Genomic DNA, 60,948 nt, shown 5'->3' on the forward strand with positions numbered 1-60,948 from the left:
AAATATAAATGGTCTACCCTAGTGGACACATGATATTATAGTCACTCCTATAAATATTTCTACTACTTCTATTAATTCAACATTTTTTATTTCGTGCGTGCATACAAATGCAGATAAGCACCCTGCACACGGTTTGCAAGTCCGACAAGAATCACCAAGATTGCTGAGCGAGATATTATAAATTAGTAACCAATCAGACTGGTGATAATAATCAATTCAACCATAATCTATCTGCTTAATTCATTGAATATTATCCACTTCCCGATGTAACACAAATTCAAGTCAACTTCATTCTTAAAATATGTAAGAATAAAACATAACATAGTTAAGACTTATAGTACTAGTAGTAATTCGTCAAAACTGATAAACACTAAAAATATACTACTAGTATTTTTTGTCAAATAACATGGACTAGAAATTTAAATAAAAATTAAACATAAACTAACTATAAAAACATTATATTTACGAGGACAAAAACTGAAAGGGCATTTGTTTTGGTGCACCTCAATTGATTTTCATACCATCCCTTTTTATCGCATTTTACTAAAATACTTTTAAAAACAATTTTCATCTCTTATCTATCCTCTTCCTGTCTTTCACCAAAAATCACCATTGAAACACACAAAAATGCATTGCTATCTACTACATTAGACAGACCAATAATATTGAAGTGAAAATGATAGACGGACACCCTTAAGGCGCACATCCAGCGACATCTGCAATTGCTGGGTGTCCGCCAAAAGCGGTGTCGACCGATCAAAGCAACCTGCCTCTTCATAATACAAAAGGCTGATCATGACACCAACTGTGTGTTATCCAGTGAAGTTTCAGAACTCAACAACCTCATTCGTAAATCACGGGGATCAAAGATAAATTAAGGTAATTGTACTAAGTAATTTTTGTAACAATGACAGAGTAAATCACGCCAGGATCAATTATAAGAACACTTCCCTACTCCAAGACAACACATTATTTTAGCAGTATATAAAGATAAAGGCAATATAAATTAATACATAGATGAAGCTCTATGCAACATGTCAACCACCTGCAGAAATAATTGCATATGCATAAAGCAGAGTACTGATCACATGATGCAGGGTCCTGTACCCAATTTGTCCAACATATCCGGTGAAGAATAAAGAAAATGTAGAAAAATGCTTCAGATTAAAACATCCGTCCCCTCTCATTTCAAGGGGCTAACCCATATTGAAAGTAAACAATCAATCTGTTCCTTAAAAGTTACAGTCCAAACAGTAACACAATAGCCAAATATTCATTCAGAAAGGGAGCGAACAATTTCTGAAGTTATTCATTCACACCTCTATTTTCTCTTCCATTCACTTTCTCTTCTCATATTCTTCTTTTCCTATCAGATCAAACATCATATCTCTCACTTTCAATATAAGCAACCATCTAAAAAGAAACACTAGTTTGAAGTACATCTAGAACAAGTGCAAGCGTACAACCCTTCATGCCCAGATCCAAGGAACGATGCAAGTTATTCGACCAATATACCCGTATAATGCTGGCATTCTCAATATCTACTCGTTTGGATGCAAACCAAAGAGCACTTATTCGAACTTATTTAGTGCATTTTCTAGTAGATAAGCTTTAATAAACCCGTGTCCAAGCAAGTTGTCACTTACAGATTTCTTTGGTCAAAATCAAAACTTCCACTGCAGCATTGACATTTACAGACATCATGACATATTAAAACATATTTTCCCACATTGGTAGGCCAACATTGTCATTTGTTCTTGAACATGCAAACATTAATCATTTGGCATCTTAAAATCGTTAAGAATAAAGCATTAACTGTACGGTATGGATTTGTGACGTTTCATTCACCCATGTTTATATGCCAGAACAATTCGAAGTCTATGTAGAAATATGTCACACAGTAACAGTGGATATAAAACTATATGCTTGAACTGTACATATGTGTAACAACTCAAGATAACAAGAGGTTTTACTTGCACGAATAGTGCCTTATTGCTACATAGATTAGAACAGTCAAAAGTGAACAGAAGACTTACTTACAAGTCCATATCATCCAGGATTCCAGGTAAAGCCTACTTCACAAGCAAAAGAAAATTTTGATGTAAGTTTTAGGCCCTTCTGGTCAAATTTGACTGCACTTTCATGTAAGTTTTTATTTTTATTCTTAAATGTCTTCAAATGCTCACTTGTTTGGGTTAAGACAGAACATAAGGAGGAAGGAAAACCTTCCTAGTTTGAAATGTTCTTTTGTTTAGTTGAAGAGAAAAGTAGGGAATAAATAGAAACCTAGAAACAAAAAATTCAGCACCAACTCTACGAAATTTATCTTCATTTCAAATTTAAAAAGTTCATCTTTAAATTTCTTTTCTTTCATCCAAAGGGTTATGAATGAAACTGATTCAAACCTGAGCCATCTATACATTGAAACTAAAATTTCATCAGAGCTTTTCTAATTGTGTTACTACATCAATATATAAGGGAAAGACATTTCTGGAAAACAACTTTTAAAACCAAAAATCAGGATGTAATGTGTTAACCCAGAGAGCTAACAACAGAGAGCTAGCTAGCAGCCCATCATCATTATGAAGCAATACAATTCAAAGGACCAACTTTTTCCATTATAACAACTAAGCTAACAACAGAGAGCTAGCTAGCAGCCCATCATCATTATTCAATATACAACAACATACAAAAGAACCCTATCACATTCACAACAAAAATTTCATCTTCTTTTCATTTTATACAAAGGACCTACCCAACAAGGCAGAATCAATCAAACCCAAAAAGCAAGACCAACTCACCTCCACAGAGGAGAGAAAAAACACATCTTCTGACTCTTTCCAATTCCCATCATGAACTCCCCCGAAGCTGGTTGCCGCCACCGCGCAGAACCCGAACCAAATTGGAGGCATTCCTCCTCACCTTCTCATTATCATCGTCCACCAACCCAACAGAAAGTTCCAAAGCCTCTAGTTCCAGTGCCATCAGAAGCATTTGCTGGCTGTTAAAGCAAAGCGAAGCGAGTGCTAACAACGCATACTGAATCCCTCTCGAGCTTCCATTCCTCACCACACTAACCAGAATCTGCACACACCTCCGATAACTTTCCATTTGCTCCCTCCCTTCTTTACACTTCGCCAAAACACCAATAACCTCCACACCCCTTTCAAGCCCAGAATCCACACTCAACAGCAGAACCGGCACCGCGCCACAATCCACCGCCCTCCTCCGGTTACCCGGAAAAGAACACAGCGCAAACAGCGCCGTAGCAGCCTCCTTCCTCTCCCTCCCCTTCCCATCACGGAGAATCGCCACTAAACCTCCAATTGCCCCGGGAAACGCCCCGATCGTCGCCTTATTCACCTCCACAACCGCAAGGCTCGTCACCACCGTAGCCGCCACCGCGCGACAATCAGACGAATCACCTCGGAGCAGAACGTCAACAACACGCGCCACGGCACCCTCCGCAACAAGCCCAACCTTACTGTCGTCGTCAAGGCTGATGCTGAGAAGCAGCGAGAGCGCCTTCTCCTGCACGGCAGCGCTGCCAGTACCTGACGCACAGTCATCGAGAACGGAGAGAACTGCGGACACCGCGCCGGAGTCGGCAAGCCGGCGGCGGAGAGCGGCGTCGCGTTTAGAAAACCTAGCGAGTTGGCGGAGCGAGTCGAGTTTGGAATCGGCGGGGGAAGAGGGAGAAGAGAGAGTGGAAATTAGGGTTTCGGGGTGTGAAATTTGGGGGTGAAGAGGAGAGAGGAGAGTGTAGTTAGATATCAAGCTTCGTAAAGCGTGGTTAGGGATGAGTAAAGGGGTTTCCGGTAAGGGTAGTTTGGTAATTGGACATGTACGGTGGCCGGCGTCTAACCACCGTTTGATGGAGGCGCGGTCGAACGTGTGACCGGAACAGAGGATCACAGGGTCCGACATTATTTCAAGAGAAATTGGACATTTGAAGTAATCAGGAAGATGAGAAGCCATTACCAAACCCTAGAACAAAACGAAGAAGCTTCGATTTTGGTTAAGGTGAGTGTTAGGGTTTACGAGGTTTTTGGGTTTTCTGAGAAGCTAAAATGGAGGCTGTGGTTTGTTTTGTTCCGCCATTGATTGTTTTTAGCTTCATCAGGGGGTTGGAGTTTTGTGATCATAGTGCCCTCGGTTGAATGATGTAATTTCCACCAAGTGACATAATTTAGCCAATAATTTATTTAAATATGTGATCCATAAGTCCACAAAATCTTTGCCTTTTAGATTTCATTGAAAGATGTGATATGGTGATTCCTAATTTGCGATCTATGTTCACAAGTGAGGGTTAAAAATGTTGAGTTAGATTTTGGAAGGCAGGTGGTTAAGTGTGGAAGAAATATTGTGATGTCAAGTAAAATTTGTTGGTGATACTTGATAACTAACTTTCATTATTTATTAATCGTTGATTTATATGGTACACATTAGTTGAATATATATATGCTCATGTTTATCGTTTTTTTTACTGCATGATTTATTTTCACTCACATCTAAAGTGAGAAAAAGAAAAAAAGAGATATATAATATGTAATGTGGTAAGAAATAAAAGAAATAAAAAAAATGAGGCAAAATTAAAAAAGTTGCACATTCATTAATTTCATTTCGTGCAATATTTTGGACCAATAATAGAAATTTTATGGATGTAACACAGTAAACTTGCAACAGTTGGTTCTTCTTGTTTTAAGTGAAACTTGAGCTGCTTCATGTTTTAAATGAAATTGAAATGTATTTAAGCATAATCAATAAAAAATAGGTTGGGTATAAAAAAACTGAATAATAGTCTTTGTTCATTACAACCTAAGCTAAAATAAATATATGATTATGTTAATTCTTAATTGATTGTTTATTCTTTCATATGTGTGACATTTGTAATAGAGACATATTTGCAAATTAATAAACTTAGGAACTGCTTAGACATTAAAGTTATGATCCCATCAAAGCTAATGATTAAAGAAGGAGGAGGAGGAGGAATGTAGGATTGGATTGTGTCATGACATTCAATCCATACACATTATTCTTAATTGTTCCCATGATTTGACTTTAGCTTCAAATTTTATAAAGTGAAACAAACTCTATAGTTGTTAAGCCAATTACTAATATTTGTCTTTCTTGTTTAAAAACCTTTGGTTCCAGGTCAACAACTAATACTCAAGATGTTTTTTGAAATGTTCAACTGCACTTGCTTACATGGCATAAGTGAATTTCCATGTAGCATTACCACCTAACCATGGTTCAAACAATATAGCTAACTCAATTTGACGGGAATACTAGTCTAGTTCGCGATTTCTTAATATCCAATTAGGGCTCAACTTACTTACAACTAGTTATTTCTTACCTTGTACTTTAGGGTAGTAACTCTTTCTACTCAGGTGTTGCAGGTTCTTCATCAATAGGTCATAAAAAAGACGCACTACTCAACATCTCGACTTTTATGATTCATTATCAGTGCATTGGTAATTAAATATTAGGTTTAGGTTCAAGATTTTAGGTGGGATCGTAAAAAGAGTTCGAAAAATGGGATGAAGTGACCCCCTAGTGGGGTTCTATTGCTCATATATTCCTTAGTTATCATGGAAAAAAGATGCTCAGACTTGCATTGAGCATCATAGAGGTTTTTATGTTTATGTCTTCCCTTTCACTTCTCTTAGACTTAGATGCTTCTCCTTCCCAACTCCATCTCAATGCTTAGGGGTTCATTAGGACTTCTAAGTTCTTCATTTTTTTTAATAGGCAAATGTTAGTTGTTAGAAATGTAAGTAAATTAATCTCTCATCCGGATTCGAACCCGGGACCCTTCACCCCAACCAACTCTTATGTCTCTAGCTATTCTTCAGCTTCCAAGTTCTTCTTGAATATCTAAATATTGTCTCATTTGTTATTATACTTTTATCATAATTTCCATGTCATCTAAATATGTAGAAATGAAGGATTTTTTTTTTATTTCACTTCAAGGTTTCCCGGACAAAAAACATATTGAACCATTAGCTGATCTTCATTTCCCATTACTATGAAACTATGATGATACAGCAAGGAGATTGGTCACTGCTATTGGTAGTGAGTAGTTTGGTACAGATAAAATTTAGGGATGATGAAGGGTAATTGGGACTTTTGCTGGATCATATGGAAATTGGAGTATCATGTTCTCATTTTCAACGTTCTGTCGGTTACTTTGGCCGAAACGAGGGGGAAAGAGCATGACCATGGTCACTTCCATTAAATTTTTCATTGTTGACAAGAAAGGCAGAACTCAGCTAAAATGACACGCAATGATTTTTATTTCATGGAATTTTTTGCACACTTACAAACAAAACAGTGGTACTAGATTGGGCTCACAGTTTTGGACTTTTTTTTGACTTATTATACTATTACAGTTACCCGTCAGTTCACCACTCAATCATTGGTAGGTGGTAGCAGCCCATACTACAACGTTGAAATGACACTTAAATAAAGAAAATTATTTTTTGAACAAAAAAAATAAAAAATAAAGAAAATTAATTCTATCAAGATTCCAATTGAAAAATGTTTTCTCATGAATTCAAGGAAAAATTTAGGAACAGAGAAAAATTTTAGAACACGTAGGAGTACATTTTCAGATATAATAAAACTCAAACATGAGAAGTTATATCATTCCATGTTTGTTCATGCAACGGAGCTGTGATCTAACATTTTCTCGTGAATCCAGAGAAGGGTTTAGGGTTAAATTGAGAGTGGAATCAGGAGAGTGAAATCGAGATTCGAATCAGAAGAAATCGTGACTGGAAACAGGTTGAAATCGTGATTGGAATTAGGTTGAAATCGTGCCTAGAAACATGTTGAAATCGAGAGTTCAAATCAGGTTCAAATCGTGATTGTGAAAAGGAATCAGGAGAGTTGAATCGAGAGTCGAGAGTGTGGGAAATGAGTTAATTAACGTAATATGTGGGTTATTAAAACCTCCCTAACTAATAGAAATAAATAAAAAAACCGCTAAAAAACCCCACCAAATAACATTGGGTAAATAGCCAAGTTCGTCCCTGAAAGTGTCCACCGCCTTCAACTTCGTCCCTAAACTTCAAAAATGACGCCCGTAGTCCCTGAAAGTGGCAAATCTCCCTCATCGGAGGTCCTTGGTTAAAAAAAAGTCACGTCCGTTAACGGACGTTAACGGAACTGTGACATGGTTTTTTTTTTTTTTATAAATCCATAGCTGATGTGGAAATAAAAAAGTTTCCCCCCAAAACTTAAAAACCTAGGGTACGTGTCAGAACAGGATAGGCAGATATTATGGTCAAATTGGTCCCTGCCACCTTCCTCCTCATATTAGCAACCTCTCCACTTCTTCCATTTCCAGTTGCACTCACAGAGAGAAAGATTGAGGGAGAGCGCGAGGTACGACGGTGAGCGTGAGGATAACGGTGGTTGTTCGTCAGAGGCGTACGAGCACGCAACTTTGGCGAAGAAGAACGATCGTCTACGGTGGTCATCACGAGAGGTGCGACGGTGCTCTTCATCAACATACAAAGGTAACATTTTTTTGTTTTAATCTTGTAATATGCAGTTGAAATCGGTATAATATGCTTATGTAAACCCTAAATTTCAAATCCCTAAACTTAGTTTTCAACTCTAACCGTAAATTGTACTTGAACTTGTTATCTGAAATGGGTTTTGTGTTTGTGTTAAAGTTTCAATTTTTATGGGATTTTCTTAAGGGTAGGATTTCTGATGCATGATTATATGCATGTAGGGATTTTACTCTGTTCTATTTGTTTGTTTCTTTGTGAGTAACCTACCATGAGTCTGAAACCCTATTTTGTGTTGCAGTTCTTGACTGTTGGATATCTTGTTTTTTTTACAGATGGATGATAACAATGTCACTCTGATATTGTATCATGGAGGATTGCTAGAGTTTAGTGGTGAGAATGGCAGTGCATCCTATGAAGGGGGTCAAATGTGTGTTTGGGAGGATTTGGATTTTGACAGAATAAACGTCTTTGATGTGACGTTAATGGGCAAAGAACATGGTTATGCCGTGTTTCATACCATATGGTGGCGTGACCCAACAGTTTCAGAGGAGATTAAGTTGAATGAACTTTGCACTGATCGTGATATCATGGATATTTGTAAAGCAGCCAAGTTGAACAATGGGGAGATTGAGATCTATTTTGAGCACCCTCACCTTAAGCCATTTGCTATGATTCCTCCACCCCCACCCCCACCCCCACCTGCTGATGAAGAAGGTGCAGTTGTGGTGGTTCAGTCTACTGTTGCTGATGATGGCCATGAAAGGATGTCTGAGGAGGGAAATGGGATGGGTTGTGGTGTGGGAAATGTGTCTGAAGAGGGAAGTGGGATTGGTGCTGATAATGTGAATGAGAGGGTGACTGAAGAGGGAAGTGGGATTGGTGCTGATAATGTGAATGAGAGGGTGACTGAAGAGGGAAATGGGATTGGTGCTGATAATGTGAATGAGAGGGTGACTGGTGAGGGAAGTGAGATTGGTGTTGTTCATGTGAATGAGAGGGTGACTGGTGAGGGAAGTGGCATTGGTGGTGTTCATGGGAATGAGAGGGTGACTGTTGAGGATGTGAATGAGATAGTTTTTGAAGAGGGGAATGGAAGAAGAAATGACAAGGGGAAACAAAAGGCTTCTGAACAGTATGACTACAATGGCATGGGGAGGAGAATCAATGATCCTATCTCAGATGACAATAGTGAGACTGAGTCAGATGATGATGCATTTAACATGGCTCATGCAAAGGGAAAGGCTGCAGTAACTGGTAGTGAGTCAGATAATGACAGTGACTACATACCAGATGAAATTGAAGAGGAAAATTGGTCTTTGGATGATGACAACAACTCTTATTGTAGTGAGGACCTCCATAGTCCTGTGAGTACAGATGATGAGGGAAATTCTAGGGTTAAGCAAACTTTCCCACAATTTGATGAAACTGCAGGGTATGGAAATATCCATCTAGAACTTGGCATGGAGTTTGCAGATTTGCAATCATTCAAGGAAGCTGTTATAGATTACACTGTTGAGGTGGGGGAGACAAATCAGGTGGTTGAAGAATGATAAGGACAGGTGTAGGGCCGAGTGCATGGGAGAGACCTGTAAGTGGAAGATCTACTGCAGGTCTTTCAGAAATAAGCAAGCATCAACTAGATGGGTTGCAAAGAAACTTGAGAAGAAACTCAGGGCACAACCAAACATGACTCATGCTGAGGCTTTTGATTACATGAAGACTGAGTATGGAGTGCACTTGAATTAGACTAAGATTTGGAGGTCAATGAAGAAAGCAAGGAAGATGGTGGAAGGCAGTGAAGCAGAGCAATATGCCAAACTTTGGGATTATGCCCATGAGCTTCTTTTAAGCAACCCTGGATCTACTGTGAAGATGGATACCATTGCCATTAGTGAAACAGAAAGACAATTTTAGAGGATTTACATATGTCTGGATGGATGTAAGAGGGGATTCAAAGCTGGATGTAGACCCCTCATTGGCCTTGATGGATGTTTCCTCAAAGGTTACTATGGAGGGCAGCTTCTTTCTGCAGTTGGCCAGGATGCAAACAATCACCTCTATGTGATTGCATATGTTGTAGTTAATGTGGAGAATAAGGACAATTGGAAGTGGTATCTGGAACTACTTCATGCTGATTTGGGTGACTACCAGCCGTATGGATGGTGCTTTATTTCAGACATGCAGAAGGTAACTTTTTCTGTTAATCCCAATTATGTGTTTTGTTTTTTGAGGACTTGTTTGAAATATTGTGTATACATGTGAGGACTGATTGGAATGAACATGAAATTTGTTAGGACTAATGTGAAATGTTTTAAGTTTTCGATCAGGGTCTTATCCCTGCAATGCAGGAAGTTATGCCAGGTGTGCACCATAGGTTCTGTGCAATGCACCTTTGGAGGAACTTCACAAAGAAATGGAAAGACAAAGAGATGAAGAATGTGGTGTGGAAGTGTGCTAGAGCAAGAACAATCCCTGAGTTCAATGCTAAGATGGACAAGTTGAAAGCTAAAAATGTTCAAGCTTGAAACTATCTGAACAAGTGGCCTAAAGAAGCATGGACTAAGGCTTACTTCAGAGACCATCCCAACGTTGACAACATTTGCAACAATGCATGTGAGGCCTTTAATGCAAAAATCCTCAAGTATAGGGGGAAGCCAATTCTGACTCTGCTGGAAGAAGTTAGGTGTTACATTATGAGGACAGTGACAAATAACAAGATGAAGCTGAGGGGGCACCAAGGCATGCTTCCACCACTGCAGCAGAGTAGACTTGAGCACCAGAAAAAAAAGAGTAATGGATGGACACCAGTATGGTGTGGAGATGGTGATGATTATGAGTATCAACTGCAGAGCTGGGAAGGAACAGTTGGTGTGCATCTCTCAAATGGGACCTGCCACTGTAGGTTTTGGCAATTAACTGAGATGCCATGTAAGCATGTGGTTGCTGCATGTGCACACAAGAATGAGCCTCCAGAAAATTATTGCCATGCTTGGCTGACTATGGGGGCATACAGAAGCACTTATGAGTTCTATGTGCACCCCACTAGAAGCCAGCAATACTGGGAGCCCACTGATTATGTTAAGCCACTTCCACCCAAAGTGCCAAAGAGGAAAGCTGGAAGACCAAAGAGGAAGAGGAGAAGAGATGCAACTGAGCAGCAAGTGGCTGGAGGATCAAGGACAAGGCTGAGAAGAACTTATCCATACATTACATGCACAAGGTGTGGTTTGACAAAGCACAACTCAAGGAGCTGCAACAGGCAAGGTGTGTCACGTATGCCCAGGAATTGGGTTCCACCACCACCTGAGGAGACAGAGAATGGTGAACAAACTGAGAATGGTGGGCAAACTGAGAATGGTGGGCAAACTGAAAATGTTGATGCACAAGAAATTGATCTGTCTCAAAGTGTACCTAATGACATTGATCTCTCCCAGCCAAGACAGCCAACACCTAAGGTAAATTATTCTCACAATTTTACTTCTTCCTTGTACTATAATGAAATGTTAAATTCTATTTAATTTCTTGTTGTAGGGAACTTCAAATGCTCCAGTTGATCCAATGCCCACTCCAGTAGCTAGAGGTGGCAGAGCAAGAAGTAGGGGCACAAGAGGGGGTACAGGAACAAGAGGGGGTACAGGAAGAAGAGGTGGAAGAGGTGGGAGAGGGGCTTTTACTGCAAATCCTGAAGTCATAAGCCAGCCAACTCCTGAAGCTCCTCCTCTACAAAGCCAGCCCACTCCAATTCCCCATAGGCCTGCAACAACTCATGCCCCAGCCCTTAGACCTGCCCCTATTGGATATGTTATCTGGCCCAATGCTCCCACTGGAATTGTGCATAGGCCTACAACAACTACCATAAGAGCTCCCACAGGAGGGTATAGGCCACCCCCTATTAGAGCTCCAATGTTTAGGCCTCCACGCCAATCAAACCCAACTCCTCCCCAAGTCCAGCCAAATTTCCAAGGTAGGAGGAGTTCACCTCCACCAGGTCCAGGTCCAGTTAATCATCAGCTCCATGAAGGCCCTATGACATTCATACCAACTCATTCAATACCATGGAGGCCCTAATGTTTCATTAAGATCTTACTTTTTAATATCCCCATGCTTAGTATGGTGGTGGAAAGTTGTACTTTTTTTAATCATGTCTCAAACTTGTGGTTTGACTTTGATAATGCTCTCTGGTATCCCCATCCTTAGTATGATGGTGGAAAGTTGTTATTTTTTGGTATCCTGTCTGAAACTTGTTAGTTACTTATTATGGTTATGTGGCCAGTTAAGTTATCTTGCATGAAAGGCCTAGTAGCCCTTTTGTTTATGTTATAAACAAGTTTTCTTAAACAAGTTGCCTTGTTATGTTATAAACAGGTTGTCTTATTATGTTACTTCACATTTTGTCTTATAATGTTATATTTACTTATTTGCAAAATTTATTTTATAAGCAGGTTGTTTCAAACAACCTGTTTATTTTTTTAAGAAAGGAATATAGGGAGCGGAAAGGAAAAATACATATATAGATATATAATTAAAAAAAAAAACTTTAATAATAACAGTGGTTAAAAAAAAACTAAGGTAACCAAACATAAAAGAAAACCCTCGCAGCCCCCAACACCCACTATCAATATTGTGTCCCTCATCCTCTCTCTCAAAATCTCTTTTCCTTGCCTCTGCATAAAAACCAGCGGCACACTCTTCTTCCCTTCTACATGTTCTTTTTGTTCTTCACTAGAAACAACCCCAATTGTCACCATGAAAAAGACACGCTCATGAGGAGAAGTTTGGGTATCCATGTGAAAAGGTTTCTAACAAGAAATTGGGAGATAGGGTTTGTGCTAAGGAATGAGAAGAGTACCCACCCCTTCACGATTATGTTATTGAGGTATACCTATCACTTATAGATTTAAAGAATGCTATTATAATATATGTTGGATTTGAGTAGGATTATTTTAGGGCTTTGGGTATATAATGGGGGATTTTGTATGTGCTCACGGGTAGTATGACATAAGGTAATTAAGGCTGAAGATTTTAAGTTAAATTTTGGTGTTTAGATTTATCGGCTAGTGGTTCGTTCCGTTCGCGTGGAGTTGTTGAGAGCGGTTCAGTTGATTCGCCTTAGCGGTGAGTGGTTCTCATCTACTATGACATATTTTTTTAATGATCCTATAACTGATTTAACTATTTTATCGTATTGCTTATTCATCTAAGTTGGGGAAACATACTTTTATATGTTTGATTATCATTCTGGGACGTCTTTGAAGCTGTGGTTTTTATTTAATTGATTTTGAGCATGTTTGATAACTTGATATGAGCAAAGCAAGAGATTTACATTGGTTTAAAGTTGAAATTTTTGTGAAATTGAGATTGTGAATTGAAAACCTTTGATGAGCATTGAAAAGTTGATGTTGAGAATGTTATTTTGAAAAGCTTTGATGAGCATTGGAAAACTAATTTTGTAACTGTGATGAGACTTGATACGATTTGAGAAAACGGTTTTGGGGATCCTTGATAGAACCCCGTAGCCGTTAGCGGAGGTAACGGCCTAGGTGCACCTAGCTAGTTTGATTCCGGGAGGAGAGGGCTATCCGTTAGATGGAGCCGCCAGTGCACGGAAAGGGCTATCAACGAGATGTAGCTTCCCCCGATGAGATTGATGAGATATGACATGATTCCGGGTGGAGAGGGCTATCCGTTAGATGAAGCCGCCTCTTGGGTAAGATAATCCTTAAGAGGAAAGGGCTATCAACGAGATGTAGCTTCCCCCGATGGCACGATGTGACTTGGGAAAGGAAAGGGCTATCCGCTAGATGGAGCCGCCCCTATCGGATAGGCCATCCCTTAGGAGGAGAGGGCTATCAGCGAGATGGAGCCGCCTCATGGTTCTACATGTGTGACCCTATTAATTATATTTCTGATTTTGAAATGCTTTCATATGATTGGCATGATTTTTATTCAGTTTCATTGAAATGATTATTTATAAACTTGGCAGTTGATGCTCTCTTATTTGAAATGACTCGTCAATTTTATTAATATTGCATATTATTTACACTGAACTGGAAGTGAAAAACTCGTGCCTCTAATGTTTCCCCTCCCTGTTCATGGTGGATGTTGACTGCTCACTAAGTCTTTGTGACTTACCCCATTCATTATTTTTCCACACAGATTCTCAGGCAACTAAGTAGCTGGCTCGTGTCAGATTCAAATCAATCGATTATCTTATTGGTAGGCCTCCTTTGGTTGGTGGCTCGATTGGTGTCTTCTATTTGATTCTAGTTATCTGCAGCTATAGGGAGTCTTAGGTGGATTGATTCTGAATTGTTATTTATTATTTCATTTAAGAAATTGTACTTTAGTGATGAAATTGGAATTTGGGTTTTCATGGAGTTTTGGTTATGATGAAAACCATTTGACAAGTTTATTGTTTTGGAAATGTTGATATTATAAAAGAGGTTTTGTTGAATTATTTTAAAATATAAAGCAACATGTATAATTTTGGAAAATAGTTTGGAAAATGATTTTGTGAGAAACAGGCTTGCCAGACTAGGGTGTTAGTGTGTGCGCCGGTCACGGCTTACGATTTTGGGTCGTGACAAAGTTGGTATCAGAGCCTGGTTGTAGGTCCTAATAGCTGCAGACATGAGGTAGAGATAGAATCTTTTTAGTAAATTGTGAACCGCGGCACAACTTACTTTAAAGATGCTATTAACGCCTCATGAGTGTTCTAAAGTTATTTCTATAGTGTGATTTGAGTTCGTTCCTCATTCACTGAATTCTGAGTCATGTCTTATGTTCAATGAATATTCTTCATTAAGTGAGGATGCCACCTAGATTAGGATTTTCGTCATAAGATGAGTTAACTTATTAGTATCCTCTTTAAGGAGGTCGCCGACGGCGTGTGGTTCAGGCCAAGGACCATTGCCGGTAGGTGCTGGTTGTTCGCTATTATAACCAATACTAACGTACTTATAGAGGCAACGAAATTCAGAGATATCAGAGCTTACAGTCGGTATGAAGGAATTATAACATGATTTGAAATAACATGTTGGATTGGTTGTTGGGCAGCAACAAGGGAACCCACATAAGACAATTTATGAGTGTCAGTTAGAGGTTAGACAGAGGAAAGTAACAACAGGTAGGTGCCACTAGACAGAGTGAGGTCATGTTAACTGATCACATAAAGCTTAATTGTCCTACTTTTATGGTACTAGTGCAAGTGAGGATCTACATAAGCTTATTTATGCTTTAGAAATGCTACGGAAAACATTTGGATGCGCACATGTCAGGCGATAGAGTTAATATAATTATATCTTATGTTTTTGGTATATGATTAAATTGATGACTTTATGCGCATGAGAGCAGTGAGATCACCATTGGTAGCATAGGATGAATTTTCCTAGAAATTCATGAATCATTTTGTAACAGAGAGAGCTAGAGAGTTTGGAAAATGACTTGAGCTGCTAGAGCAGATAGAGGACAATGACTCTAGAGAGTGTTTCTAGTGCATACTTATCACGATTGGTACAAAATTGTAGAGTAGATTTTAGGGGTCTTTACAATCCATTTTTATTCTTAGAGCATTTTGCGCAAGATCTACACCTTGTCCAACTTGTGTGAAGTTTTATCCCGTAGCTTGCTTTGGATACGATTAGGTGTGTTGTTAGTGCAATTGGACATTTCATATTATGAGGAATTGCCTTGTGGTTGTGGTGCAACCTTCCTCTAGTAATGAATAAGGGTTATTACTGTAAGATCAAGTTTTGATCTAGTAGTACAACTCTATGTTTTGATGATTACAAGTTAACCTTTTGATATGAACAATTGTGGTACTCTAACGTGTTTTTCTGAGTGTGCTATTTACAGGCTCTGACCTCAACTCAATCTCACACAAATCAGAAGCACTGTGTATAAAGAGTGACCCAAGCAACGCTTTCGCATTCACCATGTTCAGTATGAACAGTGGAAAAGCTTCAGAAGTTCTGAAGTTATACAAACTCTGATGAGGACTCAGTCACTAGAAGCTCTGAAGATCCAGAAGTTCTGATAACCAAGAAACACTGAAGGTTCAGATGTTCTGATGGTGTAGAAGACTCTGAAGATCCAGAAGCTGAATAGTGGAAACTCTGAAGTCCAGAAGCAAGAAACTCTGAAGGCCATGTTCTTCCCTCTGAGTTCAGAATCAGAAGAAACAATGGTCAGAGGATCTGTGCTTTCCCTCTGACTCTGATCAACCGGCTTCACAAGTTCCAATACGAAGCATTCCTCTGATCAGAAGTCTCCTAGGTTAAAAGGTCAAGTCGCTATCCAAGTACAAAAGCAAGTGTACCTTCCTGACGACCTACCTAACGTTCTCAGGGATTTTCCAGAACTGCCCTCCAACGGTAGCATTTCCCATGCATTGCTCAACCCTAATCCTTGGAGTATATATAAAGGCTGAAGATTGAAAGAAGCAGCAAGAAGTAATACATACGCGCAAGACATATTCAAATTATTCTAAGCTTTCTTTCATCTGAAATTCATTGAGTTTACTATTAGCTTTTTAGAAGCAAATCTCTTGTAAACAATTCTTTGATAAACAGTTTGTTTAGTTCCTTTAGGAGATCAAGGTTGATCGGATCCTAGAGAAGACTAAGAGAGTGAATCTTAGTGTGAGCTAAGTCAGTGTAATTGTTAGTCACTTGTAGGTTTCAAGTGCAGTTGTAACTCTTACCTGATTAGTGGATTGCCTTCATTCTAAGAAGGAAGAAATCACCTTAACGGGTGGACTGGAGTAGCTTGAGTGATTTATCAAGTGAACCAGGATAAAATCCTTGTGTGCATTTCTATCTCTTATCTTTTGCACTTAAGTTCTCGAAAGATTCGTCAAAATCTTTAAGGTGAAAGTTTTGTACTGAAAACGTTATTCAAACCCCCCCCTTTCTACCGTTTTTCATACCTTCAATTGGTATCAGAGCGCAAGTTCTGATTACCACACCTAACAGTGTTCAGTGATCCGGGCCGGTGTGAAAAACAATGGCTGCCACCACCAGTGAAACTCAAAGAGATGGTTACAATGCAAAGCCTCCTATGTTCGACGGTCAAAGGTTCGAATATTGGAAAGATAGACTGGAAAGTTTCTTTCTGGGTTTCGATGCAGATCTCTGGGATATTATTGTGGATGGCTACGAGCGTCCAGTTGATGCAGATGGCAAGAAGATCCCAAGGTCAGAGATGACTGCAGATCAAAAGAAGCTGTACTCACAACATCACAAAGCAAGAGCAATTCTTCTAAGTGCTATTTCCTATGAAGAGTACCAGAAGATTACAGATCGTGAGTTTGCTAAAGGCATTTTTGAATCTCTGAAGATGTCTCATGAAGGAAACAAGAAAGTCAAAGAATCAAAGGCATTGTCTTTGATCCAAAAGTATGAATCCTTCATCATGGAGCCAAATGAGTCCATTGAAGAAATGTTCTCCAGATTTCAATTGCTTGTAGCTGGCATACGACCTCTCAACAAGAGCTACACAACAAAAGATCATGTCATAAGGGTCATCAGGTGTCTACCTGAAAGTTGGATGCCCTTGGTGACTTCAATAGAGCTCACGAGAGACGTTGAGAATATGAGTTTAGAAGAACTCATCAGCATTTTGAAATGCCAAGAGCTGAAGCGCACAGAGATGCAAGATCTGAGGAAAAAGTCCATAGCCTTGAAATCCAAATCTGAAAAGGCTAAGGTTGAGAAGTCAAAGGCTCTTCAAGCTGAAGAAGAAGAATCTGAAGAAGCATCAGAAGATTCTGATGAAGATGAGCTGACTCTGATCTCCAAGAGACTCAACCGCATCTGGAAGCACAGGCAGAGCAAGTTCAAAGGCTCTGGAAAGGCAAAAGGAAAGTATGAGTCCTCAGGCCAGAAGAAGTCTTCAATCAAGGAAGTCACATGTTTTGAGTGCAAAGAATCTGGGCACTACAAAAGTGATTGTCCAAAGTTGAAGAAAGACAAGAAGCCAAAGAAGCACTTCAAGACCAAGAAGAGTCTGATGGTGACATTTGATGAATCAGAGTCAGAGGATGTTGACTCTGATGATGAAGTCCAAGGACTCATGGCAATTGTCAAAGACAAGGAAGCAGAGTCAAAGGAAGCTGTTGACTCTGACTCAGAATCAGAAGGAGATCCTAACTCAGACGATGAAAACGAGGTATTCGCTTCCTTCTCTACCTCTGAACTGAAACATGCTTTGTCTGATATTATGGATAAGTATAACTCCTTATTGTCTAAGCATAAAAAGTTGAAAAAGAACTTATCTGCTGTTTCCAAGACTCCTTCTGAACATGAGAAAATTATTTCTGATCTGAAAAATGATAATCATGCTTTGATCAATTCTAACTCTGTGCTTAAGAACCAGATTGCTAAGTTAGAAGAAATTGTTGCTTGTGATGCCTCTGATTGTAGAAATGAATCTAAGTATGAAAAGTCTTTTCAAAGATTCCTAGCTAAAAGCGTGGATAGAAGCTTAATGGCTTCAATGATCTATGGCGTAAGCAGAAATGGAATGCATGGCATTGGCTATTCTAAACCAATTAGAAATGAGCCTTCTGTGTCTAAAGCTAAATCCTTGTATGAATGCTTTGTTCCCTCTGGTACCATATTGCCTGATCCTGTACCTGCTAAAGTTGCTAAACATCCTCTTAAAAAGGGATCTTTCTCTATGACTAAATATCATGTAAATATTCCTTTAAAATATTATGTTGAGACACCCAAGGTGATCAGAACCTCTGGGGTAACTAACAAAAGAGGACCCAGAAAGTGGGTACCTAAGGACAAGATTATCTATGTTGCAGATATCCTTGATAGCTCCACTGAAACACCAATCATGGTATCTGGACAGTGGATGCTCGCGTCACATGACGGGAGAAAAGCGTATGTTCCGAGAGCTGAAACTTAAGCCTGGAGGCGAAGTTGGCTTCGGAGGAAATGAAAAGGGTAAAATTGTTGGTACTGGTACTATTTGTGTAGATAGTAGCCCATGCATTGATAATGTTTTATTGGTAGACGGCTTAACACATAACTTATTGTCTATAAGTCAATTAGCTGACAAGGGTTATGATGTTATATTCAATCAAAAGTCCTGCCGGGCTGTAAGTCAGATCGATGGCTCTGTTCTATTTAACAGCAAGAGGAAGAACAACATCTATAAGATCAGATTATCTGAGTTGGAGGCTCAGAATGTGAAGTGCCTTCTGTCTGTTAATGAAGAGCAGTGGGTATGGCATAGACGGTTAGGGCATGCCAGTATGAGAAAGATTTCTCAGCTGAGCAAGCTAAACCTTGTCAGGGGCTTACCCAATCTGAAGTTCGCTTCAGACGCTCTTTGTGAAGCATGTCAGAAAGGCAAATTCACAAAAGTCCCTTTCAAGGCAAAGAATGTTGTCTCAACCTCAAGGCCGTTGGAACTTCTGCATATCGACCTTTTTGGACCAGTGAAAACTGAGTCTATAGGTGGCAAGAGATATGGGATGGTTATCGTTGATGACTATAGCCGCTGGACATGGGTAAAGTTTCTAACCCGCAAGGATGAGTCTCATGCTGTGTTCTCTACCTTCATTGCTCAAGTGCAAAACGAGAAGGCTTGTAGGATTGTGCGTGTCAGAAGTGACCATGGTGGAGAGTTTGAGAATGACAAGTTTGAGAGTCTGTTTGATTCCTATGGAATTGCACATGATTTCTCTTGTCCCAGAACTCCTCAACAAAATGGTGTTGTTGAGAGGAAGAACAGAACTCTTCAGGAGATGGCTAGAACCATGCTCCAAGAAACTGGCATGGCTAAGCATTTTTGGGCAGAGGCAGTAAATACAGCATGTTACATTCAGAACAGAATCTCTGTGAGACCAATTCTGAATAAGACTCCTTATGAATTGTGGAAGAACATAAAACCCAACATTTCTTATTTTCATCCTTTTGGCTGTGTTTGTTATGTTCTCAATACTAAGGATAGATTGCATAAATTTGATGCTAAGTCTTCTAAGTGTCTATTACTTGGTTATTCTGATAGATCTAAAGGTTTTAGATTTTATAATACTGATGCTAAGACTATTGAAGAATCTATTCATGTTAGATTTGATGATAAGCTTGACTCTGACCAGTCAAAGCTAGTTGAAAAGTTTGCAGATTTAAGCATTAATGTTTCTGACAAAGGCAAAGCTCCAGAGGAAGTTGAGCCAGAGGAAGATGAACCAGAGGAAGAAGCTGGTCCCTCTAACTCACAAACTCTGAAGAAGAGCAGAATCACTGCAGCTCACCCTAAGGAATTGATTCTAGGCAACAAAGACGAACCAGTCAGAACCAGATCTGCCTTCAGACCCTCTGAAGAGACCTTGCTGAGTCTGAAAGGATTGGTGTCCTTAATTGAACCCAAGTCCATAGATGAAGCTCTTCAGGACAAGGATTGGATTCTGGCCATGGAAGAAGAATTGAATCAATTTTCCAAGAACGATGTTTGGAGCTTAGTGAAGAAGCCTGAGAGTGTCCATGTTATTGGAACGAAATGGGTATTCAGAAACAAGCTGAATGAGAAAGGAGATGTAGTCAGAAATAAGGCAAGGCTAGTTGCTCAAGGCTACAGCCAGCAGGAAGGAATATACTACACTGAAACATTTGCTCCAGTAGCAAGACTGGAAGCAATCAGACTGTTGATCTCTTTCTCAGTAAATCACAACATTGTTCTACATCAGATGGACGTAAAGAGTGCCTTCCTAAATGGTTATATCTCAGAGGAAGTCTATGTTCATCAACCCCCAGGTTTTGAAGATGAAAAGAAACCAGACCATGTGTTCAAATTGAAGAAATCACTCTACGGTCTGAAGCAAGCTCCCAGAGCATGGTATGAGAGACTCAGCTCATTCCTTCTGGAGAATGAGTTTGTAAGGGGTAAAGTAGATACAACTCTTTTTTGCAAGACTTATAAAGATGATATCTTAATTGTGCAAATTTATGTTGATGATATTATATTTGGTTCTGCTAATCAATCTCTATGCAAAGAATTTTCTGAGATGATGCAGGCTGAATTTGAGATGAGTATAATGGGAGAATTAAAGTACTTTCTGGGATTACAAGTTGATCAAACACCAGAAGGAACATATATCCATCAGAGCAAGTACACTAAAGAACTTCTGAAGAAGTTCAATATGCTGGAATCTACAGTGGCCAAGACTCCAATGCATCCAACATGCATTCTGGAGAAAGAAGATAAAAGTGGTAAAGTATGTCAGAAGCTCTATCGTGGCATGATAGGTTCACTTCTATACTTAACTGCATCTAGGCCAGACATATTATTTAGTGTTCACTTATGTGCTCGTTTCCAATCAGATCCAAGGGAAACCCACTTAACTGCTGTTAAGAGGATCCTAAGGTATCTGAAAGGCACCACTAACCTTGGCTTGATGTATAAGAAAACATCAGAGTATAAGCTTTCAGGTTATTGTGATGCTGATTATGCTGGAGATAGAACAGAGAGAAAAAGTACTTCAGGAAATTGTCAATTTATGGGAAGCAATCTAGTCTCATGGGCAAGCAAGAGGCAATCAACCATTGCACTATCAACTGCAGAGGCAGAATATATCTCAGCAGCAATATGCAGCACTCAGATGCTCTGGATGAAACATCAGCTGGAGGATTATCAGATCCTTGAGAGCAATATCCCAATCTATTGTGATAACACTGCTGCAATCTCATTGAGTAAGAATCCTATCTTGCATTCAAGGGCAAAGCACATTGAGGTAAAGTATCACTTTATTAGAGATTATGTACAGAAGGGCGTACTTCTTCTGAAGTTTGTTGATACTGACCATCAATGGGCAGATATCTTTACAAAGCCCTTAGCTGAAGATAGATTTAATTTTATTCTGAAAAATCTAAACATGGACTTTTGTCCAGAGTGAAGATGGATCAGAACCTCTGACTATGATACTTCTTGATCAGAAGATGTCTAGTCCAGAAGGTAACTCAATCAGAGTGTGTGTACCCACTGGTACTGACTCTGAAGCTGAGACAACAACACGTGTGTCAGAATTTCTGATGCATAGTTCCTTGTGCCCGTGTGACAGTCTGTTATGATTGCGTGTAGATGTGCTTCTCTCCTGTGTGTGATTGTGTATTTTACTGTTACTATCTATCTTTAATTTTCAACCGTTGATCTTAAAAGTGCTTTTTGAATCAACAACGGTTATTTGATAAAACCCACTATACACACACGTTCTCTTTCACTTCCGGTTTTTACTCTCGATCTCTCTGTTTTTCAAAACCGCTCTTCTCGATTTCTCTCTCGATCTTTCTTCATCTTCCAACCTTCATCTTCTACCTCAAACCTTCAACCACTTCAAAATGGTGAGACAAACCAGAAGATCTACTGCAGATGCACCTCAGTTCCCTCACATGGTAGTTGGTCTAGCAACGGGTCAAAGGGGCTCTGAGAACCCGGCACAAGAACAAGTTCAAGCTCAAGAGCAGATTGTTCCAATTGCAAAACGGGGCTGTGCCGTTCACTGCGTATTTGCTCCTGAGGAACTTCAAGTCCTGGCAGAATGGAGATTCGACCTCGACAACCTGGCTACAAATGGGTTTGATCTTCGTCCTGAAGTCCAAGCTCAAGGTTGGGGAAATTACTTCAACCGACTTCGAGGACCGGTGTATGAGAAACTGGTAAAGGAATTCTGGAAGCACGCCGACTGCGATGATACTCAGGTGGTCTCTCACATTCTTGGAAGAAAGATCATCATCACTGAGAAGTCATTCGTGAATCTGCTAGGTGCAGACACTGCTTATGGGTTTCGTTTCCAACTCACGGAATCGAAGCTGAAACCCAGCACCAAGGACACAATCAACCAGGCCCTGTACACCACTTTCAAACCGGGCAAGACGAGTTACAAGGTGATGGATCTTCACCCCAAACTCAGGATCTGGCACAAGATCCTGCTTCACTGCATAAACCAGAGACCGAAGGGCAGTTCTCCAGACTACATCAACTTCAACCAGAAGGTGATGTTGTTCTTCATCCAAGATCAGAAGAAGATCTGCCTTCCCTACTTCCTGTTCTCCTACTTGAAGGAATGCATCCGGAAGTCTCGCACCACCGCCTCCATCAAGTCTGCAATCAAATATATCCCTTTTGGGAGGCTGCTCTCAGACTTTCTCATTGAAAGCAACCTGGTGCAAGATCTGGTTAATGCTGGATGTGTAGAGGATCTGAGCACAATTGTCAGTGATGTCTTCACTGCAAACTCTCTGAAGAAGATGGGTTTGGTCCAGAAGAAGATTGCTCCTGCTCATGAAGACACATCTTCTGAGATCAGAGGAAGAAGGATGCCTCTGAATGACTACCCTCTGTGGACTCAGGCAGACAATCCTGACGCCATCAGATGCTATGTTGAAGACCTCAGGGCTCAAGGATTCGAAATTGACCTTGATGATTTCGTCAGCAGACTGCCGCCAGCTCCAGAGTTTCCTTCTCCTCCCAAGAAGAAAGCTCAGAGGAAGATGGTTCTGGAAGAATCCTCTGAGGAATCTGATGTCCCTCTGGTCAAGAAGACGAAGAGAAAGCCTGATGATGGTGATAATAGTGATAGTGAGGATGGTCCTCCTAAGAAGAAGCAGAAGAAGGTCAGAATCGTGGTGAAGCCTACTCGGGTGGAACCAGCTGCTGAAGTGGTCAGAAGGACTGAACCTCCTGCCAGAGTGACTAGATCATCAGCACATTCAAGTAAGCCTGCACTTGCTTCTGATGATGATTTGAATTTATTTGATGCACTCCCTATTTCTGCTATGCTCAAACACTCCTCAAATCCCCTCACTCCTATTCCTGAATCCCAGCCAGCCGAACAAACCACCACTCCACCACATTCCCCAAGATCTTCCTTCTTTCAACCTTCCCCTACTGAAGCACCTCTCTGGAATTTGCTTCAGAATCAACCCTCTAGGTCAGAAGAACCAACCTCTCTCCTCACCATTCCGTATGACCCATTACTTTCTGAACCAATCATCCATGAACAACCAGAGCCAAACCAAACAGAACCACAACCCAGAACGTCTGATCACTCTGTTCCCAGAGCATCAGAACGTCCTGCTGCCAGAACCACGGATACAGACTCTTCAACAGCCTTTACACCTGTATCCTTCCCAACCAATGTTGCTGATTCTTCTCCCTCCAATAACTCTGAATCCATTAGAAAATTCATGGAGGTTAGAAAAGAAAAGGTGTCTACCTTAGAGGAATATTACCTTACCTGTCCAAGCCCTAGGAGATATCCTGGCCCTAGACCTGAACGTCTAGTAGACCCAGATGAACCTATCTTGGCTAATCCTTTACAAGAGGCAGACCCTTTGGCTCAACCAGCTCACCCTGTCCCTGACCAACAAGAGCCTATTCAACCAGAACCTGAAAGCGAACATTCAGTGTCTAACCAATCCTCAGTTAGATCACATCATCCTCTGGTTGAAATTTCAGACCCTCACCTTGGAACCTCTGACCCCAATGATCAAATGATTAACATTGGTTCTCCACAAGGTGCCTCTGAAGCTCATAGCAGCAATCACCCAGCCTCTCCTGAAACCACCCTCTCCATAATTCCCTATACTCATCTCCAACCCACATCTCTCTCTGAGTGCATCAATATTTTCTATCATGAAGCCTCTTTGAGGCTCCGCAATGTGCACGGTCAGACTGACCTCAGTGAGAATGCTGAAAGTGTGGCTGATGAGTGGAACAATCTTAGCACTTGGCTAGTGGCTCAAGTTCCAATTATGATGCAGCTCCTGCATGCAGAGGGAAGTCAGAGCATTGGGGCTGCAAAGCAAAGGTTTGCTCGAAGGGTGGCTCTTCATGAACTAAAACAGAGAAATAAGCTTCTTGAAGCCATTGAAGAAGCCAAGAGAAAGAAGGCTCAAGCAGAAGAAGCTGCACGTCTAGCAGCAGCTCAAGCTGAACAAGCCAGACTTGAGGCAGAGCGACTTGAAGCTGAGGCTGAAGCTCTTAGATGTCAAGCACTTGCACCAGTTGTGTTTACTCCTGCTGCTTCTGCTTCCATTCCAGATCCTCAAGCTGCTCAGAATGTTCCTTCCAACTCTACTCAGACAAGCTCATCCAGACTCGACATCATGGAACAGCGTCTTGACATTCATGAATCCATGCTGATTGAGATGAAGCAAATGATGATGGAACTTCTGCGACGATCTGACAAACCTTAGTTTTAGGATCTTTTCTTTTTCTTTCTTTTTATTTAACGTTGTTTTATTTAAACTCTGTTTCTTTTTATTTACTTATTCTATTTTTTTCGTTTGTGATTCTATATGCATATCTATATATATATTTGTATCACATATGTTTGCAAAAATCTTTTTTATTCATCATATTTCTATGTTTACATCATATTTCTTTACATCATAATATCTAGAATGGAGGATCCCTCCTCATTCTTCTGCACTCCTGGCGCTGCTCTGACCTATCTTTCTCCAGACGCTCCAGTCCATGCTGGATGTTGTTAAGGCTGACCTTTAGCTCATCCCTCTCCAGACTCTCTTCTGAAGTCTTGAGCTTCTCTTCCAAGATCTCTTTTTCTTCCAGCAGCTTGAGTTCAAGCCGGCTGAGTTCTTGCACCTCCTCCACGAAGGCAAGAAATTCCTTCAGGTCTCTCTCCAACTCTGGACGCAGGTCCTCTTCCAGCAGTGTTCGTGTTAGCTCCGAGATGGTCGCTGTACCCTCTGGATGCCTGATGTTCAGGAACAAGTCCTCTTCAAAGGCCTTCTTCCTCAGCTCTTCTAGTGCTACGTTGTATGATGCCATTTGTTTTAACTGAAAATTGTTCGAGGTGTGAAGCTTACCTTTCTCTCCAACGCTTTATATAGGCTTCACTTTCTCTCTGAAAGTTAATGCTTCTACGGTTTCTCGAGGTTAAGTTCTTGGTAACTGACCCTTCTCTTTACTCACTTGACCGGTGGTAAACGTTCTTCTCTTGCATTAACTCTTCTATTTATTTCGCCTAACTCTGATTCTTGCATCGTTTTCATTTTCTTTAAACTTAGACCTTCTCTAAGGGGGAGTACCTTGTACTTCAAGCTAAGTTTTTCACACCCCAAGCTTTTTGCTTATGACAAAAGGGGGAGTAAACCCAGTTTTTGATGTGTAAGATGTGTTAGTGTGATTTATTTTTCTTTTGGAGAATTTAAGAGTTCCACCTTCATGACCATAGATATGTCACTGGGCAAATACAAGGAATACATTTCACTTCTTCTGAAGTGATTATAAGTTGACTCTGATACCCAAGACTCTGATACCTTGTCCATGACTCTGATTACTTATGCGCTCTGTTTACTCGATTTTCATCTATGTCATAAGTTTTTCACTCTGAACTCTTATATTATTTAGCTCAGAATCTAGACTTTACTAACGTTTTCATCAAGTATTAGATTCAGGGGGAGCTAAGCTCAGAATCAAGCAGTGACTTGAATGCAGAATGAGCAAGATAAACTATTCACATCAGGATAAGTATTATTCTATATCTCTAAACTCTGAGTGAATTCAGTTTAATGTTTAAGAATTGTTCATCAAAAATCTTAGTTTTGTCATCATCAAAAAGGGGGAGATTGTAAGATCAAGTTTTGATCTAGTAGTACAACTCTATGTTTTGATGATTACAAGTTAACCTTTTGATATGAACAATTGTGGTACTCTAACGTGTTTTTCTGAGTGTGCTATTTACAGGCTCTGACCTCAACTCAATCTCACACAAATCAGAAGCACTGTGTATAAAGAGTGACCCAAGCAACGCTTTCGCATTCACCATGTTCAGTATGAACAGTGGAAAAGCTTCAGAAGTTCTGAAGTTATACAAACTCTGATGAGGACTCAGTCACTAGAAGCTCTGAAGATCCAGAAGTTCTGATAACCAAGAAACACTGAAGGTTCAGATGTTCTGATGGTGTAGAAGACTCTGAAGATCCAGAAGCTGAATAGTGGAAACTCTGAAGTCCAGAAGCAAGAAACTCTGAAGGCCATGTTCTTCCCTCTGAGTTCAGAATCAGAAGAAACAATGGTCAGAGGATCTGTGCTTTCCCTCTGACTCTGATCAACCGGCTTCACAAGTTCCAATACGAAGCATTCCTCTGATCAGAAGTCTCCTAGGTTAAAAGGTCAAGTCGCTATCCAAGTACAAAAGCAAGTGTACCTTCCTGACGACCTACCTAACGTTCTCAGCCACAGCAGAAGCTGGATTTTCCAGAACTGCCCTCCAACGGTAGCATTTCCCATGCATTGCTCAACCCTAATCCTTGGAGTATATATAAAGGCTGAAGATTGAAAGAAGCAGCAAGAAGTAATACATACGCGCAAGACATATTCAAATTATTCTAAGCTTTCTTTCATCTGAAATTCATTGAGTTTATTATTAGCTTTTTAGAAGCAAATCTCTTGTAAACAATTCTTTGATAAACAGTTTGTTTAGTTCCTTTAGGAGATCAAGGTTGATCGGATCCTAGAGAAGACTAAGAGAGTGAATCTTAGTGTGAGCTAAGTCAGTGTAATTGTTAGTCACTTGTAGGTTTCAAGTGCAGTTGTAACTCTTACCTGATTAGTGGATTGCCTTCATTCTAAGAAGGAAGAAATCACCTTAACGGGTGGACTGGAGTAGCTTGAATGATTTATCAAGTGAACCAGGATAAAATCCTTGTGTGCTTTTCTATCTCTTATCTTTTGCACTTAAGTTCTCGAAAGATTCGTCAAAATCTTTAAGGTGAAAGTTTTGTACTGAAAACGTTATTCAAACCCCCCCTTTCTACCGTTTTTCATACCTTCAATTACGAGTAGCTTTAACATCTTATCTGCCCCTACAACACTTGTTAGACAAGCTATTAGTTCTTTTGGCAAAGATCGTGGAGTACCTAAAATTATGGTAAATGAAATGGTAGTTGAGGTCAATGATATGTTAGGAGCGTCGACCTCGAGTCTTTGCTTTGACTCATCAAGATGCTTAGGCAACCAATACAATGGTAGTAACTATACTTTTTATATGATATTGAGATGATTATGTTTTGGCTTAGTGCTAAAAGTATATATACTCTTTATCATTGTGGTCAACTTAGCGGGTTATCTTCCTTCTTGAATAAGACACTTGTCTTTGCTGCATCTCTTGGGGAGAATTTGATAGTTGAGTTTGTGCACTATTCTTTTTAAGGTATTGGAGATTGAGAGTTGTTGATAGCCATTATAGCTTAGAACATGATTGATTTTAATGTGATCTTTGGACATAGATTGGTTAATCTTTTGTCAACGATACTTTGGATTCTCGTAATAAAGTAGTGAAGTTTAAATTACCTGGAGAGTCATCCTTCTCATTTTCGGGAGATCAAAGTTGGACATCATATAATCTAATTTTAGCTTTGAGAACTAGCAAGTTACTAAGGAAAGGATTGTCATGGATACTTGACTTTGGGTAAGAGGATACTCAAGCAGTTGAAAAAAAAAATAGAAGATATTTTAATAGTGTGTGAATTTTTGAATGTAATTCTTGGTATACCACCCAACATGGAGTTAAAGTTTCTCACAAACTTGGTTCCTAACACTAGTTTAATTTGTGAAGAATAAAGACTGAAGTATACTATTATGCGTTGACTATAGGTGGTCGGATAATATGACAAGGAAAAAAAAAATAGCAGATACCTTGCATGGATGAGTTGTTGATTGGTAGTATGTGCTCAATTGTTTAAAAAAAGAATAGGACTTGTGATCTAGGACCATCAAAGGAATATTAAGGGTAGAATTTTTAGACAACTTTCAGAACATGTTGTGAGCATAATGAGTTATTAGTCACGCTTTTGGACTTAGGGATGCCACTACTATTTTTTTTTATGAATTTAATGGACTGCATCTTTAATCATTCAGGGATCATTTTGTGGTTGTTCTTGTTGATTTGGTATACTACTAAGACAAAGAAGAGCACTATAAGCTTGTTGATTGTAGAGTTATGTATATGCTGCCCATTCCAGCTCACTGTTGAATTTTTGCAATTCGTTCTATAGTGGACAATGTGGTTGATGAGATTAAACATGATCAAGGTCAAGATATATATGTGGTGAGGATGGTAGAGGATTTTTAAAGTGAAAGGTTCCACATTTTTCAATAGACTCTGATGATATTTTATGACTTGAATGATAGGGTGTGTGCCCAATGTAGATAGTTTGAGGGGAAAATATTAGAGGATGCTCATAATTTTTCTTACATGATTCACCTAGGTTACTTGAGAAAATTATATTGGTGGGAAGAGATGAAGAAAAATGTTGTAGAATTTGTTCCAAAATGTTTAGTATGTTAGAGATGAAATATAAGCACTAAAAGTCAGTAGAGTTACATCAATATATTGAGATACAAATGACAGTTGAAAGATATTATTACGAACTTTTTGACAAGGCTACCGTGAACCTCCAAGGAGTATGATTCAATAGAAGTTATTATATACAGATTGACTAAGCCTGCACACTTGTTACCTATGAAGACTTATATTACAGTAGAGTATGCTAAGCCTTACTTTGAGAAGATTATCTCTCTGCATAGTGTACCTGTCCCTATTATTTTATAGTGAGGGGCTCATTTTACTGTACAGTTTTGGAAGTCTTTCCAGGTTGTTTTAGAGACTCATTTGAATCTTAGTACAACTTTCTATCCTAAACTGATGGCTGATTTGTGAGGGCTATTAAGATCTTGGAGGATATACTTTGAGTTTGTGTTGTAGAACATGGAGGGAGTTCAGATCAGAGTTATTTTTTTTATAATTTTCCTATAATAACTATTATCAATCTAGTATTCAGATGACACCATTTAAGGCCTTGTATGGTAGGCGATCACTAATAGGTTGGTTTGAAGATGAGGAAGCTAAACTTGTGGGTCCAAAACTTGTCAAATATGTAGCAGAGAAAGTTGAAAGTTAAGCTGGTTCACAATTGTTTGGTTGGAGTAGAAGTATGAAAAAGTTCTATGTTGGTAGGAGGCGGCAACCTAAAGGTTGTAGCTAGAGATCATGTGTTTTTACGCATTTCTCCAATGAAATTAGTGATACTATTAGTTAAGAAAGGAAAGTTAAGTTCAAGATTCATTGCATCGGTTGAGATATTTGAGAGGGTGGTTTTGTAGATTATCAATTGATGTTTTCTCAGATCATTTTTGAGTTCACCCAATTTCATGTTTCTATGCTTAACAAATACCTATATGTTCCTTCTCATGTTAGCTGTCATGAGGGCACAACTAGATGAGCGTTTATATGGAGCATCAAGTAGCAATAACTGGTACAGGAGTAAAAAGTCTATGTTCTAACAATATTTGGTGAGTGAACGTATTTTAGAAAGGATTATATGATAAAGAGATGACTTGGAAACCCGATGCAGTCATGCACGAGAAGTATTCTCTTATTAGAAACATCACGTTAGTTCAAATTTCAAAATTCGAGGACGAATTTTTTTTAAGGGGGGAAGATTGAAACAACCCGTTTATTTTTTTAAGAAAGGAATATAGGGAGCGGAAAGGAAAAATACATATATAGATATATAATTTAAAAAAAAAACTTTAATAATAACAGTGGTTAAAAAAAAACTAAGGTAACCAAACATAAAAGAAAACCCTCGCAGCCCCCAACACCCACTATCAATATTGTGTCCCTCATCCTCTCTCTCGAAATCTCTTTTCCTTGCCTCTGCATAAAAACCAGCGGCACACTCTTCTTCCCTTCTACATGTTCTTTTTGTTCTTCACTAGAAACAACCCCAATTGTCACCATGAAAAAGACACGCTCATGAGGAGAAGTTTGGGTATCCATGTGAAAAGGTTTCTAACAAGAAATTGGGAGATAGGGTTTGTGCTAAGGAATGAGAAGAGTACCCACCCCTTCACGATTATGTTATTGAGGTATACCTATCACTTATAGATTTAAAGAATGCTATTATAATATATGTTGGATTTGAGTAGGATTATTTTAGGGTTTTGGGTATATAATGGGGGATTTTGTATGTGCTCACGGGTAGTATGACATAAGGTAATTAATGCTGAAGATTTTAAGTTAAATTTTGGTGTTTAGATTTATCGGCTAGTGGTTCGTTCCGTTCGCGTGGAGTTGTTGAGAGCGGTTCAGTTGATTCGCCTTAGCGGTGAGTGGTTCTCATCTACTATGACATATTTTTTTAATGATCCTATAACTGATTTAACTATTTTATCGTATTGCTTATTCATCTAAATTGGGGAAACATACTTTTATATGTTTGATTATCATTCTGGGACGTCTTTGAAGCTGTGGTTTTTATTTAATTGATTTTGAGCATGTTTGATAACTTGATATGAGCAAAGCAAGAGATTTACATTGGTTTAAAGTTGAAATTTTTGTGAAATTGAGATTGTGAATTGAAAACCTTTGATGAGCATTGAAAAGTTGATGTTGAGAATGTTATTTTGAAAAGCTTTGATGAGCATTGGAAAACTAATTTTGTAACTGTGATGAGACTTGATACGATTTGAGAAAACGGTTTTGGGGATCCTTGATAGAACCCCGTAGCCGTTAGCGGAGGTAACGGCCTAGGTGCACCTAGCTAGTTTGATTCCGGGAGGAGAGGGCTATCCGTTAGATGGAGCCGCCAGTGCACGGAAAGGGCTATCAACGAGATGTAACTTCCCCCGATGAGATTGATGAGATATGACATGATTCCGGGTGGAGAGGGCTATCCGTTAGATGAAGCCGCCTCTTGGGTAAGATAATCCTTAAGAGGAAAGGGCTATCAACGAGATGTAGCTTCCCCCGATGGCACGATGTGACTTGGGAAAGGAAAGGGCTATCCGCTAGATGGAGCCGCCCCTATCGGATAGGCCATCCCTTAGGAGGAGAGGGCTATCAGCGAGATGGAACCGCCTCATGGTTCTACATGTGTGACCCTATTAATTATATTTCTGATTTTGAAATGCTTTCATATGATTGGCATGATTTTTATTCAGTTTCATTGAAATGATTATTTATAAACTTGGCAGTTGATGCTCTCTTATTTGAAATGACTCGTCAATTTTATTAATATTGCATATTATTTACACTGAACTGGAAGTGAAAAACTCGTGCCTCTAATGTTTCCCCTCCCTGTTCATGGTGGATGTTGACTGCTCACTAAGTCTTTGTGACTTACCCCATTCATTATTTTTCCACACAGATTCTCAGGCAACTAAGTAGCTGGCTCGTGTCAGATTCAAATCAATCGATTATCTTATTGGTAGGCCTCCTTTGGTTGGTGGCTCGATTGGTGTCTTCTATTTGATTCTAGTTATCTGCAGCTATAGGGAGTCTTAGGTGGATTGATTCTGAATTGTTATTTATTATTTCATTTAAGAAATTGTACTTTAGTGATGAAATTGGAATTTTGGTTTTCATGGAGTTTTGGTTATGATGAAAACCATTTGACAGGTTTATTGTTTTGGAAATGTTGATATTATAAAGGAGGTTTTGTTGAATTATTTTAAAATATAAAGCAACGTGTATAATTTTGGAAAATAGTTTGGAAAATGATTTTGTGAGAAACAGGCTTGCCAGACTAGGGTGTTAGTCTGTGCGCCGGTCACGGCTTACGATTTTGGGTCGTGACATTGTTTATGTATGTTGAGAAATTAAAATTCATTGGTAGAGATACTGTGATAGAAATTTAAATTCATTGATAGAGATACTGTGATAGAAATTTAAATTCATTGATAGGGTTCAATAGACTAATACAGATAAACCATACATGATTACAAACTGCTTCCCTCCCCCCTCTCCCCTAGGGTCACTCATTCTACACAAACAGTTTCAAAAACACCATAAACAACACAGCAAATCCCATGAATATGACACATGATTTCATGAAGTGAATTTGTTGCATATGAGTGTCATTGTTTTTCAGCATAATTCCCTGCGTGATCCTAATCTCTTCAACCAAAAACTCATTCTTCTTCTGCATAATCTCCTTCATCACCACTTCCTCCTGCAACAAGGTCTGATTCTGCAACAAAATTTCCTTCAACAGACTCACTTCTTCATCATTGTTGTTAGGGTTCTGTCCATTTGAAACCACTTCACCTTCTTCTTCAACCCAACAACATTCACACGAGAGCTTGAAGAACCACTGTAATTCCTGCAATTGTTCGGTTGAATTCGCGACTTGGAGCTCCCACTCATTGTGTGTTCAATTGCGACAGAGAGGGAAGGAGAATTCAGAGGAAATGACGAAGAAAGCTTGGAAGGTTAGGGTTATGAGAATTAGGGAAATTTGGGATTTTAGGGTTCATCATCATATAAAGGGCTGAAAGGACTAAATTGAACCCTTCCCAAACATCCACAACGTTTTTTATTTCCACATGAGCTATGGATTTATTTTAAAAAAAAAGCCATGTCACGGTTCCGTTAACGGACGTGACTTTTTTTTAACCAAGGACCTCTGATGAGGGAGATTTGCCATTTTCAGGGACTACGGGCGTCATTTTTTAAGTTTAGGGACGAAATTGAAGGCGGTGGACACTTGGACGAACTTGGCTATTTACCCAAATAACATTTTTTTAGTGAACCCGTATCTATAAGACTATAAGTGAGGTTACATCTTCTAAGGAGTAAATTCATCCTTACTTCCTTAGTCCCCAGCTATATTGTTACTACATATTCTAGATCTTACTTTGTCATGACATGCTATGCTGTGATCACCATTATCTACATGATACTAGTCTAGTCTCGCATTGACAAAGTAATCATCGTACTTATTTAGACAAGTCAGCAGAACTATCCGTGAATAATCAAGTTAGATATGGATTCTGTTCTAACACTGCCATCCATAATGCCATTGGTTACCTTATCAGTCTATCTGTTCCCTGCATAGCCACATGAGAAATCTGAGAACTTAATGCCAAGCAACCACCAATCATTCAATTTATAGTTGTGCGTCTCAATCACACTCCCTCTACTAGTTTACTTGCACGATCTAACCACAAATCAAGTTAACAACTCATGCATGTACATCAATAATCACCCAAAATTTTCAGCACCTTCATAAATAACAGGGCCCAAAACTTGTCCATTCAATGTTTCTACACATACTTAGAAATTTTCACAAAATGCCAATTCACATTCACAACAACTAAGCACGACACAATGAAGTTACTTTCCTCAAAAGAACTTCTGGGTCCATCTTTTCTGCTCTTGCTGTTGTTCTTCTCCCCTTCGTGCCACTCACTCGACAGCATTATAACCTCAAACCGACCCATCAAAGACGGCGACGTTTTGGTCTCCGACGACAGAGGAACCTTCGTGCTCGGTTTCTTCAGCCCGCGAGATGATTCAAGAAGCCGGTATGTTGGGATATGGTACAACAAAATCTCAGAACAAACCGTTGTGTGGGTCGCAAACAGAGACACTCCCCTGAAGAACAACGACACTTCTGGTGTTCTCTCCGTCCAAAATGGAAACCTCGTACTCCACGCCGCCACCATCAAGAACAGAAACGTGAACCCGGTTTGGTCAACCAATGTTTCCACCTCATTTAACGCTTCTTCAGCTAAGCTTCTAGACACAGGGAACTTGGTTTTGTTCAATGGAAACGGTAATGTTTTATGGCAGAGTTTTGATTACCCTGGTAACACTCTGCTTCCGTTCATGAAACTCGGGCTGAACCGTACAACCGGTCTGAACCGGTTCTTGAGATCGTGGAAGTCTCCGGCCGACCCGGGATCCGGAAACGTGACATATAAAATCGACCCGGCGGGGTCCCCACAATTGTACCTGAATAAGAACGGGATCCCTATATGGCGGGTCGGGTCGTGGACGGGTTTGAGATGGAGTGGGGTACCGGAGATGACACCGAGCTTCATCTTCACCGTTGAATTCATCGATGACAAAGATGAGGTAACGATAATGTACGGAGTGAAGGACCCCACGGTGCTGACGAGGATGGTGTTGGAAGAAACTGGCCACGTGCGGAGGCTGACGTGGCAGGCGCACGAGAACAGGTGGTTCCAAATTTGGTTTGGGCCGAAGGAGGAGTGCGACGGGTTCAGGCAGTGCGGGGCGAACGCGAACTGCGACCCGTACAATGCAGAGCGGTTTGAGTGTGAGTGTTTGCCCGGGTTCGAACCCAGGTTCCCGCGTGAATGGTACCTCAGAGATGGGTCGGGTGGGTGCGTGAGGAAGGGGAACGTGTCAACGTGCCGGAGCGGGGAGGGGTTTGTGAAGGTGGAGCGTGTGAAGGTTCCGGACACTTCGAAGGCGCGTGTGGAGGAGGGGATGAGGTTGAGAGAGTGCAAAGAGAAGTGTTTAGGGGATTGTTCGTGTGCGGCATACACGACTGCGAATGAGAGCTCACAGAGTGGGTGCCTTACTTGGCATGGAGGTATGGAGGACACGAGGACGTATACGAATGGGGGAGAGGATTTGTATGTTCGTGTGGATGCACTTGAATTAGGTACTCTCCTTCTTTCTTATTCACAAGGAAAACATATATGTTTGGTTTTAAGTTGAAACTAACTAAAACCCAACGGAGGTCTAAAGTTCCTTTTATGTTTCGCGTGTTATGACTTATAATGCATGTTCTCATCTTTTAGTGCATTGAACGTGGTTTTCAACTAAAACCAAACACACGAGGTCATAACTGTCTTAACATTTGATCATGGTTTTAAATTGGGTCGCAATTAAATCTAACGAGTTTTGAACACTGATATTGGTGTAACGATTGCACTTGCAGTCACATTACCCGCATTTGTTTATAATTTTGCAATGTCAAGGTTAACCGCGACCGCAAACATAACTAAAATTTAAAACTTATATACTTTATATTTATATTAGTTGACTGGACGAGTGAGGGGATGAGAGGAAGTTATTTTTACTTGATAGACCACCTCTATATTTGGATAACAATGAGGGTTTGGTTCAAAAAAGAAGAATGAGGGTCAGTGTTAATTACTTCTGAGGCAAAATTTATACATTTTTTTCGTTCATGTTCATTTGCAATTCATAATAGACACTTTTTCTTTATTTAGATATGGAACTTGCCTTGTTTAACTTTTTTTTTTTGGAACAAGTCTTGTTTAACCTTTAATTTTTGAACTATATTTCATTTATCAAAAATAAATTTTATCTTAGCATTTGCACTTTGCAGCTAGATATGCAAAAAAGCCGTATGGTGCTCTTGGCAAGAAGTGGATGATTGCAGTTTTAGCTGTTGCAATTTCCTTGTTATTATTTTTGGGCACATTAGTGTATTGGTTTGTAAAGGCCAGGAAACAAGGTATGCCAAACTCTTCTCAAACTTATCGTGTTGGGATTCTTAACTCCATTAACTTGTTCAATTGTTTGATGATAGGGAGAAAAAGAAACCGCAAGTTTTCGTTTCGTCTTAGCTTTGAGGACTCTCCCAATCACCAAGAATTTGACACTACACAAAATACAGATTTACCATTCTTTGATCTTAGCACCATAGCTGCAGCAACAGACAATTTCTCTAACAAGCTTGGTCAAGGTGGTTTTGGTGCTGTTTACAAGGTATGTAAACATTCTTCTTTAACAAGTTCCAAATTGAATAACATTGAGCACCGGTTTAAAGGCATTGTACTGATGTCATCTCCAAAATTTTGTTTTGTCTGCAATTCATAAAAAAAAATCTGGTTCACAAGTTAAAAGAGATTCTCTACAAATTAATTTTAACACAAGGAACATATTGCACATAACATGTACTAAATACTAGTCGTAAAAACACAGTCCATGGTTGTACCGGTTTTTAACATGGTCCACCGTAGAGTTTTCCTATATTTATAATTCAAAGCAAGTAGCACTAGTTACAGAATTTGCAAGCAAATATTTTTTTTGGTTACATGCAAGCAAATAATTTGTTTTGCAATAAGGCAAACTGTTATAAGAAGTTTAATTTGGATGATATGTTCAGGGTGTACTGAGTAATGGAAAGGAAATAGCAGTGAAGAGACTGGCAAAGAATTCTGGACAAGGCATAGAAGAGTTTAAAAATGAGGTTGTTTTGATTTCAAAGCTCCAACACAGAAATCTTGTGAGGATCTTAGGTTGCTCCATTGAAGGAGAGGAGAAGATGTTGATCTATGAGTATTTGCCTAACAAAAGCTTGGATTTTTTCATTTTTGGTATGTCTAGTTTTTCCTAACCATTTATAGTGACATTTTCATGCATCAAGTTACAGAACAATTGGGCCAACATGTTTCACTCATGAAAACTTGAATTGTTTTGGTGCAGATGAAGCTAAAAGGTCACTGCTAGACTGGGAAAAAAGATTTGACATCATCTGTGGGGTTGCTAGAGGGATCTTGTACCTTCATCAAGATTCACGATTAAGAATCATTCATAGAGACCTGAAGGCCAGCAATGTCTTGCTGGACTCTGCATTGGACCCCAAAATTGCAGATTTTGGCATGGCTAGAATATTTGGTGGAGATCAAATTGAAGCAAACACAAATCGTGTTGTTGGAACCTAGTAAGTACTCGAATATGCAAACATGTCTTAGTTTCCTTGCATTATGTTACTTGGAATCAGTGCATGTTTGGAAATCCTTCTACAATTGATTCTAAAGCTAAAATCAATCATGGGAAGAAGCTTATGTGAGTAGCTTCTGGATGCTAGAATTGATTCAAACATGCAATCAGACACTAATTCAAAAGTTATTTTAATAGAATATAGCAAGTAGTAATACTTCACTCCTTGAAACCCTTATCTCCTAACTATAGTTGATCACTAGAAATAAGATTTTTAGTGATTTAAATTATGTTTTTGCTCTTGTAGTGGCTACATGTCACCAGAATATGCCATGGAAGGACAATTTTCAATCAAGTCAGATGTATACAGCTTTGGAGTCTTACTTCTAGAGATTGTTACAGGAAGAAAGAACAGTGGTCAATATGAAGATATTACAACCACAAATTTAGTTGGACATGTGAGTATCAATATGTATATGAGAAACTACACTCTAGTTTAAATATATCCTTTAATAGCCTAATTAATCAAGTAACTTAATTAATGTAGATATGGGATCTATGGAGAGAAGGAAGAGCCTTGGAGATTGTTGATCCATCATTGGGAGAGTCATGCTCTGACCATTTAGTCCTAAGATGCATCCAAATTGGGCTGTTATGTGTGCAGGATCATGCTGGAGATAGGCCTTCTATGTCAAGAGTTGTTTCCATGTTGGACAATGATTCAACTCTTCCTACTCCAAAACAGCCAGCATTTATTTTCAAGAAATCGAATTATGCGAGTTCAGATGCTTCAACCAGTGAAGGAATTAATTACTCAGTTAATGAGATGAGTATGACTAGGATTGAAGCTCGCTGAAAGCCAAGGCTCTTGGAATTGTGTGACGAAGCTTTGTATGCTATTGTATGATTCTAGTGTGTTGTGAATTGAACAACACTTAGGTTTGCCAAAATGTTGTCTATGATAACCTACATATTATCCAATTTAAAATAGCAATGTAAAATCAGGGGTTATTAGGGAGTAAGGCTAAGGCTAATACCAGCATTTGACTTCTTTATGTAAATTTCTTTTGGTCTTTGACGAGTGTAATTAAACCTGTTTGGGAAACCGGAATAGTCCCTCCCAACATCTTGTTGGTACTTCTTTCTGTAAATTAATAGCAACACTATTCTAAGTATATTTTTGTGTAAGCACAAATAGCAAAACCCAAATAATCATAGTTTCTATTACTGTTACATAATTTTTTTCTCTTTTTTTTTTTCATTTTACATTTCAAAATTACAGTTACTAACTGTAATAACAGAATGGCTCACTATTTCCTCATAACCTTCAATCCAAAAGCTTCCATGCCACACACAAAACTCAAATATATACCTTAGAATACCACAGTGCTGCAAACTGATTCTATGATGCATGAGAATGCTGTACTTATATATAAATATACACGTGTTTCTCAAGCATGCTAACCAATTGCAGAGCCGGAGCCTATGCAAATGTGCTACCAAACTCACATTTAATGAAAAAGTATGTACCGGCTACATACTTGAGGTAACGTAAGTTCTACCGAGCATCGATTGTAGTTACTGTTATTTCATTTACTGAAGATCCTCCTCCTGATGATGACTCTTGCGAATCTCGGTTGCCATTGAATAGAAATGCTGGCTTTTGGGGTCCCCGAAGAGGTGTTTCATTTCCTAGCATGAAAACAACTTCTAACATGGATGGTCTGTTGACAGCATTTTCTTGCACACACAAGAGTCCAATTTGGATGCACCTCAGAACTACATCAGGAGGATAAGACTGGCCTAGTGTTGAATCAACTATATCCAAGGCCCTTCCTTCTGTCCAAAGCATCCACACCTACAAATGCATAACACAATCTTTAAATGAGTAATACACCAATAATTTGGTGGCCAATGTTAAGTTTAGAAGATTCTTGGTATAAGAGAAACCATATATCTACTCAGATTAAGAAATATATTTTATATGTAATTAGGAAAGTAATACAAGTTACCCTATATTCCTAATTTGATAATACAATGCATCTCACTTGTATCTCATTATTAAGTCTAGCTCTTGTTTTTCCTTGTTCAACTTACATATCCAATTAAGTTTGGAGAGGCTCTTCCAGGATCATTATCTGTGTTCCTCTTGCCAGCAATAATCTCCAATAGTAAGACCCCATAACTGAAGACATCAGATTTTGTTGAATATCTTCCTTCCATTGCATATTCTGGTGACATATATCCACTGCAATTATTCAAAATGATTAGAGAAATGGTAATAATACAGATCAATTTCTCTAATGTTGGTGATTGAAAGTGTATAACATAACACATACTATGTTCCAACCACTCTTTTTGTTCTTTCTTGAATTTGATCTTCTCCAAATATTCTAGCCATGCCAAAATCCGAGATTTTGGGATTCATTGCACCATCAAGGAGAACATTGCTGGCTTTTAGATCTCTGTGAATTATTTTCAGCCTTGAATCTTGGTGAAGATATAGAACACCTCGGGCAATCCCAATAATAATTTCAAAACACTTATCCCAATCCAATGGCCTTTGGTTTTTACCTGAAATGGACAGTTGAAATTTCTTGAAACTGAACACCATGAGTAACATCAATTGCATTTTGAATCTTTAATAGGAATTGCTCAAATATGTGGTAATAGGAATTAAGTTAGAAGCTCTAAGATGGAGAAAGGTAGAAGGGGATTCATATAGGTTTTAATCAGGTGATCTATGCAATGGATTGTGTAAAGCTTTGTAATGGACTGGTGAAAAAGTCTCACTTTTTCAACATCTGGTGTTCAATTTCAATGGTATTTCACATTCTGTTTGAAGTTGTTATGATCATGTAGCTGCTATGGCCAATAAAAGGCGAGGAAACAGTAAGGCAAAGCATATATCTGACTCATCAAATATTGAAGTTTCTTCCCCTCAATATGTCTCTCATTCAATTTTGTAACAAATTGGGGAAGAAGCCTTTTCAAAATTTCCCTCCTCAATTTAGTTACTATTAATTACGCTAATATGTCAGATTGAAAAAAAACAACTATGATTTATGCTAATCTAACTGAAAATTTGTTCAGGCTGGAGAGACAACTAGTAAACAGAGAAAGGCATACCAAAAATGAAGAAGTCCAAGCTTTCGTTTGGTAGGTATTCATAAACTAGCATCCTTTCTTCTTTTTCACAGCAACAACCGAGCAACCTCACCAGGTTTCTATGTTGGAGTTTAACAAGTAGTGTCACTTCATTTTTAAACTCTTCTGTCCCTTGACCTGAATTTTCGGACAATCTTTTCACAGCTATCTCTTGTCCATTAATTAATTGGCCCTGAAATATATATAACTCTTAAGCTGTATATTTAACTGCTTTTGCATCTTTTTTCCTCAATGCTATTGAAAGAAAGATAAATAAATGTTCTCACATCTCAAAACAATTTTTCAATGTAGAGTATCTGTTTACCTTATAGACAGAGCCAAATCCACCTTGCCCAAGCTTATTCTGATGGCTGAAATTTCCTGTGGCTGCCATTATCATTTTAAAGCTGAAAAAGGGAAGATTTGGTTGTGTGTTGCTCTGAACATCGTTCTCTTCTTGAGGGGAACTTTGGTTTAAGTATCGCATCACTTTATCTGAAATTACAAATTCCATGAGATTAATTTCAAGCAAATCACAATTTTGAACCTTTTTTTCTTCGAAAAATGAGAACACATTAGAACAAGGGAAAGAAAAGCAGTCACTTGGAGTCAAAAAATATACGAATGACTCTTTCTACATCAATAAATTCTGACTTCATTTGATTGTTACTACAAATGACTGTTTCTACATGAAATAAGGGAAAGGGAGTTCTGACTTTTGTTGTTTTCCTCATGGGGGTAACGTTCCTTGTTCTTTTGCTTTAACAAACATTTCAATATAAATTAGTGTTATGCATGTTGATGTGCCTAGGAACTAAGATGGTGTAAATATGATATTAGTACACACTACACAGTCCATATAATAGTTGAATACTACAAGAAAATGTGAATCCAGAGAAACTGATAGATAGACTATTACTCTTACATACTAGGCATAGTTGCTGCAGTTTTCACCTATAGTAAGGGCTATTTAGAACCCTTTTCAAGACAGACTGCAAATAATAATGAAAATATGAAGTAAATCACACATACCTTTGCCTTTTATCTTCCACAGGTAATACACACTGGCCAGAAGGAAAATTGCAAGTACAGAAGCTACCAGGATTGCAATGATCCTCTTTTTACCAAGCACCCCTTTACTTTTTTTGTAGTAATTGGCTGATAAGAAGAAACAAGTCCAAAGAGGTTTAAAACGAATCCTATAAGATCTATGCGGTGTCAAATTCAGAAAGAAAAACAGTGGGAGAAGGGCTAAGTACCTAGTTCTACTGCATCAACGCGTACGAATAAATCTTGGCCTTGATCGCTTAGTTTCTGCGTGTCCATTAAATTCCCATGCCATGCCAAGCATCCACTTCCACCATTCCTCACATCAGCAACTGCATAGGCTTCACAAGAGCAGTTTCTCAAGCATTCCTGCTCACACTCTTCCAAACTCAAACCCTTTTTTTCAATTGCCACAGATGTATCAGGAACCTTCAAGCCTTCAACTTTGACAAACCCTTCTCCATCATCACAAACAGATGCTGCACCTTGCTTCCTCACACACCCTCCTGAGCCATCTCTATTCTCATACCATTCACGCGGGAATTTGGGCTCAAATCCAGGTAGACAACTACACTGAAACTCCTCAAAGTTCAAAGGGTCACAGTTACTGTTTGATCCACAGGTTCCATAGTTATCACATTGATCTGTTGGTTCTGACCAGTACCGGTTCCATTGACTCTTTTGATTATCCCAAGTGAATGTTTGAAAGAAACCTGATTGCTGAACTACTATCCTTGTGATGAGGGACTTATCAAACATGTTATATGACAGTTCTACATGGTTATCATCTTCTATAAAAGACACATTAAAAGTGGCCATGTCTCGTTTCATGTTGGGTATACCCATCAATAATTCCCCGTTCCATGATCCACCGCGCCACCAAGGAAAGTTATGTCTGTAAACAAACAACTGAGGTTTCCCACTGGTGCTGAATTTCAATGTAAAAGCACCTCTTCCAGGGTCATCATCTGTTTTCCATGATTGGAGGAACAAGCTCTTGTTAGTTCTTCTATCAAAACCAACCTTTAGATATGGAAGCATGGTGTCTGTAGGATGATCAAAGCTTTGCCAGATGATAGTTTTGGTGGTGTTCAGAATCAGGACAAGGTTTGCTATATCTGAGAGCTGAGCTATAACATTGGTGCTGCTGTTAGCTGAACCTGAATTAACATTGGTAGACCAAATGGGAATGGTGCTAAAGTTGTTGTGGAGGACTAGATTTCCATCTGGGTTGATTGAGAGAACCCCAGTGGTGTCATTGATAGGATTATCTCTGTTTGCAACCCAAACAACTGTTTTCTCAGGTAAATTGTTGAACCAGATTCCGACGTAGCGGGATGAGGACTTGCCTGGGCTGAAGAATCCAAGAGCAAAGGTTTTATCTTTAGAAACAAGAAGCTCACCATCTTTGATTGGTTTGTCATTAGATATGGTGTCAGAACAAGAGCATAATGAGAAGCTGAGGATTAGAATCAAGTAGTTAACAAGCAAACTGGTATTATGTAACTTACTTTTGTGAGTTTGGCACATGACAAGGCAGAGAGGATTTTTAGCAGAGTGCATGGAGTTCCTCTTTCATGTCCCTCTTTCATGGAGGCAAAATAGCAAACAATATGGGGGCATGTGTGTTCACACACTCAAATGACACTAGTTTTGCTCTTCAATACACAGCCCATGTTTGGAATTTATTCTAAAGCCAAAATCAATTATGTGAAAAAGTTTATGTGAGTAGCTTCTGAGTGTCATAATTGCTTCTGAGTAACGAGAAGCTGATCCAAATATTCTAATACTAATAGTCTCTCTCACACACAGGACTTTCACCTGGGCTGAGGACTAATAGAATTTGCACACACCCACTCTTATTCTCACGTAAGTGTTCCTGGTCTTTGGATGGCTGCTTTCATATATATATTTTTATATGATGGAACATTAGCATCTCACGTAAGTGGGGAAATAAAAAATTGAAGAACAGTTGCTATGTATGAAGTATGTGTAGTCAATGATTAACTAGCATGAACTTGTAAAAAAAAAGCTGCTTTTCCATACATGTACCTAACTCGGAATACATGTAGAAGTCACTTGACTTAACGAGCAAGAGAGACCCACACGAAACTAGGCTTAGAAGAATTAAGTTTTATTCACACTTTAATGTAAGTGTTAATAAAGTGGAGAGAAGAGAGACCCACGTGAAACTAGGCTCAGAATATGAATGTTACTGGCACGAATAAGATCGAATCTCGTGAAGAATATTTAAATCTGACAAAAAATGAAAAAGAAAGTATCTTGAACTATATAGAATAATTTAATGGAGGCACCTCTAACATATTAACAAAAACAAGATCATACTAGATCTCAAATATGTTTGTTTCAACTATCATATGATTGAAAATTTACAGAATTTTTTAAACCTATAGAAAATATACTGGCATGCTAGATAATGCCTCACATCTTGCACTATCTGGCATCTACCATTGTAACAGTGACATGGTTCACTGTGCATGATTCATCTTGTTTACTTGTAGAAGAATCAGTTTCAACAGGATTCCTTCCAAGGCAAAACCCAGGGTTCATGGGCTGTTGCATTGTTGCAGTTTCACTGCTCAGCATCAAAACCACTGAAGACATTGTTGGCCTATCTTCTGCTCGCTCTTGTACACATAACAACCCAACTTGTATGCATCTAAGAACTTCAGATGGTGAATATGATTTGTCAATGGAAGAATCAATCAGTTCTAATGCATTTCCTTCATTCCACAGCTTCCATGCCTATAAAAAAAGCATAATTATTTTATCTGTTAACAAGAAAGATCAAGATAACAATATAACTAAGTAACATGTTAATAAAAGTAGCTCTTCCACATACATGTCCTAGAAGATTTAATTCTTTGTTTGCATAATAGAATCCTCTGTTCTTCTTTCCACTTACAATCTCCAGCACAAGAACCCCAAAACTAAAAGCATCAGATTTCACTGAGAAGTTCCCATCCATTGCATATTCAGGGGACATGTAGCCACTGCACAAAAGAAGAATACTCATAAACACAATATATCACTAAATTTGGTTCTTTTGAGAATATTAGTGTGTTTAAATTGGTACTTACTATGTTCCAACAACTCTCATTGTATTTGCTTCAGTCTGATCAGAACTAAAAATTCTAGCCATCCCAAAGTCTGATATCTTTGGGTTCATCTCTTTGTCAAGTAAAATGTTGCTTGCCTTAAGATCTCTATGGATGATCTTAAGTCTGGAATCTTGGTGTAGATAAAGAAGTCCTTTAGCTATTCCACATATAATGTTGAAACGCCTTTGCCAGTCCAATAAGGATCTTTTTGCCTTATCTGGATAATCATAAATACCAAGCATTTGGATACACATTAAAATGTCGGAATCAACTTTTCTTTTACCAGAATCAATTATGAAATACAGATGCTAATCACAGAAGTTTCACCCTATAATCGATTCTGGCTTAAAAATTAATTCTGGAAGGGTTTCCAAACATGCACAAAGCCTGAATGAGCCATACATAATGAAAGATGAAAACATGATGTAGAACTCACCAAACAAAATGGAATCAAGGCTTCTATTCTCCATGTACTCATACACTAGCAGCTTCTCATCCCTCTCAATGCTGCAACCAAGTAGCCGAACGAGATTTCGATGTTGAAGTTTAACAATTAATTTGACCTCATTTTTAAATTCTTCCACACCTTGCCCAGAAGTTTGTGACAATCTCTTCACAGCAATATCATGACCTTCCTTCAATCTGCCCTGGTAATAACCACAGTTGTTCCTATTATATTTAAGTGGATAATAAGTGATTTTTAAGGATTTTTTTTATGTGGTGGAAACTACAAAAAAACAAGAGGTTGAAATCATCTATCTAAAATAGTGTCTTAATTTCCTGTCCGACCAATAAAAAATTGTAACATTGTAACTAAAAATGACCAAGTTCTGCCCTAGATGAAGATTTTCTGTATGATCTGTAAACAATGCGTTGAAATCAAATAGTGTCATGTAGTCATGAGTTGAGAACTATAACCTTACATGAGTGATTTCATGACACAATATGATTAATGCGACGAGAAAGGGGACAATACTAACTGGTGACAGAGGATTAATTTCAGTAGTCTGTTCTATCCCACTCATTCTTTCTTAATTAATATGGAAAAATTTCATTGGTTGGACAGAAAATTGAGACATCATTTGGAAATAGAACGTCTTGATCTAATAACTACTTACTTTGTAAACACTGCCAAAGCCTCCTTGTCCAAGTTTATTTTCTTCAGAGAAATTGTCTGTAGCAATTGTTATGGTATTAAAATCAAACAATGGCATTTCTATGTCTTCCATGTTCCTTTCACCAGTCTGCTCTCTATTACTTGAAAACACCACCTCAGGCATTAGCAAATCCTGACTTCTCTCAGAAAAACCTGGTTTTGGGATAACAAGCAAAATAATTTCATCATACTGCACAGTTGCATAAACACATTCATATGTAGGACATTACTTGCATTACCTCTTTGTTCCTTTTTCCCTTTCAATATACATTGCAATTTCCTCTTCTTCCATAAGAAACAGATCATACCAGAAACCAAAAGCATCAAAGCTGCCCCTCCAATTATTATGATTCTTAAAGCCTTGTGAGTCCCACCTCCAAACACTGTGTCATCTGAGAGAGACAGTTTATTTAGTTTAGAAACTCACTTTTCATTTGGTTTAGTAGTTAAAACTTAAAAGAAACAACTTCTTAGCATTAAGATGTGCAAGTACAAAGTAATTGATGATTGAACATTTGCATATGCATAAATTAGTGTAGACATAAAGGAATTTCACACTTTTATCCATTAAAAAGAAACCAATAAGCTCAATTAAAAAAGTGTCAACATTGTTTTTCACATGTACAAGTATACATTGATAGAATGTCCGCAATAAAGGGGATCATATCTCAAAGTAGCAATATATTTTAATCTTGGATTTTTCTACTAAAATATTAATCACAAAAAGGTTAAGAAAGAAAAAGGGGATAAAGATTTTGTCCTTTAATGATATTTAATGAATTCAAAAGCATGCAACTTTTTGTGAGGGAATATAATCCCACCGAAATGGAAAAAAAAATATCCCCTTTGGGTACCACAAAAGAAGGTTGTGGGCTCCATTTTTATTTACCAAATTTCTATCCTTTCTAATTCCATTGTCCGCGGGAAGATGATTCAAACAATTAATTTTCCTCCTTAATTAAACTCTTTTTTCTTTTTGTCCATTTCCAATAGGATCATACATTCATACTATGCATGCATTTACTAGGAGTAGTCACATAATTAATATTTTTGTGAAAGTGATTAATCTTTTTGAAAGTGTTGTAAATATTAGAGTTTAATAATTATGTATTGAGAGTGTACATTTTTTAATTAAAATAAAAACTTAAAAAAAATAATGGTAAAATATAATTGGATTTCTATATAATATTGACAGTATATATTATTTAAAGCATAAATATTATTCAATCAAAGCATTATAACTAAATAGAATAGAATCCATTATTTAATTTAGTTCAGATAACTTATAAATCAAAAGTGATTTCATTGAAAAAGCGATTGTCAAAAAGATTGTCCCACAACCCACCAATTCAGAGCCGAAAATTAAAATAATAGGGCCCACATCACCGTCCTATTCCTATACACAAAACCCCATAAAGTGGGCCCACAAAACCTTAATGAATTTCTTGAATCCCAATAACTCACGCAACAAATCAGGGGGACATTGGATTCATGCAATTTTTTTTTTTTGGTCAATTATTCATGCAATTTGAGCGCATGTTTTTCTCGCCAACAAACAGCTACATTTCTGAGTTAGTTGCCGACTTGCCGTCACTCTAACGTTTGGAAGGTAGTTCATATGGGTACTATGTGAGATGAGAAGAGAAGGTTGTGTAGACGTTGTTTTTTAATGAATTGAATAATTTTTCACTATGGAAGTAGTAATAGTTTATTGAAAATTGCTGTTTAGTACCCTATAATGCTCTCACTTGTTAAGAACACGTCATTCCCTTCACAAGGTTGCATTTTACTACAAATGTTTGAGGTTATATAGATGAGTGATTTGTAAGTACCTCTGTGATGGACTGTGAGTAATATATGGTCCCGAGAAAATGTTTACCCGACAAATAAAGAAAAAAATATGTAATGAGATGGGAGAGAAAGGTGAAAGTAAATGAAAATAGTGGAAAGAGGAAAAAAAATTGAGTATTTCTTTCTTGATTAAAGAAATGTTTGAATATAAGGTGGAAAAATAGGGGAAGCCAAATTCACAATATTTTTTAAAGCAATGGGACCGGAAACATTGAATAGCACGAGGGCAGCTGCAGCAGCCTGTGGATAAAGCAACACTTGTTTTGGCTTTGTCGCCATTGGAATGATCTTCTTCTAATTGCATTTCATTGCGTTGGCCTCATATTCAACACCTCTGCATGTGTCCCCATTACAGGGAAAAAGACCCTGACCAGTAACCACTAACCACCAAGGCCCCAAGGAAGAAGAAAACAATCCCAAGTTTCCAACTCATTACATTCCAAAATCCAAAACCAATTATCTCAATAATTAGCTTCCTTGGATAACTTTTTATACAATATATGTTATGTATGTTTTCTTTTCAATAATAGCTTTTCTCATAGAATATTAAAAAGAGTTCCTGCAACTTGAAAGTTTGTTCACTTGAACATTTTTCACATTTTCACCCACATCATATGACTTAACAAAAAGATATTTTCTTTGGGGAAGTTATAATCCGATAATTGAATCAACTTATTTTAATCAAGAATTGATTCTAAAAGTATTCACAAAAAACTTTACCCTAAAATTGATTATGAAGAGTTTTCAAACAAGCACTGAATTCAACTATAACAATAGATAAATGCCAAATTTGATGAGATGCATAGTTTAACATTGTGGACAACATCACGTGACGCGATCGCAATGTGTTTTGAACATCACTCGGTCACAAAAATGTGTTTTGAACATCACTACAACGTGACGCGCAACACAACAGATGCAACAACCACACCAGTCTATAGACTAAGTTAATTTTCATCTTTCATACAAATTCTTTTATTTTTATTTTTATTTTTATTTTTATGATAATGGTAGATTTACATGATATTTCAGATGGTTGTGGGATTTATTAATGGAAGTGAGCTCATGATGAAAGAAAAATGAGATTTGAGAGGAGGGAGGCTGTAACTGCAAATCGCATCATTCACATTACCCACAATCACAGTAATGCAGCCTCATTTTAAAATCATAGACAAATGCACTGAAATAAACATGATCAAGAAATAGTGCTATGGAGCTATAGCTCTACATGCTTATATATACTTGAACCCAGAAAAGATGAGTTCAGCATGTCTAATTAGTTTCATAATTCAATCTTGTTTCCTAGTCATGCTCACTTTACCACTTGGAATATTCTTCCCAAGTGACTAAAACATTAGTTTCATAGTTTAAATTGGAGTTCCAATCACAATTGCGGCCGCAATATCAAGACCATTTTAGTACCGGTAATTGTATCATGATCGCAATTGCAGCCGCATCATCAAGAGCATTACTCAGCAATTTCACAACGGCAACCGTAACCCATTAGCTCTTTGATTTTAAAAAGAAAAACAAGTTTTTCCAAATCAATTCAGCTAAATGCATATGCCTACTAATTCTCAAGCCTATTTTCCATACCAAAATCAATCAGAAAATCAAACCCAGAATGCAAACATTCATTTAAACACATGATAAGGTATAGAAGAAACAACATACCTACATCAGAAGCTGCTAATCTGACATAGAGATCTTGCCCACCCTCAGGATACTGCCTTATATCTACAAGCTCCCCAACCCAAATCACACAACCACTTCCTCCATTAGTGATCTCCAAATTAGCATAACCAGTACAAGAACAATTCCTCAAGCACAACTCTCTACACTCCACAATCCCCATGCTCCTATTCACAAACACCCTACTCGTCTCCGGCAACTTCACATTCTCCAAATGCAGAAACTTATCACTCCCACATTCCAAATCAGTTCTCCTCACGCATCCATCAGACCCGTCTCGCAAATTCCACGCCTGCTGATCCTTAGGCCAGAACCCCTTCACACACTTGCAAACCGGCGAAGAATTCGCGTCACAAAGACCATAAGGACCGCACTCTCTGTAGTTATCACATTGATCTTTCGGTGCATACCAGAATTTACTCCAAATATGTGAGCTCTCTATCCATGTCAAGCGTTGAAGCTCCCCAATTGAGTTCACGGATAATCGCGAAAGCAACGATTTCTTCTCAATTGAGAACATGTAGTAAACCTCATGCTCATCCATGAAAAAATTGAACTTAATTGAATTTGTAATTTTTTGCATCTCAGGTACCCCACTGAATCTCTCACCATTCCATGGTCCACTTCTGTAAACTCTCTTGTTTTTTCTCCAGAGGAAGATTTCTGGGTAGCCATGGGGTTCAAACTTGAATGAAATGTCACCGATTGAAGGGTCTTGATCTGTGTTCTTCCACGAGGTTATGTGTGTTTCCTTCCCCGTGTCAAAGTTCCACCCCAGTTTCATTCCTGGTAACAAGGTGTCGGTAGGATAATCGAAGCTCTGCCATAGAATTTTGTTAGGATCTTTCAGAACCAAATTCCCTGAATCCAGAAGCTGAAGAATTACAGGGCTGGTGGTGGTGGCGGCGGTTGTTTGATTTAAGGAAGACCAGACAGGTTTCTGGGACTTGTTTTCGAGGACAACAAGGTTTCCGGTGTCGGTGATTTTGAGGAATCCAGCTGAATTTTGAAGTGGGGTGTCTCTGTTTGCTACCCAGACTACAGTTCTTTTGTTGTCATCAATGGTGGTGTACCAGATTCCAAGGTACCAGGTGGAGTCAGAGGTGGGAAAGAAACCGAGCTGGAAGATTTGGTTTGAGGATAACAAGGTTTGGTTTAGAGTGAGGGATTGGGTTGGTGTTAAGGTATCAGAAGAAGAGGTTGTTGAAGTGGTGGTAATGGTGGCGGAGAAAAAGGTGAGTGAGGTGGAGAAGCAGAAAAAGAAGAAATGGAGTCCTCTCATGTTTCAAAAGTGCTTTGATCAAAGAAAGAAAGAAAGAGTATAATTCTAGTACTAGACGAGGATTCAGGATTCTTAACATCAAAGACATTGATTTCCATGTAGACTTTATTGGTCTTGTGGTCTAGCTTGTGCTATCCCTCGCAGGGTTCTTTTTCTTTCCAATTCTGTCTTTTGCGCCCCTTTTTTACATGGTTACCCTGGATTTCCCCCTTTTGAGCAATAATTTTAGGGAGGGTAATGGGTAGGGTTTGGGTAGGGTACTATAATACCTATCCCCATACCCGCGTTTTTAAAAAGTACCTGTACCCGTCCCCATACCCGCGTGGGTAACAACCCAAATGTCTTTTCCCGTACCCTGTGGGTACCTATATGCCCGTACCCGTACCCGTTACCCACAATTTAGCTAGCGAAAATTTAACTTTCTTCGTTAAAAAATCAAAATATAAATTTTATTATAAAATAAAAAGCATAAATTAAAAATGCAAACGATCATCCGAATGTTTAAGAAGTAAAATCATTGGAATATGTATAAATTTTATATAAAAAAATAAGCGAGAGTTGAAGCTTTAAATTTATAAATTTAGATTATTAATAAACTCCTAAGTTGTCGGTTAATAATTTATTTTAAAAATAAGTGAGAATAATTATGAACTGTATATATAATATTAAGACTTCACTTACGTATTTTTTAAAAGAAGTTAGGAAGTTATATTTTAAGTTTATTAAAATATACTACTAATTATGTGTATGTATATGTATAATATGTGTGCGGGTATGGGGCGGGTTGGGTACTATAGTGCCCATACCCGCATCCGTACCCATTAATTTTTGCGGGTATTTACTCATACCCAACCTCATACCCAACTAGCGGGTTTTTATCCTACCCATTGTGGGTATTTTTTGCGGGTACCCAATGGGTATTGGACCCATTGCCATCCCTAAATGCTTTGCTAATAGCCTAATACTACTTTCAAGACAATAATACTTATCCATAACACCATTCAGAGTAGGACTACACATGGGTTGGGTTAGGTTGGGTTGGATGAATTTTGAGGTTAATAAAGATTCGAACCAATTAAAATTGTTTGGGTTGGGCTGGGTTGGATTTTACGAATTTTCACATTTGGACCTGAACGAGCCCAATCCGACGATCTTCGGGTTGGTTCGAATGAGTTGATTGGATCTCTATATAAAAATAGTAATAAATATGGAATATTAAAAAAAATAAGAAAAATTGGGAAATCTATTATAGTATCAAATAGCATAAAAAGACACAAAATATTTAGTTCACACTACACACACCGGAGAGAAAGTAATACAAGAGAGAGAAGTAAGATATATGATTAATGATGTGATAGGAAAAATAATGTAAATGTGAAAGAAAGAGATGTGTCAATATATCAATATCAATCAATATCAATATATATTAGAAAAGAAGAACTTCCATCAGGCTGATTTAGTGACGTGTCATTCTCACGTTAATTCTTAGTGACGTGTCATTCTCACGTTAATTCTCATAAAAAAAATTCCACGTGTCATTCTCAGGTTAATTCTCATAAAAAAATACATTTTTAAATTTTAGATTTGATTAGGATTTAGGTTTTGTTATTTCTTGATTTTATCTTAATTTATTTTTGATTTATTTTTAGAGTATTAATTAATTTTAATGGTATTTTTATTGAATTTTTGAATTTTTAATTAATTCAGGATTTTATGAGTTTTTATTGTGATTTTCTAGATTTTGATAGTTTTTATCTATATTTATTTAGTACCTTTTAAAATTTTAGATTTGATTAGGACTTATGTTGTTTATTTCATGATTTTATCTTAATTCATCTTATTATTTATTTTTAGAGTAAATAAATAAATTAGATAGCAAATTTCACGTGTCAATTTATTATATAGCTATATAATATTTTTTACAATCTATTTAATATTTGATTGGTTTTAAAAGGTGTATGATGGGAAAATAAATATTGATTTTTTTAGTTAACAACATCATTATTAGTTTTATTTTAAATTTTAAATTTTTTTATTTTCTAAATCAAATAGATATGATTTTTAAAAAAATTTATAGCATCAATATTTTTTTATTCAAAAAAAAAATATCATCAAATTTAATTAATACTCTACAAATAAACTTTTTCTTTACCTAAAATTTATTTCTATAACAAATCTTTAAACCGATTTTTTAAAGGTAATTTTGAAGAAAATTATCAAACCAAATATGGAAGCTGATCACATTTTATCCCGGTTGAAGGCATTCAAGGTTATGCATGTTTCTCTTAGTAGCTTATAGCTTTACGCAGCTTTAATTTTGTAGTTGATAGGGTGTATATACCATAAAATTTAATTAATACTCTAAAAAAAACATTTTCTTCACCTAAAATTTATTTCCATAACAAATATTGAAACCAATTTTTTAAAGGTAATTTTAAATCTGAGAAATTTTTTCATAAAATATTAAAATTTTAAAAGATTTGCCCTAATTATCTAAGATTTACCTAGATTAAATAAAAAACTAAAAATTCAATAAAAATACCAAAACAATTAATTAATAAAAAGTACCAAATCACAATAAAAACTCATAAAATCCTTAATTATATAAAAATTCGAAAATTCAATAAAAATAACTAAAAATTTAATTAATACTCTAAACATAAATTTTTTCTTCACCTAAAATTTATTTCCATAACAAATCTTGAAACCGATTTTTTTAAAGTAATTTTAAATCTGAGAAACGTTTTCATAAAATTTTAAAAGATTTGTCTTAATTATCTAAGATTTACAATGGAGTTATAATGGATTTACTTTAATAGTGAACCAAAGGCGTTCTCAAACTTCATTGACTAGTTGTGTCTATCAACTTATTTCTTTGTTGTTGTTGTTATTGGTTATTTGTAGTGTGACTTCACATGTCAACAAGAAAAGTATGAGGTATGGAAGAAAAGAACTGAAGAAAGGAAAGGAATGACAAATTATGGACATTAAGCACTCCAATGGAAAATTTTATAAAGGTCGGTATTCTTTTTATTCAAAATTAATTATTCATTGCCCTCTATTTTAAGCATTAGACTTTCTTTCGAATCATTTCTACTGCAATGGCACAATTTTCTCTTGACTTTTTCTACTTCCAGTTCTCTCATGAAAGTTGATGCATGCTTTGACTATACAATGAAGCCAACTATATGCTTTTCTAGAAATTCAGTTCACACCAAACAATTTGCTAAACCTTCTAATTCTATTTATGAAGAAAATACTCTTTTATATCATTTGTGGATCTCTCGAGCCAAAATCGCCACTAAATGTAGTTTACTTTTGGAATTTTGCAGGAAGCATTGGTATTAAGCGAAGTGCAGAATGATTGGTGGAAGTTATGTAGAGTTTACCATTCCTATTCCAAAGACCAATAAAGGTACTACAAAGTACAAATAAGTTGTTATACATAGAGCACTACAAAAAATTCAGTATTTTGCGGCGGTTCTAGGAGAAATTTGCGGCGGTTAAAACCGCCGCAAAATGTATGTTGAGGCGTTTGCTAGAGCGCCGCAGTTACGAGCGTCGGGAGGTGTTCTGCGGCGCTTATAGCCAAGCGTTGGAATAACCGCCGCAGGAATGAGCGGCGGTTTGAAACCGCCGCAATGCGTGTACTTCATTTCGCCTCTATTCTTCAGCGGTTCTAACCGCCACGAAATGCTAATTTTTTTTTTCATCTCTTTCGCATCCATATGATCCTACAAACTTCCTGTCTACCAAAAACACATTCATTGATGTCACATAACACGTCCTAATACTGCACAATCACCACGCTACAAAACCAAACTCGAGTTTGAGCCATAACTTTATCACCAAGAAACCATACATACATTGAATTCTAAATAAAGTCGGTGTAAGCTATAAAGAATAACTACAGAAGGCAAGTGGTGAACATACTAACATCACAGTTCTACACAAAAATCACCCCAACCCAATACAATTAACATTTGCTTGAAAAATAGATCTACCAGGAAAATATCTTATCTCAATATATATAGCACAGAACAGGATCTCTTAAGGATCTAAGAATAAACAAATAATTATGAGAATTGTGAATCCAAACCAGCAACATAGAATTCTCACCAGATTCGGAGCAGCCCAGCCAACAAGAGCAGAGAGAATGGTCATCACCTATTTGATTTCAACTCCAAAGACCACAAAGACAATCAATATCTATGAAGGCCCTTCTTAGCAGTGAGGTGATAAATAAACAACATACTTAACATTTCAAACTCACTCCATCAAACATGGCTTCCAACAAAGTAGAGCTAATAACAGAAATTATTTATACAAAAAATTGAATGCTTGTGCAGTCCCTTGGTCAAATTGATACCACTACACAAATAATTAAATAAATAAAAAACAAGGCAACATCTCAGGAAGTTTCAATCTAGAGCATGAGTACGTCTAATCAGGAGTCAAAGATAAGCATAAATTACTTTGGAAATGAAACAAACGAACCGCAGCTGCACATTTTACCAGTACCTACAATCCAGTAAAAAGCTACTGTTTGGCATTCATTACATAAATAGTTGAACACAAAACTTACCAAATTACACTAGATTTATGACCAAATAACTTGACCAAGTCCACTGCCACAGAACCTCCTTTACTATTAATAGATCATTAACTAGACAACAATGAAATAGAGGATTAGGGACATACATGTACTCACTTGAAATTATATAAAAATGTATTTATCAGTATCACATCAACTGAACTAGGAAAAACTATATTGAAAACCTGATAGGAGTATAGTCACCCCCTTGACGACCCTTCGTGCTTAATCTGCTTTCTCTTGCTGAAACCACACTTTGAATAGCCATCTAAATGAGAAAAAAGTTAACATTAGGCCACCTGAATTATATATTACTTATGAGTATAATATATCAATTAATCAATAGAAAGAAAACCATGCATTTATCCCCAATTCAAATTTAAATAACTTAGAAACAAAGCTTAAGCAATTGAGCCCTAGCAAAGCAATGACATGAAACCTAGTTGGCAGTAGTAATTGAACTTACCAGTGCTTGCAGCTTCACTAATCCTCTAAGAGCACTCAGTCCCTTTATTGCCTGTAACAGAAAAATTGAAATATTTCACATAATCAGATTGTTTAAATCAAAGAATATCAATAGAAAATACTTTTAAGTACTCTTTACCTAGCAGTATCACATCCAATTTCATTTATATGTTTCGGCACATGTTCACCATGGTTCGGCACATCCAATTTCCTATTTTCTCTCCTTATTCTCCTTTTCTCCATCTAATTGATACCCCCTCTATCGAACTAACTTGTCTATTTGTTCCTAACTTATATCTGAACTAACTAAATTCTTTAGCAGTTCCCTACCCACTCCTAACATACAACAAGCAGAGAGAAACGTGCACACGCATATTTCAGTAATCATCTTCAATTTGAACGAATGGAAGAAATCGAAGCAGAGAGGGCTCACCTTGTTTGGATCCGAAGCAGAGCGTGCGCAGTTGAAGAAATCAAAGAAACCAAACCCAGGAAACCACTCAATTTTGCCAAAACTGGAGAAATTTGAGCCCTAATTCCTAACCAAAACAAACACATCCAAATCACAAACCTGAAATCGCTGATTTAATCGTGAGAAATCGAAGAAACCAAACCATCAAATCTGGTACAACGCAATCGTTGTACCAAAATCAATTGAATCAAATTGTCTTTCTCTTGAAATCGTTGTATCAAGAGTCCTATGCAGTACTTGCTTGAATTCTAACAAGCTACTACATAACCAAAAATGATACAAGATATTTCTTATAAAAAAATGCACGAGGAAAAGGGGGGGGGGGGGACCTACTGTTCCTGCACTTGAGTAGTGTGATCCATAATGGAATTTGGGGATAACTGGATCATCAAAGCTAGCATATCTCTCATGAAATTTTTTCAGACGATCTGGGTTCAGTGCACCAACAGGCTGAATCATATCAAAAGCATTGATTATTAAACAAAACAAAAACAAAAACTTTTTCCTTTGAACTGACTAAAGCAACATTCATGAACCTTTGAAAGATCTCGATAAGAAGAAGGATTTGAAAGATCCAAACTCTCTGAACTGTAATCAGAAAGAATCTAGGGAAAAACAGGATACTGCCAAAAAGAAATAATAATGATGAAATAAATAACATGAAGATATGATTGAAGAGATCAATGATAGAAAGCAATACACTAAGAAAAAAGACAACCTGCGTTATATCATTATAACTAGGCCCAGCCAGTGTATTGAGTTGCATAAGATACTCAAAATTACTGATCTGCACAACAGCATCCAAAGATTAGGAATAGAGGTAGTCTGATGCCAAGTGAAATAGATTAGGAATATAAGTTTCCTTTTAACAACTCATAGTCTTGAACATGTTAGTACTTTACAGCATGCTTTGCATGCATTGAGTTCAATATATATTTACAACTCCCAATCAGTCCTCATATGTAAAATGGGATAAAGCTATACTCTCAATACCAAAGCCACACAGTTCATACTAATAAACTGAATTTATCTGCCATAAGAGCTTATACATAGGTTTCACACATCCAGACACCCTTTATGCAAAATCTCATTCAATCCCAATGTCAATTTTTTGACAGGATAAAGCTAAAAAATCCTATTGAAATTTGGATGCATTGCATATCAAATGACAACTTGGAAATAGGAAAAATTGCCAATCAAAGGATCAAATAGTGTCAAGTCTCAAGCTATAAAATGAAAATCAGTAAGAAACCACACCAGCTTTGCCAATTTTAGCAGCAAGAGATCCTCCAATTATTCAAAGAATCAACAACAGGGTTACATCACACAATAAAGTAAAACAAAATCCAAAATCAAAATCATCTTCAATTTGAACGAATGGAAGAAATCGAAGCAGAGAGGGATTACCTTGTTTGGATCTGAAGCAGAGCGTGCACAGTGGAAGAAATCGAAGAAACCAAACCCAGGAACCCACTCGATTTTACCAAAACAAGAGAAATTCGAGCCCTAATTCATAACCAAAACAAACAGATCCAAATCACAAACCTGAAATCGTGAGAAATCGAAGAAACCAAACGATCAAATCGCAGTGGAAGAAATCTAAGAAACCAAACCCAGGACGAAGGGCTTACCTTCAAGCCATGGAGTTCGCCATCGCTGAGAAGGAGTCAAGGAATCGCGATCTGAGAGAGAGGCTGAGAGAGGTTCATCGTGAAGTGAGGTAGAGGAGAGTGAAAAAACGCGATCTGGAAACGCGATATGAGGTGAGGGATTTAATTTTAGGTTTTCTAATTTAATCATTCTGCGGCGCCTGGTTGAACCGCCCCTGAAATAACCACCACAAATGTCAAGCAAACAGCCACTAATTGAAACAAAAGCCGCCGCAAATTGTTGAAAACTGCGGCGGCTTGCTTAACCGCCTGAAAAAACGCCTCAAGTTTACATTTTGCGGCGGTTTATGCGTAACCGCCGCAGAATGTCCGTCGCTAAATGCCAATTTTCTTGTAGTGGAGTGGTTGGAATGAACAATATTTAGCAGCTTTCAGGATAAATCACTCACATTTGTTGTTAAAAATAGTTAGTCTTACAGTTAATACAATTTATTTTGAGTGTTTTCAGATGTAGAATCCATACGGTATTCGAGCTACCATTTCAGATAACGAGAGGGAGAAGGATATGAAGTTTGAATATTTGTGAGTCTTTATCACGCCCAAGGAAATAATTGAGCTGGATTTTTTGCAGGTATTGGTAATTTTGAATTTATAGGTAAATCAAATGTAAAACAAGCAATGAAAATTTTGTTTTTGATAATCTTGGTCTCCCTTAATGAGTTTATAAACACGATTAGTAAGTACTCATGGGTAAGTTTAAATCTGATATCCTGCATTGCCTAAGGATGAAGTATTTAAATTTGCTGTTTTTATTGTAATTAGAATTTGTTTTATGAAACTGCAGACTCAGAGGCTTGAGACTCCATTAAAGTGATGCCAAACTGTTGAAGAATAAGCCAGGGCAGCAGTTGAGCCCAAGTGTTTGCTAACCAAAATCGTTGTGATGACTAAATTTTCTTTTGCGTATAGTGTATTGTAGTGCTTAAGATAGAAGATAACTCTTAGAATCCTCTTATGTGAGTGTAAGAAAGAGGAAGCTGCACCTATATATTTAAACAATTTTAGTCCTTTTACTTATTAATTGGTGTGTACAAATTTTCATATGTTTTTTTTGTCTATAAATAATTGTTCAGGAATTTTTACTTATATGGATCATAATACTTTCAGCTCTAGCATTTTTTGGTGATGCTAGAAGATTCATATATAATCTATTTTTATTTTATTTTGTTCAAATTACAGGGCAAAAAGCTCCTACGGGAAAGAACATTTTAGCATGAAAATGCTTTAATGTCAAACATAATAAGAAAATAACATTTCATATATGATTTAAGTACATTGTTCATAGTTTTTCTAATGATTTTAGGAGTAAATATACATAAAAATTATGTGAGATTTCACGAGGTCTGTGGTATTTCATTTGTTTTATGGAGTTGTTTTATTGAATGATTTGTTAGTTTCTTTATTCCATCAGGTAAGAATCTCAACAAATAGTGTTTTTAGCATGTCAAATTTGTATACACCAAGGTATTGATTCATGCCTCAAACACAAGAGAAAATTTCACTGTAAAAACACTAGAAAGATTTGTTCTGGGGATGCACACAATTTTCTACTGCTTATCCTTTTAAAGGGTCAGTTCCTACCACTTGAGCTATCATACGGGGATACGAATTTCAATCTATGCAACAAAATTTTCAATTTAAGACTTTTTTCCACTTTACTCATCATTTCTGACTCTTCTATTTAATTTGTTGTTTATTATATTTTTAATAATCAATGAATTGATTGATGTATTATATACAATAAGCATATTCCCCGTGCAATGCGCGGGTAAAAAACACTAGTGTGTGTATATATATATATATATAAGAACTCATAAAGAGATATAAATAGAATATAAAAAATTTAAATTTATGATATGTGATGATAAAAGAAGAGAAAGAGAAGAAAAAAAACAAAAAAAGAAATGAGATATAGAAGAAAAAAAATATGTGGAAAGATAGTCTTATAAAATATATTGATTATGTATATTTAGAAACTACTAACAAGCTTGTTAAGGATATAATAAGGACTTATTTTCACACAAAGGGTATGATCCCTTAACTAAAGGAAAAAGTTTTGTTTATACCTTAAATATAACACACTCATAAACTTTTAATCATCTATTTTTCAAATTAAAAGTTTTCATGGTTCAACCACCGGTTTATGAGGCCATCATCAGGTGAATTGCACGCCAATCCAAATATCAAACCGGACCGGTTCCGGTCTGAGTCACGGTCGAATTGGTTCAACTGAGCAGTCCGGTCTGATTTTATTAACACTGTTAAAAACGCCATTTTTGCAAGTGAATAGCTAGGCTTTTTTTTATAAGCAAGTGGATAACTAAGCTATAATATATACTAGTATTGATCCTGCGCCATGCACAGATGGAATAAAAGTACTTTATCGACATACATCAGATCTTTTCATATTTCATCTCTTGTTTTTCTTTTTAAATATGTATATCACATATTTAAGATTTATTTTAATCCTACTTACATTCTAATTTATTATACTTTGTCGGCATACTTTTTTTCCTAATCCTAGTTATGTTCAATACCTTGATATCCAATTATATTATGGTTTTTTTAATATAAAAATTAAACATAATCATTAATAAAAAATTTAGTCGGCATACATCTTTTCTTAAACTATTTTGATATACATGTGTTTTTTTTGATACATTGAAAAGATAAATTTCACCCTCCAAAGAGATCCCTAGACCTCCCATAATAGAAAAGTCACAATTGAAAAATAGTCACAACTGACTTTTGTTAATTAGTCTACTATCAATAATAACCATTAAATGTCATAAACTATTTTGATACAAAAAACATATACTATAAGGGTCCGTTTAGTGGACAATATAAGTAGACAAGATATGGTATATAGTAGTAATCATGTCTTGCTGTAATATGTTGTTTGTTACACCAACAAGATCGGATAACACTATCGTGTCCCTTCTCCTATCATGTCTATCATGTGTAAGATTTATCCTAATGGAGAAGTTATGATAGAAATTATCCTGACAATATAAGACATCAGTTTATGAATATTATGAATTTTTTATTTCAGAGGAAAATTTCATACATTTTTCATTGTTTCTACTTTCTATCAATATCTTGTCCACCTAAAACGCAAGGTATGATACAGTGGCGGAACTAGAAAAAATAATATGAGGGGGCCAAAATAAAGTATTAAATATAAATTAAAGTTTTTTATTTGAAATGGACTCATATATACACAAAAAAATAATGATTAAATTATATACTCATTAAAGATTTATTATAAGTTATATTAATAATGTTGAAGTTTGATTCATTTTTTTCAAATGTTTCTCTTGAAAAAATATAATTCTTTTAGTTATTAGTTTTTTAGAGACATTTATATATTAATGTTATGCTCTAAGACTATTAGTTTTTTTTAACAAAAAAAGACTATTAGCTTTCCTCTTGCAATAAA

General features: G+C 37.4%; 4 protein-coding genes and 2 long non-coding RNA genes across 16 annotated transcripts; 2 read left to right on the top strand and 4 right to left on the bottom strand.

The window, feature by feature from the left end:
* Positions 1-1,145: 1,145 nt before the first annotated feature.
* On the bottom strand, positions 1,146-4,185 carry LOC130711385 (U-box domain-containing protein 8). 6 transcript variants are annotated; one of them, XR_009010688.1, is made up of 3 exons: positions 2,802-4,185; positions 2,041-2,072; positions 1,146-1,366 (listed from the first exon to the last, which is right to left on the bottom strand). XR_009010688.1 is itself a non-coding variant. In XM_057560973.1 (2 exons), exon 1 carries the CDS (start codon positions 3,976-3,978, stop codon positions 2,851-2,853), a length of 1,128 nt encoding a protein of 375 aa, XP_057416956.1. In that variant the 5' UTR covers positions 3,979-4,185; the 3' UTR covers positions 1,146-1,366; positions 2,802-2,850. The 6 variants fall into 6 exon arrangements, 4 of the variants coding, with proteins under 4 accessions (XP_057416956.1, XP_057416955.1, XP_057416953.1 ...); XR_009010689.1 differs by having other exon boundaries at positions 2,041-2,075; XM_057560973.1 differs by lacking the exon at positions 2,041-2,072.
* A 7,969-nt stretch (positions 4,186-12,154) lies between these two features.
* On the top strand, positions 12,155-13,960 carry LOC130712076 (uncharacterized). The gene is made up of 3 exons (XR_009010852.1): positions 12,155-12,399; positions 12,569-12,638; positions 13,680-13,960. It is a non-coding gene; the product is annotated as an uncharacterized LOC130712076 (long non-coding RNA).
* Positions 13,961-30,151: 16,191 nt separating this feature from the next.
* Positions 30,152-38,186, top strand: LOC130711933 (G-type lectin S-receptor-like serine/threonine-protein kinase RKS1). 2 transcript variants are annotated; one of them, XM_057561722.1, is made up of 8 exons: positions 30,152-30,431; positions 30,601-30,670; positions 35,672-35,800; positions 35,876-36,054; positions 36,455-36,665; positions 36,775-37,012; positions 37,319-37,469; positions 37,559-38,186. In XM_057561722.1, exons 3-8 carry the CDS (start codon positions 35,716-35,718, stop codon positions 37,865-37,867), a joined length of 1,173 nt encoding a protein of 390 aa, XP_057417705.1. In that variant the 5' UTR covers positions 30,152-30,431; positions 30,601-30,670; positions 35,672-35,715; the 3' UTR covers positions 37,868-38,186. The 2 variants fall into 2 exon arrangements, with proteins under 2 accessions (XP_057417705.1, XP_057417704.1); XM_057561721.1 differs by lacking the exons at positions 30,152-30,431; positions 30,601-30,670 and adding an exon at positions 33,518-34,978.
* A 175-nt stretch (positions 38,187-38,361) lies between these two features.
* Positions 38,362-43,061, bottom strand: LOC130711934 (G-type lectin S-receptor-like serine/threonine-protein kinase RKS1). Its single transcript, XM_057561724.1, has 8 exons — positions 42,717-43,061; positions 41,418-42,611; positions 41,191-41,316; positions 40,484-40,653; positions 40,141-40,351; positions 39,351-39,585; positions 39,109-39,259; positions 38,362-38,869 (listed from the first exon to the last, which is right to left on the bottom strand). Exons 1-8 carry the CDS (start codon positions 42,766-42,768, stop codon positions 38,570-38,572), a joined length of 2,439 nt encoding a protein of 812 aa, XP_057417707.1. The 5' UTR covers positions 42,769-43,061; the 3' UTR covers positions 38,362-38,569.
* A 411-nt stretch (positions 43,062-43,472) lies between these two features.
* On the bottom strand, positions 43,473-50,484 carry LOC130711932 (receptor-like serine/threonine-protein kinase SD1-8). Its single transcript, XM_057561720.1, has 7 exons — positions 49,009-50,484; positions 45,723-45,875; positions 45,446-45,636; positions 44,764-44,974; positions 44,307-44,544; positions 44,069-44,219; positions 43,473-43,971 (listed from the first exon to the last, which is right to left on the bottom strand). Exons 1-7 carry the CDS (start codon positions 50,306-50,308, stop codon positions 43,660-43,662), a joined length of 2,556 nt encoding a protein of 851 aa, XP_057417703.1. The 5' UTR covers positions 50,309-50,484; the 3' UTR covers positions 43,473-43,659.
* A 3,242-nt stretch (positions 50,485-53,726) lies between these two features.
* LOC130715199 (uncharacterized) lies at positions 53,727-57,648 on the bottom strand. 5 transcript variants are annotated; one of them, XR_009011592.1, is made up of 10 exons: positions 57,471-57,648; positions 57,247-57,384; positions 56,558-56,626; positions 56,376-56,462; positions 56,173-56,289; positions 55,801-55,906; positions 55,369-55,419; positions 55,088-55,170; positions 54,894-54,974; positions 53,727-54,475 (listed from the first exon to the last, which is right to left on the bottom strand). It is a non-coding gene; the product is annotated as an uncharacterized LOC130715199 (long non-coding RNA). The 5 variants fall into 5 exon arrangements; XR_009011591.1 differs by having other exon boundaries at positions 53,737-54,475; positions 54,894-55,170; positions 57,471-57,646; XR_009011590.1 differs by lacking the exon at positions 53,727-54,475 and having other exon boundaries at positions 54,759-54,974; positions 57,471-57,645.
* Positions 57,649-60,948: the final 3,300 nt, after the last annotated feature.

This window comes from Lotus japonicus, chromosome 4 (assembly GCF_012489685.1).
Source record: "Lotus japonicus ecotype B-129 chromosome 4, LjGifu_v1.2".
Lineage (NCBI taxonomy): Eukaryota > Viridiplantae > Streptophyta > Magnoliopsida > Fabales > Fabaceae > Lotus > Lotus japonicus.

Coding starts and splice junctions, on each gene's coding strand:
- LOC130711932 (XM_057561720.1), bottom strand. CDS start 50,308: ATGAGAGGACTCCATTTCTTCTTTTTCTGCTTCTCCACCTCACTCACC. Junction 45,637..45,722: donor AGGGAAAAAGGAACAAAGAG/GTAATGCAAGTA, acceptor TCCCAAAACCAG/GTTTTTCTGAGAGAAGTCAG. Junction 44,220..44,306: donor ATGAGAGTTGTTGGAACATA/GTAAGTACCAAT, acceptor TCTTTTGTGCAG/TGGCTACATGTCCCCTGAAT.
- LOC130711933 (XM_057561721.1), top strand. CDS start 33,673: ATGAAGTTACTTTCCTCAAAAGAACTTCTGGGTCCATCTTTTCTGCTC. Junction 37,013..37,318: donor AATCGTGTTGTTGGAACCTA/GTAAGTACTCGA, acceptor TTGCTCTTGTAG/TGGCTACATGTCACCAGAAT. Junction 37,470..37,558: donor CCACAAATTTAGTTGGACAT/GTGAGTATCAAT, acceptor TAATTAATGTAG/ATATGGGATCTATGGAGAGA.
- LOC130711934 (XM_057561724.1), bottom strand. CDS start 42,768: ATGCACTCTGCTAAAAATCCTCTCTGCCTTGTCATGTGCCAAACTCAC. Junction 42,612..42,716: donor CATGTGCCAAACTCACAAAA/GTAAGTTACATA, acceptor AACCAATCAAAG/ATGGTGAGCTTCTTGTTTCT. Junction 40,352..40,483: donor GATTTGGCTCTGTCTATAAG/GTAAACAGATAC, acceptor TATATATTTCAG/GGCCAATTAATTAATGGACA.
- LOC130711385 (XM_057560973.1), bottom strand. CDS start 3,978: ATGGCTTCTCATCTTCCTGATTACTTCAAATGTCCAATTTCTCTTGAA.